General features: G+C 38.3%; 5 protein-coding genes across 5 annotated transcripts in view; 2 read left to right on the top strand and 3 right to left on the bottom strand.

The window, feature by feature from the left end:
- Window positions 1-728, bottom strand: part of LOC104240955 (bZIP transcription factor TGA10) — a 7,086-nt gene extending 6,358 nt beyond the window's left edge. Inside the window, exon 1 of the mRNA XM_009795862.2 lies at window positions 95-728. Coding sequence (XP_009794164.1) covers window positions 95-363 — 269 coding nt within the window. The 5' untranslated portion in view covers window positions 364-728. The remainder of the gene's footprint in view (window positions 1-94) is intronic.
- A 12,436-nt stretch (window positions 729-13,164) lies between these two features.
- Window positions 13,165-15,833, top strand: LOC138887152 (uncharacterized). Its single transcript, XM_070168868.1, has 3 exons — window positions 13,165-13,794; window positions 14,815-15,051; window positions 15,624-15,833. The coding sequence occupies exons 1-3, from the start codon at window positions 13,165-13,167 to the stop codon at window positions 15,831-15,833; spliced, it is 1,077 nt and encodes a 358-aa protein (XP_070024969.1).
- A 16,692-nt stretch (window positions 15,834-32,525) lies between these two features.
- On the bottom strand, window positions 32,526-33,221 carry LOC138887151 (uncharacterized). The gene has a single exon (XM_070168867.1). It carries the CDS (start codon window positions 33,219-33,221, stop codon window positions 32,526-32,528), a length of 696 nt encoding a protein of 231 aa, XP_070024968.1.
- A 254-nt stretch (window positions 33,222-33,475) lies between these two features.
- LOC138887150 (uncharacterized) lies at window positions 33,476-34,213 on the bottom strand. Its single transcript, XM_070168866.1, has one exon. It carries the CDS (start codon window positions 34,211-34,213, stop codon window positions 33,476-33,478), a length of 738 nt encoding a protein of 245 aa, XP_070024967.1.
- A 20,740-nt stretch (window positions 34,214-54,953) lies between these two features.
- On the top strand, window positions 54,954-58,460 carry LOC138887149 (uncharacterized). Its single transcript, XM_070168865.1, has 3 exons — window positions 54,954-55,296; window positions 55,399-55,638; window positions 58,366-58,460. Exons 1-3 carry the CDS (start codon window positions 54,954-54,956, stop codon window positions 58,458-58,460), a joined length of 678 nt encoding a protein of 225 aa, XP_070024966.1.
- Window positions 58,461-72,089: the final 13,629 nt, after the last annotated feature.

Below are 72,089 nucleotides of genomic sequence, written 5' to 3'. Positions count from 1 at the left end.
AAAGTCAATAAAAAAATGATAACATGGGGTTTAATTTTATAAGTTATATATCTCTAAATTTGATATGTCAAGCAAGGAAAATGAATTTAATTACATGAGACTTCCAGGAATAGCAGAAGATGAAGAAGATGACTGTTGCATCATCCCAAAAGATATCTGATTATTATTTTGCAGCTGCTGTTGTTGATGATGATTATAAAAAAACTGTTGTTGATGATGTTGATGCTGACCTCCAAAAGAAATCTGATTATTACTTTCTAACGGGTCGTGGTTTTTGTTAGAAGAATCCATATAAGAAACACCAACAAAAAGCTTATTTTCTTGCTCAGGTGAACTCTCAACAAAAGCTCTCTCAAATCCCATTTCTCAAATTTATAAAACAGAAGATGATAACTATTCTTTTATTATTTGCTTGTACTACATAGCTACTTATAGAGTTGTTCCAGATCACCATAATCAGATAAAACCAAAGAGAGGAAAGGATAGTCCAGTCGGTGGTGTTATTTAAGAAAAAGGCTAAGGTTTTTGATGAGAAGTTAAGAAAATGAAGAATTGAATGCTAAAGAAGCAAAAGACAAAAGCTAGAGAGAAAGAAAGAAAGAAGAAGAAGACGAGGATGATAAAGCGGATAATATTCACAGAGAGTTTCAACACTTTCTTTTTCTAAAACGGTTCCACTCGGCGAAATCACTGAAGACTATGAGGAAAATAAGAAAGAATAATAAGAATAATAATAATACTACTAGCTATCTGAGTCTTTGGCTTTTGGTTTGTATAGAAACCGCTTTTGAGCTTCCTTGTCCGACCATCTATCTCAGTCTTTAGCTTTGTGTAATGACTATTATACCCTTGATACTTCGTGTTTATTTCCATTGACATTTCCATGGAAAATTTTATTTTGTGTCTAGCGGACTTAGGTATAAACTTAAGGGGTCACATGACCCCGTAAACTTCGGCAGAGATCTTGTATATGTATATATGTATACCTTGAAAATGGTTAATAAAATCCCTTGGCATCCTGAACACTAAAAGTCTTTAGGGGATGCTGGTTGAGCAGAATATCGGTACTTCCGCCGCGTTAAAATCCTGGGTCCGCCTCTGCATACAATTGACACTAGTTGTATGAGACAACTTTTTGTCTCACAGTTTTGTGGACCCAAAAGTGTAAGATTGGGATCCACAAATTTGTGAGATAAAAATGAGTCTCATACAACTAGTGTCACTTGTATGAGACACAAAATAAAACTTCTCCATTTTCATGCAGCTTATTTGAACTAACACGTACAAATGTTGAATTGAGGAGGAGAATACGGATTTAATTTATATACATTAATGCTGCACTAATTAACTTTATATTAGTTGCGTAATTCTATCAGTTCTCGCGAGTTCTTGGCCTGCCTTACTTTTTAGCATAGTTAGTTCCACTTATTTTTTCAGTTAATTATAATTATTTTTAGGTAATTTAGGTAATAGTATAAAAACTCTTTTGCACTAATAGGGAATAAAAGCTAAATTCAGAAAATATTGACCATCAAGACTTAGAATCCACTCAATTGATAAGAGTCTCTCACTCAATAAGCGAGTTTAATTCTATTGTCAATGAAATAATAAATTTGGAGAAAGGTAGAAAGGGGGTAAAAAAGGAGTTCAATATATTTAGTACACTTTGCCTGCAACTTATATTGGATTAATACAACTCGTGGGAGTTCATTGATCATAAGTCAATTGTTTGAAAAAGAAAATTGTTGCGGATGATGAGTACCTAGAGTACCTTGTACGATTAGTCACAACATTCTTTGACAAAAAACTTAAGGAATAAGGTTTCTTTGAAAGGATAATTCCAGCTAATGCAAATATTACTCTCAGAAAATATGTGTTTCACCCAAATTCAACCTCAAATCATCAATTTTCACTCTAAAAAATCATAGTAAAAAATCTCCAAATTTCACATAATTCAGGTGCAATAATCCATGGGTAATTAATATCTAACACCAGATTCAAATAAAGCTTACTTACTCCCTCAATTGTAGTGAATCCTCTCCAAAAATTACCTCTAGCCGAGTTCAACAACTCCAAATAATGAGAAATAACTAAAATCCTTAGAATTATAAAGTCTACCCAGCCATTTCACAACTGCGGGCCAAAATGTCACACTTACAGCGCCGCTTCTGCGGTCCCTTCCTCGCATCTGCGAGGTCCACTAAATGCAAAAAATATGAAGTGGATACGTTTGATTTTAGTTCGAGTTACGTTTATGGAGAAAAGTGAGTTGTAGGTATTTGCAATTTTATGTCCTTTTAACTTCTAATTTTGAGGCTATTTTCAAGTACGCGGATTGGCACAAAATTGAAAATCTTCAAGAGAGAACTATGGATAGACAACGCTAACTGATTGGAAACCATATATTTAAATTCCTTTTCCTTACGTTTAAAAAGAAAAAACCGCGATACTGTTGTGAAATACTCCAACTGTTTTCACACATCTCACTTGTCCGTCTTCTGAGGGTAAAAATGTGAGCCTGATTAAGGACCAACAAGCTACCCCAAACAGCATCAGGGTTGGGATAGAGCAATATTGTCTGAGCAATGATCATTGCGTAAGAATATTAAGACAATATAACCCAAGATCAAACATGAAATTAGGACACAATATAACTTAAATTAGCAAGAATGCACGCATACATTGTGAGAGACTGTGAAGGAGTGTGACAGCTGGACAAGTTAGTGGGGGCAGTCAGCCAGCTGTCACCAGTTAGTTAGAGTAGTTAAAGTAGTTAGCACTAGTTAATTGGGGGATTAAGTTAGTGGGCGATTGTGTATGTATATTTATGTGATGTATATCAGATTTTACATATGCTTTTCAATATACTAGAAGCTTCTTCACTCATTATTCTCTCTGATATCCATCCTCTCTTCTGTATCTCGATTTATTCATTGGAGCCTCCATTAATGGAGAATGAGTTGTGACTGAGATCAGCTCTGCTCATATGGTATCAGAGCAATCGATACTGGTTGCTTCTTAGCTGAACAATTATGTGTTTATGTGGTACAAATTCTCGCTCAAAGTCCAGTGATGTGGTACAATTCTGATGCGCCGAGCTCAGTTTTGATTCCAATTCGACTCACCGGGTCTGAAAACTATGGATTATGGCGTAGGACGATGCGAATTGCTCTTCAAGCTAAGCGAAAGCTAGGTTTTGTAACATGTACATGTAAGAAGGAGACCATTAAGAAGGAATTACATGAGGAGTGAGAGACGTGCAATCCAATTGTGCTCTCATGGATCATGAAAACTGTATTAACAAACCTAGTTAGTGAAATAGCTTATGCATAAGATGTGCACCTAGTTTGGGAAGACTTGAAGGAGAGATTTGATTAGGTGAATCGAGTTCGAATTTTTCAAGTACATAGAGAAATTGCAACAATTTCGCAGGGAACTGACTCCGTTGACTCCTATTTCACGAGACTTGAGGAAATGTGGTCGGAGTATGATGCCTTAGTTCCCACACCAGGTTGTGATTATGCTAAATCAAAGGACTACATTGAGCACCTTCATCGTCAAAGGCTGCTTCAGTTTCTCAGTGGTCTGAATGAGACCTATGACCAAGCAAGGAGGCAGATTTTGATGAAAACTTTGAACAAACCTTGAACCAAGCTTATGCATTAATAATTGAGGATGAACACCAAAGATCAAATCCGTATCTAGTCGTGGGAGTCAGAAGAGATCCTATTGCTATGTAGGTTGGACGAGGACAAGGTTACAAAGGAAAAAAGCCATTCATGAAATGTGACTACTGTAAGATGACTGGTCATTTGAAAGAAAATTGCTACAAGTTGATAGGGTATCCTACAGATTTCAATGCTAAGAGGAATGGTGTGGCCAATTATGCAACTGACAATGCTGAGCATGAGGAACATGCACATATAGCTGGTGGTAAAGCACACAATGATGGTCCTGCAGGAGGACACTTCTTTACTGAGAATCAATACAAACAAATTCTGGATATGCTGAATAAAGATACCACGGTTCCACAAGTCAAGATGGCAGGTATTGTTACTACACTAATGACTGATAATCCTTGTAAAGAATAGATAGTTGATTCTGGTGCGACTCATCACACAGCTGCTTCCCTAGATATATTGCATTCTAAGATTGACAGATGAAAAACATAGATTCCTTATATCTTAAAGATCTAGATGAAAATAAAGAATGTCCTGTGTGTCCATTAGCTAAGCAGAGCAGAGTAGTTTTTCCTAGAAGTGTTACAAGAAGGAGTGATCATTTACAACTTTTACACATGGATATTTGGGGACCATACAAGTTTCCCACACATGATAGAAAACATTACTTTCTAGCAGTTGTGGATGATTTTTCCAGGTACACTTGGTTACATTTGTTACAGTTGAAAAGTGATGTAATAGTTGTGTTGCAAAAGTTCTTCTCTATGCTAAGAATGCAATTTGATGTAGCTGTTAAGATTGTTAGAACTGATAATCGAAGAGAGTTCTTTAGCAAACAATGCATTGATTTGTTTGATCATTATGGCATTGTACATCAAAGTAGATGTGCATACATTCCCCAATAAAATGAGGTAGTTAAAAGAAAATATAGACATATACTATATATAGTAAGGGCCCTAAAATTCCAGGCAAATATGCCAACTAAATACTGGAGAAAATGTGTTATTACTGCTGTTTACATCATAAATAGACTGCCTTCTATCATTTTTCAAGGCAGATCAACATATGAACTTCTACATCTTCAGAAGCCTTCTCTTGAACACTTAAGAGTCTTTGGCTACCTATGCTATGTTACATGACAACAAGTTCTCAGTAAGAGCCTAACCTTCTGTGCACCTGGGGTATTTAGATACACAAAAGGACTACAAGATCTTAAACCTTGCAACTAATCATTTTTTTTTGTATGCAGGGATGCTGTTTTCAAAGAGCATATGTTCCCATTTGCTGAGTCTTCCTCAGTGCATCTTGTTAATGTTCCTGCTAGGGGTAGTGTACCATTTGAATCATGAACCATTACAGGGACCTGTTGCAGATCATACAATCGAACCATTACAGACACCAATGGTAGATCATGCATATGAATCATTGCAGACACCAATGGCAGATCAAGCACCTGAATTTGAAGTGGATACAACTACTGCAATCCATGAAGATGATGAGGCTGATGCAGTTTGTGAAGATGGCAACATTGTTGATGCTGTAGTATCTGAAGAAGCATCTGAACCTCAACAAGATACACATGATGAACATGCAGAAAATGGTACACCTGGATGTGTTCCCTTAGGAATCAGAAGTCAAGAACCAAAAAGATCTAGCAGAAGTACCAAAGAACCCATATGGCTACAAGATTATGTTACCAAGAAAAAGGCACATAATGTGACTTTATATCCTATTTCAGACTATCTGTGTTATGATCAACTTTCACAGGCATGCAAAAGCTTTGCAGAAAGGTTTCAGCACTCACAGAACCACATAGCTTTACAGAAACATCAAGAGACAAGAGATGGATTGAGGCAATGAAGCAAGAAATCAAGGCATTGGAGGACAACAGAACCTGGGAGATAGTAGACTTTCCCAAAGTAAAAAACACAATTGGGTCAAAATAGGTGTATAAAATCAAATACAAAGCTAATGGAGATATGAAAAGGTTCAAGGCCCGGCTAGTAGCAAAAGGATACAGCCAAAAGGAGGGGTTAGACTACTATGAGACCTTCTCAGCAATTGCCAAAATGGTAACTGTAAGGTCAATTATTGCAGTAGCAGCATCAAAAGGGTAGAATATATATCAAATGGATCTGTATAATGCATTTTTACAGGGAGACTTATATGAAGAAGTATATATGGAGATGCCTCAAGGTTTTATAAGACAAGGGGAGACCAAAGTATGCAAGCTAGTGAAGTTATTATATGGACTAAAGCAAGCTTCAACACAGTGGAACATCAAACTTACAGAGGCACTCCTTGAGGCAGGATATAAACAAAGTCTATATGACTATTCACTTTTTACCAAAAGGAAAGGAGCAGATTTTGTGGTTGTTCTTATGTATATGGATGATTTGCTCATCACAGGAAATAATGAGCAGTTCATCCAGGAAACTAAATATGTTCTAAATCACAAGTTTAAAGTGAAAGATCTGGGGGAATTGAAGTCATAAGATTCAACAAAGGGATCTTGTTAAACCAATGGAAATATACCCTGCAACTGATTTCTGATCTGGGGTTAGGAGCTACTAAACCTGTGGCCACTCCAATAGATATGAATCAAAAATTCACTTCAGTAGAGTTTGATGAACATGTTATCTGGAGATGAGCAGATGATGGATGTTACAAGCTATCAAAGGTTGATTGGAGATTAATATATCTGACAATCACAAGACTAGATATAGTGTTTACTGTCCAAACACTTGGTCAGTTTATGCTGTCAGCCAAGCAGTCTCACTGGAAAGCATCATTAAGAGTTGTGAAATATATCAAACTAAGTCCAGGAATGGGCATTTTACTAAGAAGCAAAGGTGGAAACAATTTAACTTGTTTCTGTGATGCAGACTGAGTTACATGTCCTAATACCAGAAGGTCAGTAACTGATTTCTTTGTGAAGTATGGGGATTCATTGGTGTCATGGAAATCTAAGAAGTAGTAGACAATGTCTAGAAGCTCAGCAGAGGCAGAATATAGAAGCCTTGCAACAGCTACTGCAGAGATAGTATTGCTACTTGGGTTGTTTGCAAAACTTGGCATTTCAGTTGAACAATCTGAGAGTGTATTTTGTGATAGTAAAGCAGCTCTATAGATTGCAGCCAATTCTATATTTCACGAAAGGACTAAGCATATAGAGATTGATTGTTATTTTATAAGAAACAAAATCAAAGATGGCAAGATTAAGACATATCATATGGGGACAAAGGAGTAGTAGGCAAATCTATTGACCAAAGGACTTGGGAGAATACATCATGAGTATTTGTAGAGCAAGCTTGGAGTGCTTAACATTCTACACCCTCCAGCTTGAGGGGGAGTGTGAGAGACTGTGAAGGAGTGTGACAGCTGGACAAGTTAGTGGGGCAGTCAGCCAGCTGTCACCAGTTAGTTAGAGTAGTTAAAGTAGTTAGCACTAGTTAATTGGGGGATTAAGTTAGTAGGCAATTGTGTATGTATATATATGTGATGTATATCAGATTTTATGTTTGCTATTCAATATACTAGAACCTTCTTCGTTCATTGTTCTCTCTGATATCCATCCTCTCTTCTGTAGCTCGACTCATTCATTGGAGCCTCCATTAATGGAGGATGAGCTGTGACTGAGACCAGCTCTACTCACACACATGTCGTGGAAAGTTCAGCAAGGTCTGATTAGAAGTTTGAACTATATCGAGGATTGATAAAAGACTAAATCTTTCTCTCTATTAACCTTCGTCTAATATGGTGGCATCAATAGGACAACTAGCACACACAACAGATATTATGAAATAATTCTGATTGTGCATTTATATAAGGACTAAAGAGGGGACTTAGCTGCAATTAATAAGATCTTGATGAGTCTTCCCATTACGGGCCTCGTTGGGTTGCTTACACCCACCGCCACACTATAGACCCACCAACCTTAAAAAGTGCACGGTTCAATAATTAAATGTCACACTAATAATTAGGCTCACATATTTGGATTATCGTCAAACTCGAACTTTTAAATATAAATAAAATATTTAATAATATAAGTCTATTTTTCTTACATTCTCCTACTTGGATATATTAGCAAAACAATTGTTTTAAAATGAAACAAAAAAAATTAAAGAAAAAATATTTTTTTTAAAAAAAGAGTTTTTTTTCTTTTTCGATGTTACAAAAAAATAATGTTTGTGGCCACATTTTCAAAAACAAGTCCATAAAAGAATTTAACTATGCCAACTCAATCTTGAAAACCAGACTATGACGAACTATTATTATTATTATTATTATTATTAGTATTATTATTATAATTATTATAATTATTGTTATTATTATTGTTATTATTATTATTATAATTATTATTATTGTTATTATTATTATTGTTATTGTTGTTGTAGTTATTATTATTATTGTTATTGTTGTTGTTATTATTATTGCTATTGTTATTGTTGTTGTTGTTATTGTTATTGTTGTTATTGTTAGTGTTATTGTTATTGTTCTTGTTGTTATTGTTATTGTTATTATTGTTATTGTTATTGTTATTGTTATTATTATTATTATCATCATCATTATCATCATCATCATCATCATCATCATCATCATTATTGTTACTATTATTATTGTTGTTGTTGTTGTTGTTGTTGTTGTTATTATTATTATTATTATTATTATTATTATTATTATTATTATTATTATTATTATTATTATTATTATTATTATTATTATTATTATTATTATTATTATGGGGTACGAGATCACTTCCGAATGAGGTGTAGGAAATAGATTACAAGAACTTTAGCCCTGGCTAGCTACTAACATCTAGGTAAACCTTAAACCATGGTGCTCCTCACAACCCTTCAATGGTCACTTTGCCTAAACGGGTCCAACTGAGCACCACCGGTTAGGTTGGCCTAACTAAGGTTTACTGTCGAAATTGGTAACCACCTGGTCTATACAGTTCTTAACCCATAACCTCATCGGGGTGATACAGTAAACTCCTAGCGATAAAAACATGCTTAGTAAAAACCCTCGAATACTAAGTTTAACACTTACCTGTTTAGCATCATTTAGGCTAACAGTATTGCAAATATAGAAGGAGGAGGGAGTAGAATAGTACCAGAGACCGCCTGTTTTGTGGCCAAGTGACCTTTTTGATTTTTATTTCCAAACTCAAAATATTACAAAGTTTTATAGGAGTAGAGAGAAAATCTAGAGAGAAGTCAGAGCGTTGGCTAATGCCTGCCTCTCCAAAGGAAATGAAGATCCTTATATAATGGATCTCTATCAAAAACAAACAAAACTAAAACAGTAAATTGACCGACAAAATAATTACAATGATGGCCGAGAAGATAAAAAGAAAATTCTATATCTGAGGTGTAAAACCTTCACATCTTTTAGATGGTATAAAGGTGTTTTCTTATCCAGAGTGATTGAATTACCAGAAAGTAATAGTACTCATTGGAAGTCTAAATTCATAGATGGATTCCCTCCCTTATTTGCTGAAAGGATTCGAAAGGTCCTTAGAGGCACATGGATGAGTAACAATTATGATACTTACTCATATGGTAAACTCTTTAGTGTATGCACTCAGGAATGTTTAGCTCTGTGTAATGAGATTAAGCTAAACCAGTAAATTAAAAAACATCGTCTCACCGAGAGACAACAATTAGGCGAATTCTGTGAACAATTCGCCATTGACATACCTTCTAATAGGAAGAAATCGCATAAGAAAAAGGATTTCAAGAGGAAAAAGGATTCGCCTGAAAAACGTTTGAAACGTTATGAACGAACCCAGAAAACAAAGGCTTTTCATAAAGCCAAAAAGGGTTATATCAAATCAAAGAACCCTCAGGCCTGTTATAAATGTGGAAGAGTAGGCCATTATGCAAAGGATTGCAAGATTAAGGACAAATTCAAAGAGCTTGATTTAGACGATCATATCAAAGATTCTTTATATAAGATTCTCTCAAATTCCTCTCCAGATATAACTGACACTGGTGGAGGTGATTCATCAACAAGTGAAGACTTACGAGCCCTTCAGGAAGAGAATTATATTTCATCTTCTGAAGATGAGCAAGAGTTTTGTGATAAGGGACAATGCTCAAATTATTGTTGTAATACTGACGATGATCTTTTTAATATTTACTCCTAATTTTCAGACTTAAAGATAAATGTCTTAACCAATATAGCATGATAGAGCTACTAAGGGTTATTAAGGACCCTGAATTAAGGTCCTAAATTATTGATAAACTTCCTATGAACTCAGAAGTAGGAACAGAGGTGGAAGAAATTCCATCTCAAAAAGGACCTTACACCATGTCTGAAATCAGAAAGATGATAAAAAATAAGTCACAGCCTGGAAGGATAGCTACTGTCCAAGATTTAAGTAATCTCGGAATTAAAGGCTTCAAATGTAGCCTTAGATGAAAAAATTTTAAAATTAGAAAATTCTGATAAAAACCTCAGTATCAAGATTATTGAGACAAATACTGTCACAAGTTCTTCAAAAGAAGATACTGCTAATACTTTACTAGCAGCCATGGATTTTTCTAAAGATGAATTTTTGCAGAAAATTCAATATTTTACCACTCAAAAGTTTTTAATAAAAATAACTCTTTCGATCGATTACAATTTCAAAAAAGTGTTTGTTGCTTTATTTGATAGTGGAGCAGATTTGAGTTGTGTAAAAGAAGGGGTAATACCCTCCAGATATTTTCATAAAACTACTCACCGTTTAAAGAATGCTAGTGGTGGTCCAATGAGTATTTCATATAAATTACCTAAAGACTATATTTGCCAACAAAATATTTGTATACCAGAAAATTTTGTTTTGGTAAAAGATATTGAGCGTGATGTAATACTAGGTTCCCATTTTTCCACAAATTGATGCCTTTTTCACATTGGGATATAAAAAGTTTTACTGGTATGTATAATGGTAGTAAAATTACTTTTGAGTTTATAACTCAACCAACCCAAAGATTTCTAAATGAAATTATTTCTGATAAAATTTCTTCAAAAGTCAATTAAATTGAATTTTTGAAAAATGAGATTTGTTCCATTACTATTGAACAGGATTTAAAAAATCCTAAATTGGTAGAAAAAATTAATTTTCTTAAAAACCACTTTTCTGCTTCTATCTGTGGTGACAATCCAAATCAATTTTGGAGTAGGAAAAAGCATATCATAAGTCTTCCTTATGAAGAAGACTTTTCTTAGGATAATTGATAATACGCTAAATTGTTTAATATAGCCTATGTTTTAGCTTAACTTAAGGATGGTTTACTATTGTAAATGTTCAAATAATGCAAAAATTGGCTCTGATCATGACTTTAATGTCTCACAGGAGTTCAATAAACAAATGAGGATTTATGATGGTAATCAAGTGAAAGATGGAGTCAAATGACGAAAAGTTGAGCAGCGACATCTTAACAAGAGAAAAACCCCACTAGCGCGGGTCATGCGCTGGTCATGCGCTCCCGCGCTAGTCCAGTCCGGGAAATCAATTATTTGAGGGGCAAAATGGGAAATCTGAGAGGATCCACTCAACTTATATAAAGTAAAGCTCCATTATTGAGAGAAGAGATCAGATTTGGAGGGAGAAAAAGCCATAGAAGAAGGAGAAGCTTCATCTTGGAGCTAAAAAAGGAGAAGAAGAACAACATTTTGGAGCAAGGATTCAAAGAGTTCTTCTAAACTTTCTTCTATTTGTTTGTTAATATTATGTTTAAAACTTTTATTGTTGATTTTTGTATGATTATGGGTAGCTAAAAACTCTAATATTCTTGGGTCATGGATGTTAGACAATTATGTTATTTGAAGCTTAGATTGAAGATATTGAATTTATTGTTATGGGTTGTTTATTTGATTCTGCTTCTAATTATTTTACTGCGTAGCTAACAGTGAAATATTATTTACGAATCTTGAATTAAACTTGAAAAAGGAAATTCTTGGTTGCATATAGAATCAAATAGAACAAGTTTTGAATCTCGGGCATCGGGTGAAGAATTCGCAATTAAGATAGACATATACTTAATTGCCTTGTTTGGTTGAAAAATAGGAGTTGTAAATGCATTCTTGCTAATATTAATACCATAGACATATAGGTATTAGTTTAACTTGAATAGATGCATAAGAACTCGAAAGATTCTTATGAATATTATTAACCCTATAATCAATAACCCGGATAATTCAATACATCCATTTTAAGCTAAACAAGTAGCATAATTTCTAGCAAGTCCATGACTCGGGAATATATGTATCCAAATTTTTATAAACATATTGTGAAATTAGTGTAGTAATTTTGTGTTGAATTATTGTGCAATTATTAGGTAAGTTGTAAATTGGTTCTTTAAATATTTTGTAATAATATAGCATAAATTGGTAATTGTTTGAGTCTATATCAGTCGATAAGTTGATCACAATTCCTCGTGGGAACGATACTTTACTTACTACTATATTACTTGTCGATCGCGTACACTTGCGTGAGTGTTTTGGTGGCAGCAAGTTTTTGGCGCCGTTGCCGGGGAATTGAAATTAGCTACTTGACTGTTTTAAGATTTTATTAGCTGTTAATAAAAACCTAAATTTTCCATCTACTTTGTTAGTGTTGCGCAGACTCTTCCCTTGAATGCGGAGGAGTAGAAGCACAAACAACCTCTTCCCTTTTGATCCTGAATTTGAACAAACAATTCATAGAACAAGGAAGGAGTGGGAAGCTAGAAACAGAACAGAAAGAGAGTTGGACATTCAAGTTCAACCACAGCCAACAGTGATGGCAGGTAATCAAGAATGTGCGGTGATAGAAGCAGCAAGGCCAAACCTTGCTAATATGACTCAGGCCATTGTGAAGCCTGAAATCACCGGTCACTTTGAGCTTAAACAGTACATGGTGCAGCTGATACAATCCACTGGGCAATACGTTGGTCTATCTCATGAAGACCCACAAAGGCACATTCAAATTTTTATGGAAATAACGGATACTTACAATTATCCAAATGTTTCCAAGGATTATGTCAGGCTAACCTTATTTCCCTTTTCATTATTGGGGGATGCTAGAGAATGATTGCAAAAAGAGCCAGCTAATTCAATCCACAATTGGGATGATTTAGCAAAGAAATTCCTAATCAAGTTTTTCCCCACCAAAAAGACAAAGTTTTTGCGGAGTCAGATTCTTGGGTTTCAACAACGGGATGGTGAAACTCTTCGCCAAGCTTGGGAAAGATACAAGAAACTACTTCGGGATTGTCCTCATCATTGTCAAACTGATGAAGTATTGGGCCATAATTTTGTTGATGGATTAGACGAAACTTCCAAAATGAATCTTGATTCAGCTTGTGGAGGTAGTTGCATGGTAAAACCATACAGTGAAATACAACTTCTGCTGAATAACTTTACTGCTAATGATCATAATTGGCAAGGTGAAGGAGAACCAAGGAGATCAATGAAATAGAAAGCAGGGTTACTTGAACTGGATGACATTTCCACCATGAGAGCAGATTTAGCAAAATTGGCAAATCAAATGACCAGAATGACAATGGGACCATTACAACCAATGCAGCAGGTTCAACAAATGTCGATTTGTTGTGAAATGTGTGGCGATAATCACACAAGTGACATGTGCCCAACGAATCCTGAATCTATTTATTATGTGGGGCAACAAAGCAGAGGGCCGATGAACCAACATGCACAATATGGGAACACTTACAATGCAAATTGGAGGAATCATCCTAATTTCTCTTGGGGTGAAAATCAATCAAATCAGAATCAATATAGACCCCAAGGAAATTTTAATCAACCACAAAGGCCACCTCAGCAGGTAGAAGAAAATACAAATGATTTGTTGAAGAAATTGTTGCAAGACAACCAACAACTCAGAACTGATTTTAGAAATCTTGAAAGACAATTGGGACAGCTAGCCGCAAATCAAAATACTAGGCCTGCAGGTGCTCTTCCAAGTGATACAGAGAAAAATCCGCAAGTTAGTGCAATTACACTTAGAACTGGAAGGGAATTAGACGAAGTTCCAAAGAAGAGAAAAGACAAGCCTGTACCTGAGGATGAATTGATTCCTAAAGCAACACAGGAAGTAAGGAAAGATGATACAATTTCAGCACCTGTGAATGTTCCAAGTCCACCACCACCTTTTCCACAAATATTGCAGAAAAAGAATGACGATCGCATGTTCAACAAATTTCTCTCTATGTTGAGTCAGATTCAATTGAATATTCCATTGGTAGATGCGATTCGTGATATTCCAAAATATGCCAAATACATAAAAGACATTGTGGCTAACAAGAGGAGACTGACTGAATTTGAAACAGTTGCACTTACTGAAGAGTGCACTTCAAGGGTCCAAAATAAGCTTCCTCAAAAGCTTAAGGACCCTGGCAGCTTTACTATCCCTGTGAGAATAGGCAATGTTGATGTAGGCCATGCACTTTGTGATTTGGGAGCAAGCATAAATTTGATGCCATTGTCTTTGTACAAACAATTGGGTTTGGGGGCTCCAAAACCCACCACTGTGATGTTGCAACTAGCAGACAGGTCCATAGCTTACCCGAAAGGGGTGATAGAAGATGTGCTACTGAAAATTGGGAAATTTATTTTCCCGGCTGATTTCATTATCTTGGATTTTCAGGCCGATGAAAAAGTTCCTATTATATTGGGAAGACCTCTCTTGGCTACAGGTGATGCTATAATTAAAGTAAGAGAAGGAAAAATGATCATGAGAGTTGACAACGAGGAAGCTGTTTTTAATGTATATAAAGCAATTCAACTTCCTCGGCAGTATGAAGAATTGTCTATGATATCTGTCATGGAGATTGATGAACAACTTATTACCTCAAGTGTATATTTGCAGGATTCTTTAGAAAAAGCAATTGTGTTGTTTGAAAGTTTGGAGATTAATGATGAGGTTGAGGAGATGAAACATACTTTGAATGCAACATGTGAATATATAAAAGGTTTTAATCCCTTTGAACCTTTGAACATGCCAGATGGTCCTCCTCTGAAGCCCTCAGTTGAAGAAGCTCCCAAATTGGAATTAAAGCCTTTACCTTCTCACCTTCATTATGCTTATTTGGGTAGTTCTGAAATGTTACATGTTATTATTTCTGCTGACTTCTCTGAATTGCAGAAGGAGAAATTGTTAAGAGTACTACATGAGCATAAAAGAGCAATTGGGTGGACAATGTCTGACATAAGAGGTATTAGTCCAGCTTTTTGCATGCATAAAATTCTCATGGAGGGAGGGAACAAGCCAAGCATAGAACAACAACGCCGCCTAAATTCGAACATGAAAGAGGCGGTAAGAAAAGAAGTGATTAAATGGCTTGATGCATGTATTGTATTTCCAATATCTGATAGCAAATGGGTAAGTCCAGTCCAATGTGTTCTAAAGAAAGGAGGAATGACCGTAGTGACAAACGAAAATAATGATTTGATTCCCATTAGAACTGTTACTGGGTGGAGGATTTGCATAGATTATAGAAAATTGAATAATGCCACCCGAAAAGACCATTTCCCCTTCCCTTTATTGACCAAATGCTTGATAGATTAGCCGAGCAGGAATACTACTGTTTTTTGGATGGCTACTCGGGATATAATCAAATTGTTATAGCCCAAGAAGACCAAGAAAAGACCTCATTTACATGTCCGTATGGGACATATGCATTTAAAAGAATGTCATTTGGTCTTTGCAATGCACCTGCGACTTTTCAAAGGTGTATGATGGATATTTTCACTGATATGGTTGAAAGATTTGTGGAAGTATTTATGGATGATTTTTCTTTATTTGGATGTTCTTTTGATGAATGTTTAATGAATCTTGATAAGGTCCTTGCTAGGTGTGAATAAACAAATTTGGTACTAAATTGGGAAAAATACCATTTCATGGTACGAGAAGGCATAGTCCTAGGGCATAAAGTGTCCAAGAATGGATTGCAGGTGGATAAAGCAAAGGTGGAAGCAATCAAAAAATTACCTCCCCCGACATCAGTTAGAGGCATTCGCAGTTTCTTAGGCCATGCGGGTTTTCACCGTCGTTTCATCAAGGATTTTTCAAAAATCTCATCTCCTTTGTGCACGCTTCTTGAGAAAGATACATCTTTCAAATTTGATGATGCTTGTCTGAAAACATTTGATGAGCTGAAATGAAGATTAGTTACTGTACCGATTATCATTTTTCCAAATTGGAAACTTCCATTTGAATTGATGTGTGATGCAAGTGATATAGCCATTGGAGCTGTTTTGGGGCAGCGGAAAGAAAAAATATTTTGTTCCATTCACTATGCGAGTAGAACTCTTAATCCATCTCAAATGAATTACACTGTTACTGAAAAAGAGTTGCTCGCAGTAGTATGGGCATTTGATAAGTTTAGATCCTATCTAGTGGGGACAAAAGTCATAGTTTACACAGATCACTCAGCTATAAGGTATTTATTTGCAAAGAAAGATGCCAATCCAAGGTTAATTCGATGGGTTCTTCTTTTGCAGGAATTTGATTTGGAGATTCGAGATCGAAAGGGAACAGAGAATCAAGTTGCAGATCATTTATCCAGGCTGGAAAATAGAGGCCATGTCACTGAAGGAGAATCAATCAAAGAAACATTCCCTGACGAACATTTGCTAGCCATCACTTCGGATGAAACCCCGTGGTATGCTGATTATGTGAATTTCATTGCAAGTGGGGTGACTCCACCAGAATTCACAGCTGACCATAGAAGAAGGTTCTTACATGATGTGAGATTCTACATGTGGGACGAGCCTTTTCTATACAAGCAATGCGCAGATCAATTGGTAAGAAGGTGTGTCCCTGAGGAGGAGATGAATGCAATATTGCATGACTGTCATTCTTCTCTTTATGGAGGTCATCATGGTGGAGACAGAACTGCACAAAAGATTTTGCAGTCAGGTTTTTACTGGCCAAAATTATTTAAAGATGCACATGCTTTTGTTAAAAATTGTGACAGGTGCCAAAGAACCAGAACGATCACGAAGAAGCACGAGATGCCTTTACAAAATATTTTGGCAGTAGAACTCTTTGATGTCTGGGGAATAGATTTCATGGGACCATTTTCGTATTCTAATGGGCACAGATATATTTTGGTTGCAGTGGATTATGTGTCTAAGTGGGTTGAGGCCATTGCTCTTCCTTCTAATGATGCGAAGGTAGTGGTAAGTTTTGTGAAGAAGCACATTTTCACACGCTATGGAACTCCAAGGGTGTTGATAAGTGATGGAGGAACACACTTTTGCAACAAATTGTTGAAAAATGTTCTAGCAAAATATGGTGTAAGACACAAGGTTGCTACTACATATCACCTTCAAACGAGTGGTCAAGTTGAAGTGTCAAACAGGGAGGTAAAACAGATTTTGGAGAAAACTGTGAGCGCAAATAGGAAAGATTGGTCTGGTAAGTTAGAAGATGCATTGTGGGCTTACCGAACTGCATACAAGACTCCAATAGGTACTTCTCCATACAGGTTGGTTTATGGAAAAGCATGTCATTTGCCTGTTGAGATAGAACATAAAGTTTATTGGGCTATCAAAAAGCTAAATATGAATATGGACTTATCTGGAGAAAAAAGAATGCTACAACTCAATGAACTTGATGAGTTTCGGTTGCATGCTTATGAAAATGCCAAGTTATATAAAGAAAAGACCAAGAAGTGGCACGACAAACACATCCAACATCGTGAATTTGAGCCGGGTCAAGAAGTTCTCTTGTTCAACTCAAGGCTAAAGCTTTTTCCTGGAAAGCTTAAGTCCTGTTGGGTAGACCCTTTTGTTGTAGTAAGTGTAACTCCTCATTGAACAGTTGAATTGCGAAACATTAATTCAACAGGCACGTTCTTAGTAAATGGGCAATGAATTAAACACTATTGGGGTGGTGACATTCAACGTCACAAAACCTCAGTAGATTTAATTGATGTATAATGCAATATGGCATCGTGCCGCGACATTAAATCAAGCGCTGTGTGGGAGGCAACCCACAAATGTATTGTAAATATAGTTTGTAAATGAGAATTTATAACTTGGCCTTCTTGAGAGGCTATATGTTAAAAAAAAAACCAAGAGAAACGTTCAGTGATTAGCGCGGGAGCGCAGGACTAGCGCATAGCCCGCGCTAATCGGGTTTCCGTCTGCCCTGACCTTCAGTGATTAGCGCGGGAGAGCATGACTAGCGCATAGCCCGCGCTAATCGGGTTTTAGTCTGCCTCGGGCAAAAATGACTAGCGCGGGAGCGCATAACCAGCGCACGACCCGCGCTAGTCACAAGTAACTTCGTTTTAATTTTTTATTTACTTCTTTAACTTAATAATAACCCCCCCCCCCACAACCTAAAAACCCTAATCTTCTTCTTCTTCTTCTTATTCATCAACACCCCACCTCTTCTTCATCATCAAATCTCCCCACCTCTTCATTCACCCCATACCCCATCTCCTCTAAGGTATGTCTTCTTCATCTTCTTCTTATTAGTTAATTTTTTTATTTCAGATTAATTTCGTTTTTATGGTGAACATAGTTTTAATTTTCTATTTTTTTTGTTCGATTTTCAATTTCTTTGCATATATTTAGTATAATGTCTTCATTGTTTTCCTTGTTTAGTTTTATTATGTAACATAATTATGTGGTTGTCAAGATTGTAAATTTTTAGGATAGTTTCTTAATTTGTTTCTTATTTAACATTAGAATGTAGCATTTATAGAAGATTTAAACATATGTTTGATATTTGGTTGGGTTGAGGAAGTGAAAAATTAGGAGTATGGTGGTGTAAAGTAGTAATTGGGTTGGTTGATGGTGAATACATTGTGACATAGGGTTGGAAAAATCTTGAAACTCAACATGCTCACAACGTGTTTGAAAAAATGCCTCTTTGGAGGAAGTGATGTGACCAACTATGTGGTGAAGTCTAAGTAGCCCGGTTTGGTCACCCAGGTGAATAGGGCTAACACTAAACTACTTGCAGGTACCATGGCCCCTCGTAAATGCCCAGCTACAGCAAATGTTGGTGGACGGCCCAGAAAATCAGTTGATACTAGGCCATTCAACTGTCAAAAGTTTGTGTCAGCCAAGGCACAGGACAGATTTAACAAAAAGGAGGAGAAAACAATAGTGCCTGAACAAGCAATGGATGCAAATGCTTTGGCTATTAATTGTCCCAACATAGCAAACGAGTTGAGGAGGCGTGGGCTTGACATATTCTTCGAGGAGCCAATCGTGGCAAATGTAATGCTAGTGAGGGAATATTATGCCAACCTTCCAGAACATGATAACTACAATGTTACAATCCGAAAGCGACAAGTCAATGTATCTATAGAAATAATTCGGGATGTGTACAGGCTACCCCCAGTGGAGGAAGATTACATGGATATGTTCCAGGCATATAACAGCAAGCTAATACCATGGTCCACGTTCACCGACATAATTTGTCGCCCGGATGCAGATATCTAATGGTATAAATATGGGAACAAGTTCCACGCTAATGTCCTAAAGTTAGAGACCAAATGTTGGTTGTACTTCATCAACAGCCGTCTCTTGCCTTCCAAGAATTTGTCTGAAGTAAACATCCCTCGAGCTTGCTTAATATGGTGTTTCATGAATAGGGCATGGTTTGATGTGCCATTGTTGATACATAAAGAAATGTTCCAGAGGGTTAGAATTCAACGCTACGGGTTGTATTACCCATCTCTTGTCACCCTACTGTGCCTTCGAGCCAATGTACCAAACAATCTTGCTACAGATGGATGACTAGCTAAAGTCAATTCTTTTACGGCTAAAATGGTCACCACAGGTAAGGAAGTTGTACATCCAGCTGAATTGGTTGCTCCTGATTCTGATGACAGTAACGATGAGGAAGGAGAGGACAAACAAGAAGGAGCTGACGATGTGGAGATGGGAGAAGATGCACCACCTATACAACCACAAGCTTTTGATGCAGCAGGACCGTCTAGGGCTAGTCGGGGACAAAGGATATACCGCATAGAGCAGGAAATCACTGAAATTAAAACATCAGTGACAGTTCTGGGGAGATGTGTTGATGAAATGCAAGATCAGCAGAAGAAAACGGAAAGCCGGCTCTTGGGTTGGCTTCGTGCAATTGGTCGGGCATGCAATGTGGATACCGGTTCTGTCTCCGACCAGGAGTGACTCCTCAGGGAAGTATCTTTGCTTTGTTTATAATGAAAGACATGGGGACATGTCTCGCTTTAAGTGTGGGGTGGAGGATTCCCTTAAACATATGTTTAAACATATCCCCATGACGGATTTTTTTAGATAGGAGTTCTTGAGGGACTGAGCTTATAGCAAACAACAAAAAGTTTTTTGTTTTTATTTTTTATTTTTAGGTAGTATAACAAATCCCCCTTGGTTTTTCTTTAAGCCACGGTTCTTTTTCAAGGGTTTATTTTGAACCGGGCATATGTAGTTTTTAATTTCTGTTTTCATTTTTTTGATTTGTATATTAAATAAAAGGATGCAAGCTATAGAAAAGAACTCATAGCGTTGACACACCTGAACACATTAGACCCTAGAGTGTAACACGCTTAGTCTTAATTGTTGAATCTCACTGAAAGTGCCTTAATTTGTATGTTTGTATTGAATTGAATGCTCGTAATGGAGTGTCTTGATGAGCTGATCTGGAATGAGTCATATGCCATGTGTGGTGAGTATTTGTGTAGTCCATGTGTTGTACTTGTGTCTAGAACTTGCTCGGTATGTGAGTTGAAGCGAAATTTGAGGTGATGCTCGGTTTGAAAAATGATGTTAGGCTTTCTTTGACCTTTTTGAGCTTAATTGCTTATTAAAAATAAAATTTGTCCCTAGTTAACCCTTTTGAGCCTTCAGACTTTTTGTTTGGCACCCGCATTACAAGCCTATACCCTTTTGTTCTTAATTGACATTGTTTTGATCATTTTACCTCTTAAAGCACTTTAATTGTGAGAATAGCGCTAAAAGAAGTAAGAAGGAAATAAGTGTGGGGTGACCTTTGAGTGGAACCAATAAAAGGATGAAAGGGACACTTATGTTGTAAACGAATACACCACTAGCAGAAATTGAAAAAAAGAAGAAGAGATAATTATATTGTGTTTTGCTCTAGCTAGTGGGAATGAATTAATAGAGTGCTTAAAGAAGAAGTACGTATTTGTGGGATGATATTGTGTATAAATGAGAAGTGGGTTGAAGAATTTATGCTGAAAATTGCTCGTGTGATGTGTTAAAGTGTTTAGGGGTTGAGTCACTATTCCTAAATACATCCTACCCGTCCCTTAGCCTACATTACAACCATGAAAAAGTCCTAATTGATTTTGGATTGAGCTAGTCTACATTAGTAGAGATTTACATTAAGGGAAAGCTTAAGGTACCAATTACATGCATGTGACCTCTTTTGTGAGAGTGAATGATTTCCTTGATATATGTGAATATATGAATTGAATGTGGTGGATTGAACTCAGTTTTTGTTGATGTAATTGTGAGGGCATATGAAGCGTGACGGAGAAGCAAGTCTTGATTTCTGCGTAGAGTACTTTGAGGAAGTGTAAATATTGCATGACACTTGAGAGTTGACTTTGAGGCTAGGATTGTTCACTGCTAGGCGTAATATATGTACAATGTTCTAGGTGTAATGCGTGAGGGGAAATGGTTGAGTGAAGAATTCTCTAAAAAGAATATAGTGGATTGCTCGAGGACTAGCAATAAGCTAAGTGTGGGGTGTTGATAATAGGCTAAATTGTTTAATATAGCCTATGTTTTAGCTCAACTTAAGGATGGTTTACTATTGTAAATGTTCAAATAATGCAAAAATTGGCTCTAATCATGACTTTAATGTCTCACAGGAGTTCAATAAACAAATGAGGATTTATGATGGTAATCAAGTGAAAAATGGAGTCAAATGACGAAAAGTTGAGCAACAACATCTTAACAAGAGAAAAATCCCACTAGCGCGGGTCATGCACTCGTCATGCGCTCCTGCGCTAGTCTAATCCGGGAAATCAATTATTTGGAGGCAAAATGGAAAATCTGAGAGGATCCACTCAACTTACATAAAGTAAAGCTCCATTATTGAGAGAAGAGATCAGATTTGGAGGGATAAAAAGCCATAGAAGAAGGAGGAGCTTCATCTTGGAGCTAAAAAAGGAGAAGAAGAACAACATTTTGGAGCAAGGATTCAAAGAGTTCTTCTAAACTTTCTTCTATTTGTTTGTTAATATTATGTTTAAAACTTTTATTATTGATTTTTGTATGATTATGAGTAGCTAAAAACTCTAGTATTCTTGGGTCATGGATGTTAGATAATTATGTTATTTGAAGCTTAGATTGAAGATATTGAATTTATTGCTATGGGTTGTTTATTTGATTCTGCTTCTAATTATTTTACTGCATACCTAACAGTGAAATATTATTTACGAATCTTGAATTAAACTTGAAAAAGGAAATTCTTGGTTGTATATAGAATCAAATAGAACAAGTTTTGAATCTCGGGCATCGGGTGAAGAATTCGCAATTAAGATAGACATATACTTAATTGCCTTGTTTGGTTGAAAAATAGGAGTTGTAAATGCATTCTTGCTAATATTAATACAATAGACATATAGGTATTAGTTTAACTTGAATAGATGCATAAGAACTCGAAAGATTCTTATAAATATTATTAACCCTATAATCAATAACCCGGATAATTCAATAAATCCATTTTAAGCTAAAAAAGTAGCATAATTTCTAGCAAGTCCATGACCCGGGAATATATTTATCCAAATTATTATAAACATATTGTGAAATTGGTGTAGTAATTTTGTGTTGAATTATTGTGCAATTATTAAGTAAGTTGTAAATTGGTTCTTTAAATATTTTGTAATAATATAGCATAAATTGATAATTGTTTGAGTCTACATCAGTTGATAAGTTGATCACAATTCCTCGTGAGAACGATACTTTACTTACTACTATATTACTTGTCGATCGCGTACACTTGCGTGAGTGTTTTGGTCGCAACAATAATATCCCAACCAAGGCTCGGCCTTGTCAGATGAACTCCGATTATTTGGAGTTATACAAAAAGGAAATTGATTCCTTATAGTAGAAGGGTTTGATTAGACCCACAAAGTCCAAATGGTCTTGTACTTCTTTTTATGTTAATAAGCATGCTGAACAGGAACGAGGAGTTCCTAGATTAGTTATTAACTACAAACCCCTTAATAAGGTTTTAAAGTGGGTTAGATATCCTATTCGTAACAAAAAGGATTTGTTAGATAGATTGCATGATGCCATTATATTCTCAAAATTTGATTTAAAATCAGGTTATTGGCAAATTCAGATATCTGAATCGGATATGTATAAAAAGGCTTTTAATGTTCCAATGGGTCAATATGAATGAAATGTTATTCCCTTTGGTTTGAAAAATGCGTCTTCCGAATTTCAAAAAATTATGAATGACATCTTCCTTCCTTATACAGATTTCATAATTGCTTATATTGATAATATCTTGGTATTTTCAAAAAATATTGAATCTTATATTAAACATCTTGATTTGTTTAGAAAAAATATTATCCGAAATGATTTAGTTATATCTAAACTAAAAATGATGATTTTTCAAAACAATGTCAGATTTATCGGTCATAATATCGAAAAGGGTAGAATTATTCCCATTAATAGAAGTATTGAATTTGCTTCTAAATTTTCCGATGTTATTACTGATAAGACCCAGCTTCAACGGTTTCTAGGAAGCTTGAATTATATTTCTCATTTTATAAAGGATCTTGCTAATGATACTACTCTTCTTTATGATAGATTGAAGAAGAACCCAAAGGCTTGGACTGACAGTCATACTGAATCAGTCAAGAGAATAAAGCAGAAAGTTAATAACCTTCCTTGTTTGACTCTCGCTAATCCCACTTGGGCAAAGGTTGTGGAAACTGATGGCTCTGATGTTGGTTATGGTGGGATATTGAAACAATGTTCTCCATTAGATAAACTAGAATATCTTTTTCAATTTTCTTTTGGAAAATGGAATGAATCCCAGAAAAATTATGCGACTGTAGCTAAAGAAATTCTTGCTATTGTTAAATGTGTTATGAAATTCCAAACTGATTTATACAATCAGAAATTTTTTATTAAAACTGACTGTCATGTTGCAAAGTTTATCTTTAATAAAGATTTTAAACATGATGTTTCCAAACAAATGTTTGCAAGGTGGTAAGCTTTATTAGCCCCTTTTGATTTCGAAATAATATACAAAAAAGGTCTGATAATACCCTTCCTGATATTCTCACTAGAGAATATTTGAACTAATAGTTATTTCTTTGGCTTTACAGATTATGAGGCCTACATACAGACCTCCTCGGGGTCGAGGAAGAGGAAGGGCATCTACCGATGGTAGAGGGAATAATATTCTCGCCCAAATTGAAAATCAAAGGCTAATAGCCACTAATATAGCAGGAGGTAATACCGATCACCCTTTATACAAGGAATTCATGGATTTTATACAATCCAGGAAAGATGAAGGAACATCATCTAATGTGCCAACCTACTCCTCAGTCATATCAGAAGATAGCAATGAAAATCTTGAGGTTTATAACCAAAAGGACACAAAAGAGTTAATAATTCTTTTGGAACAATCCGACCTTACATGGAAGGATTATCCTTGGCAATTAATGTCCAGGTATTTTGATACAGTGACATACGCTACACCTGTTTATAAATATAGGATGCATTAGGAGATTATACTCTCGACAACAGGATCTGCTGTAATTCAGCACTTTTATCCTGCGAATACTAGAAAAACTTATAGTTTTTCAAAGATTATTATTAAGAAGGTAATACCTTCAGATGAATGGGGTATCAGTACCCTCAAGGATCGAGAATACACTTATCCTGACCAAAACGTATCAGTCAAATTTAATTATTGGGATTATGTAGAAAAATTTAATAAAACTTTTCTTTATGAGAATCCTAATAGGAAGCATTCTTGGTTCAAGCTCTGTTCTAATATGAATGGACAATGGATACCTAATTGGTTTTTCAAATGGTGGAAATTATACGGTCCGTCATTAGAAATACTTCCTCCCTTATTTAAGAGTTTATGGTTAGACATATCTCCCAAAATTATTTCTCTGCAAAAAGATAATATCTTTTACGATGGTATTGCTGCCATGTACTTTTTCATAGAATTCTCTATCCCTTGTATAATGAAATGGGATATGCAAATTGGTTATACCAGCGAAGGAATTCCTTGCCTTCACAGAATTTTTTATAATAAATTCTGGAGTAAATTACTCCAATCAAATCAGCAAGGGAAATTGTTCGGTGAAGATTTAATCCAACAAATTCAGGCTAAATTAGAAGCCTATGTTCAACAAGGAAGAACAAAAGTTGCAGGGGATAAATTAAATCCCTTTGAAATGGTTACTAGATGACTTCAAATGAAGAAAGAGGTAGTTTCAAAAAGAGAAATTCTTGCATCATATTTTGAAGAAATCAAGAAAGATTTAGCAACGAATTTTGGAACACAAATCAACGACGATATATCGATGACCTCTATCGGTGATACTTCAGCTAAAGAAGGTTGTGCAGCAGAAGAATCTCAAAGCAGTCCAAACACAGAAATTAACATTGATGAAATTGAAGATTTCCTTGCAAAGCTGAAGGAGACTGTAGAAGAATCTTCTGCGAAAAAAGACGACAAAGGAAAAACAAGGTATGAAGGCCCCATAACATAAATTATTGGGGTAATAAAGACAACTTTACTAAAGTAACGGGCCCCTCCATTATTGAAGAGAATCTAGTTTTATAAAGTAGTTTGTCCAGTTATATTTATATAGAATTTTTTTTCATCTTGTCGGCCATCATTGTAATTATTTTGTCGGCCAATTTACTGTTTTAGTTTTGTTTGTTTTTGATAGAGATCCATTATATAAGGATCTTCATTTCCTTTGGAGAAGCTGACATTAGCCAACGCTGTGACTTCTCTCTAGATTCTCTCTCTACTCCTGTAAAAACTTTGTAATATTTTGAATTTGAAATAAAAATCAAAAAGGTCATTTGGCCACAAAACAGACGGTCTCTGGTTCTATTCTACTCCCTCCTCCTTCTATATTTGCAATACTGTTAGCCTAAATGATAGGCTAAACAGGTAAGTGTTAAACTTAGTATTCGAGGGTTTTTACTAAGCATGTTTTTATAGCTAGGAGTTTACTGTGTCATTCCGATGAGGTTATATAGACCAGGCGGTTACCAATTTCGACAGTAAACCTTAGCTAGGCCAACCTAACCGGTGGTGCTCAGTTGGACCAGTTTAGGCAAAGTGACCGTTGAAGGGTTGTGAGGACCACCGTGGTTTAAGATTTACATGGAGGTTAGTAGCTAGCCAGGGCTGAAGTTCTTGTATTCTATTTCTCGAACCTGATTCGGAAGCGATCCCGTAACCCCTATTATTATTATTATTATTATTATTATTATTATTATTATTATTATTATTATTATTATTATTATTATTATTATTATTTTACCTAAAGGTTAGTAGCTAGCCAGGATTGAAGTTCTTGTAATCTATTTCCCGAACCTCATTTGGAAGCGATCCCGTAACCCCTATTATTATTATTATTATTATTATTATTATTATTATTATTATTATTATTATTATTATTATTATTATTATTATTATATAGTTTTTCATAATCGCAATATCCTCAATTAAGTCCAAAAAGATGGTCTAGTACTGTAGTAAGAAATAGTGCCACATGTGATATATATATACTTAGTAAAATTATGTATTCATGCACTATTACTTTATCGGCCCTCAATATATCATAAAGACATATAACAGATGCACCTCTTGGGCGAACCAGTTTTTGCCTCAAAATTACGTATTATCGAATTGCATCATATACAAAAAATAGATGCCCTTTTGGATAAACCAATTTTTATCTCAAGATACAGTATTATCGAAAATGCATCCTCTCTATATATAGAGCAATTAAAGTTACATATAATTGTATGTCTGAAAAATTCATCGGTGAACCTCATTTCACCTCAAGATACTATGATGTGACTAATAAATATTATGAATAGAAATAATGATCATCATAAATATAAAATATAAGAATAAATACACATTTTATTCATAAAATATATATTCACAGCCACAAAATATTAAGAACTCCCACTAAATAAAAGAATTAAAAGACTTCCCGACATATATAACGTGACATTTAAAATTAATGGATCTAAGACCTTTAGTTTGTGGATCAACTAGCATTTACTCTGTAGGAATACTTTGAACAATAATCTTTCCTTGCAATGCCAACTCTCCTAACTGTTAAACACTTGATTTGTATGTGTTTTGTTCCACTATACAACTTATTATTCTTAGAAAAGAATACGGGTGGACTATTATCATAATAGATTACAATGGATCTATGAATTGACTTAACAACTTTGAGTTCTATAATAAAATTCTGGAGCCAAACAGTTTGAGTGGATACACTATAACAAGCCACGAACTCAGTATACATTATTGTGATGACCCAAAAGGTCATCTTCTGTTTTAGAACTCGAATCCGTGTTCGGAGACCTTAAAAACCTCATTCTATCCCTCCTCGATTTGCGTGCGCAGTCCGAGCGCGATTCCGGAAAGCCTTTATGTGGAAATTTGAGAATATAATAATTTTGCCTTTAAAAGTTGATTTTTGTTGACTTCGATCAACATTTTAAGTAAACGGACCCGGACCCGTATCTTGACGGTCCTGGAGGTTCCGTAGTAAAGTATAGAACCTGGGCATATTCTTGGAATCGAATTCTGAAGTTCCAAGCTGGAGAAATAAATTTTTAATAAAAAATTGTTAAACTGAAATTGCAAAGGTTTTGAGAAACTAAATAATGTGTGATCTCGTTGGTATCGGGCTAGTATTTTATTTTCGGAGCTCGATACAGGTTTAATATGATATTTAAGTCATGTCCGTAAAATTTGGTGAAAACGGAGTTTAATTGACGTGATTCGGACCTTTGATTGAAAAAAAATAAAAGTTTTGAAACTATCTTGAAAATTTAATGCAATTTGGTGCTAAATTCATAGTTCTAGGTGTTATTTTGGCAATTTGATCGCATAAGCAAGTTTGTATGATATTTTAAGACTTGTGTGCATGTTTAGTTGGGAGCCCCGAGGGCTCGGGTGAGTTTTGAATACGCTACGGAGTGATTTTGGAACTTATAAAAATTTGCAGGTGTAACTAGTGTCTGTAGCAGACCTCTGATTTTGCAATTGCGTGATAAGGCTTCGCAATGCGAACCAAGCAGGCATAGCAATTGCGAGAAATTTATCGCAATTGCGAAGAAAGTTTGGGCTAGCAGAGTTTGCAAATGCGAACAAATCTTTGCAATTTCGAATGAGGTCTGGGGAAGGGCATCTTCTATTGCATCAACGGTGGAAATGGTTTCGCAAATACGAACATTTACTCGCATTTGCGAGGGATACAGAGATCGTAAATGCGATACTTTCCTCGCAATTGCGATGGCAACAAGACTGTGAAGGGCTTCACATTTGCGATAGCTTCTTCGCATTTGCGAGCTTCGCAATAGCGAAGCTTAGGTTGCAATTGCGATATCTGCAGCTGAGTAAAAGGGTCTTAGACGGGATTTTTCATTCGTTCTGCCATTTTTCAAAACCTAAACTTCAAGAGGCGATTTTCCAAAGGCTTGTTCTTCCCCAAATCATAGGTAAATGATTTTTAACTCATTTCTTTCAATCTTTTACTTCTTTTCACAAGATTTCATCCTAGAATCTAGGGTGTTTGATGGTGGAATTGAGTGTTTTTGGGTAGAACTTAGGGATTTTGAAATTTGGTGATTAGACCTCAAATTGAGGTCGAATTCCAAAACTAATTGTATATCCGGGCTCGGGGGTGAATGGGTAAGGTTTTTGTCCGAATTTCGAGTTTTGACCAAGCGGGCCCGGGGTCAGTTTTTGATTTTTTGAGAAAAATGTTAGGGAATCTATAATTATGCATTGGAATTGATTTATTTAGCGTTAATTCATGTTATTAAGTTTATTATGACTAGATATGAGTGGATTGGAGGTGGAATCGAGAGGTAAAGCGGTAATTGAGCTATGAATTGCCCGTTGGCTTGAGGTAAGTGTTTGGTCTAACTTTGACTTGAGGGATTAGAGATTCCCGACTTAATTGCTATGTGAAATTTCATGTGTGTGGCGTATATGTATGGTGACGAGTACCTATGCACCGCCAAATTATCTGTTTAGCCTGTTTCCTTCCCCGTTCTTAATATATTGTTTTTCTGTCTTAACTGTTACGTGCTTATTGATGTTTCCATGTCTAATTGCTTATTAAATGTTGTTTTCTCTATTGAAGGTATCAATTGTTCCTTAGTATCATTACACTACATTGTTGGTTTAAGTTGGTTTTATTAGTGCTTCATGGTACACTTTGGTTGGTCTCGTAGTGTAGTATTTAACTGATGAAGTTTCATAATGGTATAGATTTCCCGTTGTGTTGGTTTGAGATATAAATGTTGTGGAGGGTTTTGATCTAACTTGTGAAATACTTGTTCTTATTTTGTGATTGGTACTGATATGGTGGGATCGGGTTGCACGCCGCAACAAGAGGATTAAGGATGAAATGTGATTGTCCGGTGGGATCGGGTTGCGCGCCGCAACAAGGTGTAATAAGGGTGGACAGATGGGATCTGGTTGCGCGTCACAAAAGAAGGAATAAGGGTGATATTTATTGAGGAGTAATAAAGGTGGACTGGTGGGATCGGGTTGCACGTCGCAACAAGGAGTAATAAGGGTGAACGTTCATATTTTCACTTCTTATATGGTGGGATCGGAATGCGTGCCGCATCATTTTATTGTTTATGTATTCTCCCTCTGCTGTGATTTTATTCTGTGGTATTGTAATTCTCTTAAGAACTGGTTATAGTTGAGTACTGGCAAAATATCTGGGTTCCGTATTTACATGATGCAAGTTACTCTTTTACTTCGTTCTGCACTTCCTTTTTTTGGTCGAAAGAAAAAACTTTATTTCAACCTTTTTGTCAATTTACATCATCTGTTCTTGTGGACTATAGAACAGATCTCATAAGTACAACCAAATAAAAACAATTATACAACTAGTATTATTTAGCAAAATCCTAACACTATATAGACTCTTTCTGTCATATGTGTCATGGATTACATATAGGATAACTATTGAACGACTGCAGAATAGGTAAGTATTGGGGTTTCTTCTGTCCAGCAACATGCACTTGAAGAGCAATTTCCTTTGCTCTGTCTTTGGCCTCTCTGCTCTGCTGTTGAAATCTTCTTTCATTTCGCTCCATCCAAATGTTGTAAACTACTGTTACAAATACCACTCCTAGCAGTGCCTTTCTTGGATTCCTGTTATTTACATTAGCAATTAGCCATTGCACTTTTGTTTCCCAGTTACCAGTTGTCCTTTGATATTCTAGCCATCTTAATATTCCTTTCCATAGACACTGTGAGTATGAACATTCGAAGTACAAGTGGTCATGTGTCTCTTATATATCTCTTCCAAACAATGTACTGACTAATCTACTTGAACTCCCCATTTGGTTAATCTGTCAACTGTAGCCAGTCTTCTATGCATTGCCATCCATAAAATGTACTTCTGTTTTGGTAGCATTCCAGTTACCATAACTAGTGTTTTCCATTGGACTTTGGGATACTGTGGAGTAGTATGAAGGTAAGCCTTCCTAATACTGAACTTCCCATTCTTAGTGCAGGTTTGAATTTTTGTAATATCATTTGCCCACCACTCGCTTGCTACAAACAGCTTCCTTACTAGCCAACTAGCTTGCTTAGGGGTCTCCATAGTAGCAATGTCTTTCTTCTTTATGTAGTGGCAGTGAATCCACTTGATCCATAGCTTGTCTTTCTTAGACATTATAGCCCAAAGAAGCTTAATCAAGGCAGCTTTATTCCATCTCTCATAATTGACCATGTTCAAACCTCCAACAGTTTTTGGTTTACATAAAGTCTCCCATGCTATAGGAGCCCTATGAGTAGTATCATGACTACCAGTCCACAGGTAATTCCTGCATATACCATTTACCAGTTTAATAACCTTTTTTGGAATAAGAAATACTTGAGCCCAGTAAGTCTGCATTTCAAACAATACACTCTTGATGAGTTATAATCTTCTAGCATAGGATACAAACTTGGATGTACAGCTTCTAATTCTGTCCACTATCCTCTCCACTAATGGCATACATTGTGATATAGTAATTTTTCTTGTGGACAAAGGTACTCCCAAATATTTGAATGGAAAGCTGCCTTCTGCTAGGTGGAGAGTTTCCAGCATTTTTTCTTTGAATTCCCTGGGAATACCTGCTATGCACAATGAGCTTTTCTCCAAGTTTGCTTGAAGGCCTGAGACCTTTGAGAATTGATCAAACACCCCATCAGCATCTTCATTGAGACCTCATCAACTCTGCAACACATCAAGAGATCATCGGCAAAACAGATGTGTAGTACTTGCAATCTGGTGAATTTGGGGTGGAAGTTAAAATCTGGATTCTTAGTCAATGTCTTCAATGATCTGTTTAGATACTCCATGGCTAATACAAATAAGTAGGGGGACATTGGGTCCCCCTGCCTTAACCCTTTCTTTGCTTGAAACTTGTTGGTCAATCCTCCATTCAATAGCAGAGAGTAGCTTACTATAGAAATACACTCCATAATTAATGCTACCAGTTTGTATGGCACCCCAAATTCAAGCAGTACTGCTTTCAAAAAACTCCATTCAACTGAATCATAAACTTTCCTGATATCTACTTTGATCATGCATCTAGGAGACACTGTCTTTTGAGTATACCCTTTAATTAGTTCATGAGCCATAATAACATTATCAAGAATCTTCCTCCCTTCTATAAAAGCAGATTGTGAAGGTCCAACCAGAAAATCCACAACTAATTTAAGTCTATTTGTCAGAATCTTAGCAATAATCTTGTACACTATTGAGCATCAAGCAATAAGCCTAAATTCTTTTACATAACTGGGGTTCTTCACTTTTGGAATCAGTGTATGCAATTTATTTCTTTCAGTAATCTACCATTTGAAAGAATTTTTACACTGCCTCTGTAATTTCCTTTCCAATAATTGACCAAAATTCTCTAAAAAGTTTTGCAGGGTATCCATCTATGCCTGGTGCCTTGTCATTAGGTAAATTCTTTATTATCTGACAGATCTCCTCTTTTGTTACAGGTAGTAACAGTTGCTGTTGCTGGTCCACTGTTAAACAAGGACCATCTCTTGCTATATTGATATCAATCCCTGGTAATTGTTATACTACTGTTCCTAATAGTTGCTGAAAGTATTATGTGAATTCTTGTTGAATCTGCTTTGGATCAATGATCTTCAGCTGATTTTCATTGTAGATACAACTCACCTTATTTCTTGCTTGTCTGGCCCTCATGTATGCATGAAAATATTTGGTATTGCAGTCTCCCAATTGGATCCACGTTGCTCTTGATTTCTGCCTCATTATTTGTTCTTGAATTGTTTCCCATTTTTCAATACTTTCTAGGGACTTCCTTTTTTCTTCAATCAACACTTTGTTGAAATAATCTTCATTCAGCTTTCCTTGGATCACTTTCAATTCTTTCCTCATTTGCTTTAGCTTATGAACAACTGATGAGTGCTCCTTTTGTATATCTCTAGTTTCTTGTTCAAGCTGCTTCAGTTTACTCCAAATAGAATACATAGTGAATCCTTTAATATTTTGTCTCCAAATTCTCTGGACTGCTTCTTTTTACTCCCTTTGGTTCATCACTGTTGTTAATAACCTGTATGGCTTTCTCACTTTAACCTTTATTACCTTAGTGTCTAGCATTATAGGAGTGATCCGAACAACTAGGTAACATGTATACTGCCTCAATCCAAGTGTAAGAGTTAAACCACTCAGCATTGCCAAAAGCCCAATCTATATGGCTATAAACTCTGACCTTTGCATCCCTTTTGTTACTCCATGAAAATCTGCTTCCTCTTTTGGCGATTTGTCCCACTCCAATATCATCAATGCAGTCCTGAAAATCAGCCATTTCTGCTTGATGAACTGGCAGCCCATTTATCCTGTCATCCACACTTAAGACACTATTGAAATCTCCTATTATAAGCCAAGGTCCACTAAGTTGTATATTCCTCAAGCTCCTCCATAGTGATACTCTGTGTTGTATGGTGTGCAGGCCATATACAAATGTTATGTAGCTAGTAAATGTTGAGTTTTTGTCCTCCACCTGACAGTGAATCAATTGGTCTGTGCTTTCCAGAATTGCAATATGAACATTTGTTTCTTTCCACATTATCCATATCCTTCCATTAGGTGCATAGGCATAGTTGTCTTCTACTTTCCAATCTCCACCCATTTTCTTGTGAACATCCTTTGATTTTTGTTGTTTCACTCTAGTTTCTAAGCAAGCAATCATATCTACTTTATTTATCTGCAAGAATTTCTCTAATTCTCGCTGTTTATAGGACTTGTTCAGTCCTCTTATGTTCCAAGACACAATGATCATGGGGGATTATGATTACTGGAGGTGCATCCTTGGATCATTTAGCCTGATCCATTGCTGGATAATTGCTTATGTTGATTCATATCTGATGGCCTTTCCAGTATGGTCAGTACAACAAATACATTCCTTTTAGCTAATTCGTCATAATTGACCTCTCTATACTTTGCTTTGTTAATTGATCCTTGTACAATCACTGCTTGTTTCCCTCTATTATTCACTTGTACCTCCATGTTAGGATGATCTATTGGCTCATCTTGTTACTGAATGGTTGTAATCTCTTTAGCTACAACTTTTGGTTTCCATTCCATAGTGGTTTTCTTCTTTCTTCTCCTTATTTGTTTCCTTGGTCCCTTAGTTTGCTGCACATCTTTTTGACATTCACTAGTATTATGCCCAAATTTGTTATATTCTAGACCAAATTTCGGTTTCCATTCAAATTCCACACTGTGCATCCAAATTCTTCCATCTAGTATCTCAATATAGATCTCATCGGGCAATGGTTGAGTTATGTCCATTTCCACAAGGATTCGAGCATAAGAAATCCTTTCACATCCAGCAGTTAGTCTATCAGTGCATATAGGTTTTCCTAGTAGGCTAGCTATCCTACCTAGGTTTTCCTCAGCCCAACACTGAATTGGCAATCCATGTAAATTGACCCATATTGGAACAATTCTCATTGATTCATTATGTATTTGGAAGTTTGGATCCCAATCCTTCAATATCATATGTTTGCTATTGAACATGTAAGGACCATTTTGCATTATTAGGTTTTTGTCCTCAATAGATTCAAATTTAAAGATGAAATATCCGTCAGCATGTAGCAACACTGCTGGAGTTGTAACAGTATTCCAAACACCATAGATGAACTTAAGCATCTCCTTAAATGACGGATTGCCGCCCAGGACATAACCAATCAATGTTGTTCTCCACTTCTGGGCCTGCAATTCTACCTCCTTTGGATTTAATTTGGGAATTTTCACCCCATCTTTCACCATCGGAGGATAGAACTTGAGTTGCATGCCCTGAGTTTGCACTCTGTTACTGTCACACCTCCTTTTTCCTACCCCGGAAGGGTGTAAGAGAGTTTTTTCCAACTTAAAGTGACAATCGAAATGAGATTTATTTGTTTAAAGATTCAGAGTCACCACTTAGGATAATTTAGGGTGTCCCAAGTCACCGGTTCAAATCCCAAATCGTGGAAAGATTAACTCCGTTTTACAGTCCGCGAACACAGAAATCCGGGTAAGGAATTCTGTTAACCCGGGAGAAGGTGTTAGGCATTCCCGAGTTTCGTGGTTCTAGCATGGTCTCTTAACTATTATAATTGGCCTATTTACTGATTTTAACGCGTGTTTTAGTCTATAGTTCAATTTTAACTTATTAACCGCTTTTATTCATTTTAGGAAGATTGCAACGTTATTAAAACACGTCTTGAACCACGTCACATAAATGCACCCGCGATCTTCGACATATTTTATCTAACATTGTTGAGATTTGGATTTGGGTCACATAAATGCGCACCCGAGTTTAGGAAGGTAAATTATTAAAATAACGTGCCTAAAGCAACTACGCATTTTAACTTTGCGAGGGCCATAGGAAATTCAACTAAATGGCACACCTCGATTCCTAAGGATCAACATGAATTAAATGAGGGCCATGCATTTTAAGATTTTGTGTGGCATGACACACCTCGAGGGCCATGAATTATGCATTTGGCTAATATGGCACACCTCAACTAATTGATTATACTCATTAGGAAGATGCAAAGTTCTAGCTTAATCCAGTTATGAAATTAATCAAATCTTGACATTTAATCCAAAACCTAGTCATAATCATATGGCGAGGCAGTTGAAAAATTGATTACCCAAATTGTAAATAAGTTACGCAACAGCTAAACGGGATGCACAAATAGTGCACAGTACTGGGCTTGAAAGCAAGCCCGTTTCTCAAACGAGGGTCTATCACATGCCAATGCGAAGGGAAGTTTGTCCCTTTGGGCCTGACATCAAGCCCCGAACATGACGAGCCATACAAAAGAATTTAATTTTTGATTCTACTAATTAACCAGCGGACACCAATTTAAATAGATAACCTGTACGCAAATGTGACATTGAGGTTGAAACGACATTGACGTAACAAAAGACTCCATACAAGACTTGTTTAAATTACTTACATGTATGACATTGAAACTGAAATGAGAAATTAATTTAACAGAGGCCTCCTATTTGAGATCAAAAGACTCAAACATTAAACTGATTTAACAGAAAGCCAACACCTCTATTATTTATGATTCCCTTATTATACCAACTTCCACATGGATTCAGTATTATTTCACCAAAACCTTGGCTCATTTGAAGAAACAACTAACTGGTAAATGCAATGAACAAATCAACACATGAATTCAGAATCCTTTGCCAATAGTGCCAAAACTTCAATGCAAGCAGATTATTGAGAGAATACTTGACTAGAGTAACCCCTAGTATGCTCAACACCAACTAAGCCCAACTAATATTCTCAAGGAAATCTACATGACATATGTAACTACAGATCAAAGTTCTTATTCATCCATCAGAACTTTTACAACTAAAGCACCTAATTAATCCTCGTAAGAGCAGAATTTCAAACCATCTAATACCAGCACCATAATTATAGTTTCTGTCCAGATTTACCAACTAAACTTAAATAAAATCATACTAAATACATGAACATATCCAAAGAAGCTAATAACACAAAACTACAACATGAATTATCATTCATTAGACATCAAAGTCTTGAATTGCATATCAATTATAAAGGCTTGTCTTGTTGCACTTCACATGTTAAAGAGATCCATGGAATACCTGGTGAAATTAAAGCAAAGGACAGTGAGAAAATCAGCAGCAGAAGAGGATGAGATTCAACAAATCAACAACAACAGTTTCAGCTTGATCAAACCATTTTGATCCTAGAAAGAGTCAATATTATTTCAATATTTTAAGAAACCCAAAGAAAACAAACACAACTTCAATGAAACAGTGTTGATGGTGCCTTTTTTGTATTTTTCTCCTAATTTTTCAGACCTTTTTAGTGTTTTGTAGTCTTTCTTAGCTGTTTTTGATTTCTTCCAAATCTAATCCCCTATTTTATCTGACTTGAATGCCAAGAAATGATGCCTTTATAGGCAAGATGTTAGGGCAGCAGAAATAAACCATATTTTTCACTTAAAACCTTCAGATATTTTCATTCTAGCTTAGACACCCCTGATGTAAATTCCAGAAATTTAAAATAGTCCCAAACCTCTTTCCTGGAAGCTTCCTATTCAGTTACTACAGATTCCGTCACCTAGATTTCCTAATTTGACCCTTGAAACTCTGTTAATTACCCTTAGAAAATTTATGGGTCAATTCGACCCAAAGACTCAAACTAGCCTGATTCTAACAAGACCTGGGCTAATACCTTTTCTTTGGGCCCAAGTCTAAATCAGAAATTCAGAAGAAACGAGAAGGCAGAAAAAGGGGCAATTCGGATTTCAATCAAACCTCATGAACCAAATGCTCTCAAACGGCCCAAAACTAAAGAGAACAATCAAACAAATTAACCTAACGAATTCAAACAAAACTGAAGAAGCTAATAACTAACATTAATTCTAACTTAAAAGAAACATATACAAAGATAAATTTTGAGAACACAGAAGAAAAAGAAGGATAATAGAAGAAAATAAGAAACACGAAAAGAGAAAATACTAGGAAATACCTATCAGGCTAGGCAGAAATGAGTCTCGAACTAATCTTCAAAGAAACTTTAATTCTTTTGCCGAGATAGACCTTAATCGTGCGTTCTCGACTGAAAACACACGACTAAAGTCGATTCCAACCTCAAATCTTTTTAAAAACCTTGCCAATTTGATTTTTGGGATTTTAAGGTTCAAGCTTTGATCTAATATTCGACGCGTTCTATGAGGATTCGAGGGAAAAGAAGTGAAGATTTGGAATGAGGAGATGAAGGGGAGTTTGGGGTGTTGATTTTGTGAGTATTGGGGTGGTTTATGGTGTCGCCGCCACTGGAGATGAAGGTGAGTATCTAAGGGCGGTGGTTTCTCTAGGGTTCAAGGTTAGAGACGAAGGGGAGGGGGAGGGTCTGGTGGGGTGGGCTATTTCGGACAGTTAAATAGAGACAAGATGGTCAGTTCTAGACTGTCAGATTAAACGAAATCAACGGTCGGATCCTACCTGCATAGAACGACGTCATTTGGGTCTGGGGAATCTGGACCGGGTATGTGATGGACTTGGGCTGGGTCTGGAACGTGTTTGGGGAAGAATTATTTGGGCTGGTACGTGATGGACTTGGGCTAAATGCAAAAAATGAGTTACCTTTTTGTGATTTTTCTTTTTTTTGTAACACAATTAAATTACTAATTAATTTAAAAAAAATGCAGAACTAAATCCTAAATGCAAATGCAATGTATTTTTTTGTATTTTCATGAATTAGATAAAATAAACATGCACATACAAATGCAAACAATTAACAAAAATGCTACAAAAATCCACAAAATTGCAAACAACGGAAAATATTATTTTGTTTTGAATTTGTGGGAGTAATTCATATAGGGCAAAAATTTCGTGCTCACAGCTGCCCCTCTTTGCTCGGAAACACGAAGAGTTTTCGTGCACAGATAAAGTGAGCGGATACGAGCGATTTTTGCTCGTTTGAATACTTCGTGGGAAGCATTTTTGAAAGATTTGACCTCACCCTTCTTCCGAGGTTACCTACATATCCTTGGCTATAAAGGAATCAGGTCAGTGTAGTTCGGAAAGTTTTGGTAGCTGGGACTACTATGAAGCTGTGATTTCACTATTGCTGTTGCTAATTCTTACTGAACCCCTTATTACACCATGCCAAAATAAAAGAAGCTAGACTAAACTATGATCTATGCATTACAACAATCCTATCTATGTTCTCAAACTTGATCTTGTAATTTCTGTTGCCTTGTTGACTTGTATTTTCTAGATGAAGTCCCTTTTGTTGCCGACTTGAATTGTGATCTGAGATACTTTCCCCTTTTTTAGGTGGATGCCTGATTGAAAAACTTGAACTGTATTCCCGTGCTCTCCAGGTGGGCGCCTGATTGCTGAACTTGAACTGTATTCCCGTGCTCTCCAGGTGGGCGCCTGATTATTTAACTTGAACTATATTCCTGTGCTCTCTAGGTGGGTGCCTGATTTCTAAACTTGAATTGTATTCCTGTGCTCTCCAGGTGGGTGCCTGATTTCTGAACTTGAACTGTATTCCCGTGCTCTCCTGGTGGATGCCTGATTTCTGAACTTGAACTATATTCCTGTGCTCTCTAGGTGGGTGCCTGATTGCTGAACTTGAACTGTATTCCCGTGCTCTCTAGGTGGGCGCCTGACTGCCAAAATTTGAACTGTATTCCCGTGCTCTCCAGGTGGGCGTCTCATTGCCAAAACTTGAACTGTATTCCCGTGCTCTCCAGGTGGGCGCCTCATCGCCAAAACATTGAACTATATTCTCGCGCTCTCCAGGTGGGTGCCTGATTGCTGAACTTGAACTGTATTCCCATGCTCTCAAGGTGGGCGCCTGATTGCCAAAACATTGAACTATATTCCCATGCTCTCCAGGTGGGCGCCTAATTACTGAACTTGAACTGTATTCCCGTGCTCTTCAGGTGGGCGCCTGATTGCTGAACTTGAACTGCATTCCCGTGCTCTCCAGGTGGGCGCCTGATTTCAATAAAACTAGACAAAACAAATAAAATCTTCTACCCCATTTTGGTAGGTGGGCACATCTGTGAGTGTTAAACTGAATCATGTTACCAAATATTACTAAGAATTTGAAAGCTAGATCCCATTATCTAGGAGGGTCCTAACAACTCCTAGTTAAATGATAGTTTTAAAAGCTGAATTATGTTTTCTAAAGGTATGACTTTCGCTAAATCTCGTTATCCAAGAAGGTCTTAAAACTACATCCCATTATCCAGGAAGGTACTGAAAATCAAAATCAAGTCTTATCTTAAGAGTGACAATTTTTAAGGCTGAATTATGCTTCCCTACAATAGAACTTACGCTAAATCTTGTTATCTAATGGAAATATTAAAGCTAGGTCCCATTATTTAGGAGGGTTCTGAAAACTCCTATTTGAATCTTATCTAAAGAATACAAACTTTGAAGCCAACTTATATTCCTTTGGGTACATTTATGCTAGATTTTGCTACTCATGGTTATTTTGAATTTAAATTAGGTCCCATTTTCCTGGAGGGTCCTGAGAATTTATGGTCAAACCTGTCTGGTGCTTGCCTTTCTTACGGAGGGTTTCTCCGAAACCAACAAAATTTTCTGCCCCTGTTTCAATCAAACAAAAATCTTGTTAGTTTAAAAATATGATGGTTGGCTTGTGTCCTTGACTTTGAGGGCAATTGCTCCTTCACTTCCCATGATAACTTTGATTTCTACTCGAAGACCTTGCTTGTTTATTGACTAACCACTTTCTTTGTCAATCTTATCACACAAAATACCTTTGATCCGTTCACCTAACACCCTCCATCTGTTGCATTGTTCATGAATTGATATATACCAAACCTTTGTATTTCACATGGATCCCAAAGCATGTTGATTGTGACCAACTCAGTGCGCTTGTTGTTCTTTCTTGACTTATGACACTTTGATGTGCTAGCCAGATCCCGTTTTGTGCAATTGGGAAGCTGGTGGCAAATTTTGAAGTCATTTCTCACTTGTTCTGACCAAACAGACTCAAGAAAAGGAAATAAACAAGACAAAAGGGACAGAGTAAAGGACAATGGAAAGATATGATTCCTAACAAGAAAACTACAAAATAGAAGCCTATCAGATATGGATACCAACTCTAATAACCATGACATGAACCTATGGATATTCTGTTAAGCAAGTCTGATGTTCAACTCCTGTTATACCCCCAAATTATGAAACTGGCTTCAATGCTCCGATTATCCAATCTGATTCACAATCCCTATTCGACTTGTAGTGACCGAAGTGTTTTCACCGTCAAGTCTCTCTCGTTTTGTTCTTTCTCTCAACTCACCGTCGCCTTATTGTGCCTGTGAAGGTTTTCACCAATAAGGCTCTCATTTTTTATTTCTCTCAACTTTCATCGCCTTACGGTACCCGTGAGGGTTTTCACTAATAAGACTCTCTCATTTTCATTATTTTTCCTGCTTGGACTGGAGTGTTTCCCCTGATATGAATCACCTCTACTTGCTCGACTTGGCATCTCTTGAAGACTGATCAGAAGATCTTTCTTTGGACCGTAACATGGGCTTTTGGACAGGGTCAGAAAGAAAGGGTATCAAAAGGCTCAAAACAATTCAGATGGGTTCAAAATTACAACTTTCGGAATCAGATTTCTTACAACAACCATAACTTCTGTCCCAGTTCCTTTGCTTGGGCACTTTTGAATTTTTATTTTGATGGGATCGAACCGTGAGGCTACCTACGTATCCTTAAAAGGAATCAGGTTGAACGTAGTTCATGTCATAGAAATTACTTTGTTATTGTGATCTTTCTTACTTTTTCTTCCACTTTTTCTTCTTTTCTTTTCTTTCTTCCTTTTCTCTTTTTGTTGTTTTGTTGTTGTTTTTTTCTTTTTCTTTTCTTCTCTTTTTCTTCATTTTGTTTCTTCTTCTTTTTTCTTCTATTCTTTTTCTTTTCTCTTTTTCCTTTACTTATCTTTCACGCTTGCGCTTCTGACTTGCTACTGATTCCAAAAAAGGGATGTGAAAGGAAATAAATAAGGCTCAAAAGGGGTAATAAAGGATAAAGAGTTTGGACAGCAGAAAGAAATGCCTTCATCATTCCAATCTTCAAAATGTGCCAAGTATAGAAAAACACAACTTAACCAAAGAACTCATACATAATATCTTTTTACTACATCAGAATTGATAGCCATTTCTACACACTTGCCTTCTATATCTGTTAAATACAAAGCACTATTGGACAACACTCTCGTTACAATGAACGGACCCTGCCAATTTGGGGCGAACTTGCCTTTTGCTTCAGCCTAATGTGGACGGATACATTTCAATAGTACTTCTTTATGTTCTATCTGCCCCAGTTTCACACAATTCAGGCTTTGTGATCTCAAAATTCCTTCACTTATTTCCTCAAATGTCCATATCATCTCCCAAATTGCTTCACGATTAAACTAACTTTTTAAAACCAGGCTGAGAGTTATGCGTGCATGTCATGTCACTAGATTCAATAGGGAAAGGACTATAAAAAGAAAATAGAACCAAACAAAAATGACTAGAAATAATAGAAAACAAAAAATTGCATTAGACAAATGGTAAAAGGGTTTGAACAACAAAACAAGCAAACTAAACTAGGGTTACAACCCTGGAACAAATCTAGACAACACTAAACGGGCTACTGTAACTAAACGAACTAGGTAAAATAAAAGGATAGAAGGGTTTGAGTCACAAGACAATATCCAGATTACAACCCAGAAAATAACCCGGACAACAGAAATGACAACAAAATAAACCGCCAAGACTCCACCCCAGCTAGCCAAAAGAGGAGCGTCTTTCTAATTACCAAGCTCTGCATCGTAGCCACTGAGTTCAACATCAACATTGCTAGAACATTCACAAGTCTTCCTCTCATTGTCTTTAGCAAATTGCTTTTGGGTCCCTTTGGCCGGCTCGTTCTTATGATCAACTTTCGGAACCAAGAGTGATAGTACTAAAAGCTTTGTGGCAACTGGCCCTATGAGGATCTCAGAATAGTTCTCATATTCCTTTTCCACATGAATCATGTCCTCCATATGCGTCTCAAGCAATGGACTTTGGATGGTATCTGCTGCATTTGGATTTTGCGCGGTAATGGCACATGCGTCAATAAGCTTCTAGACTGCTCCTTTCAGATGCCAACACTTTTCTACGTCATGCCCCGGAGCATCTTAGCAATATGCGCACCTTTGAGAAAAATCAAACTTCTTTGGAAGAGGGTTTGGCCTTTTTATCTGAATCAGCTTCAATATGTCCAATTGCCTCAACCTTTGGAACAGATTGGCATACGATTCTCCAATAGGGGTGAAAGTATTTTCTTTTTTTAGTAGTCTTTTCATTTTATATTCTCGCCTCGGTTGGAACCTTTTGTGGGAAGGTGGATGATATCCGTGAGGGGGCGAGTGAAACATTTGTGGCAGTAGTGCGGGCCATCATAGGCCTCATGGATGTGGAGCATATGGTGGTGCATTATGGATGGGGTATCAGGGAAGTGATGTACGATTTTGGGGGTTCTGTGGAGAGAAGTAGCAGTGGGGAGGATTACAAGGATATCTACGGGGTCGACATTGAGGCTGAAAGCGTTTAGCAAGAACGACCACTGGACCATATCGTCGGCGGGGCTCAACAACATCTTTTCTGTCAGTGGGAGGACTATCCCGAGCAACTTGTTCATTCCATCTGAGCCAAAAATCCCTAAAACTTTCCTTGGGGTTCTTTTCCATTTGAGATAGGGAGGAGCGGTCTGAGACAATGTCTATATTATACTGAAAGCGTCGCACAAAATCTTGAGCCACGTCGCCCAATGTATGCCACTTACTGACATCTTGACGATTATGCCATTCCAAAGCTGCCCCAGTCAAGCTCTCACTGAAATACGCCATCAACAAATCATCTTTCTTGCCAACCTCTCATTTCACTGCAATAATCCCTCAAATGGGCTACCGGATCTCCACATCCATCGTACAAATTAAACTTTAGCACTTTAAACCCAGCGGGCAGGCGAATATCAGGGAACATACACAACTCTTTGTAAGACATGCTAACCTAGTCTCCCATCCCTTGCAGGTTCTTTAAGGACCGTTCTATGCTTTTCAGCTTCCTGGATATCTCGTCTTGCCCTTATTTTCCCATGACCTTTTCATGTTCAACATGAAGCTCATCCCGAGGGCGCTTCTTGTATGAGTCAGGAACTTTGTGGGCAACCTCTGCGGGGTGGTATTAGGCATCATGAGCTTTGAGTGGATATTCATTGGTGGGAATAGTGGATATGACATAAGGGCAATTTTGGGGAGAGGTAATTGGAGTATGAGTGATAGAGCTACTAGGACGGTTGGGAAAGCTGTGATAAACGGGTGGATCTGTAGAGTATGGAGGATCTTCCGGCACTATGACTGAAGTTTAGGTAAAGGCAGCATCTAAGAGGCTAGGTGGAGGCGGGGGTGGTGCCTTCCCGGTCATCCAGGTCTGATACATGTCCATCATGTGTTGTCTTAACATCATTACCTCATCAGCCAAACTAGTGTTCTGTTCAACCAACTGCTTTCGGGTGCCGGTATCAACCAACCCAATTTTGTTGTTGTCCACCATTGCCTTTTAACCTTATGTTGTCGAGAGGAGTTACTACTTTGAGAACCACAAACCAACCACCTTTCTACTATGTATATATCAAAGGAACAAAACGGGGTCATCCCGTTAGTGTTAGGGCATTTAACATATAGACAACCGCACATTGGGGATGCAATGCACCTAAGCAGTTAACCATTTCTATTATGCATTTGATCAGTTGCTTGCGTCATCCCTCTTTCCCTAATTTCCATTTGCAACTTCTTCCTCTCTCTCTCTCTTTTATTTTTCACTCATGCCTTTCTTTGCTTGATTTCTCGTTGCTTTTTATTCTCTTATTTCTCTCTCTTGCTTTTCCATTGTTTCCTTCCCATAGTTTCTTGCTTTCTCTCTCTTTTTCTTTTCTTTTCTCTCTTGTTTTTCCCTTTTTTTCTTTTTCTTTTCTCTTTTTTTTCTCTTTCTTTTCCTCCCTTTTCCTTTTTCTTTTCTTTTTTTTGCTTACGGTCAGATCCTATGGAGATTGCCTACGTATCATGACCCCGCATGAATCAGACCAAGCATAGTTTTGGGGGATAAATGTAAAAATAAAGTATTTTGGGATTTTCAAATTTTCATAAAAAGGAAATGCTTTGATTACAACGACTCAAAAACTAACAGACTCAAAAAGACACTAACAGACTTTTATGAAAAGATAAAAATACAAACTCAAAAACAAACTAACAGACTCCAACAGAAAGATGAAAATACAGACTCGAAAATCACGAATACATCAACGCCTCAACTGCTCCTGGGGCCCATGGGACATCATTCGGTCTCGCCACGGGCCTACGCGCTAAATCCCTTTAGAGGTGGTAGAGATATTCCAGTATCTGGCGGACAAAGGTCATCATGGTGGTAAAGAACATGGATCTAGTCATATCATCACAACTACTACACTTTATCGCGATGTAGTCGGCGATCCTTCTGACTCTCTCTCTTATGACACCCTTTTATTGCAACAAACGCCCAATCTGCTGGGACCTGGCTTCCAAAGTTTGTTCGGCTACATGATTCTATTCTTGAAGTTGTTACAAATCTCTTTCTAACTGTGTCATCACTGCGTAATAGTTTTCCCCTTTCTGCCTTAATGTCTTTTGCCTGCTTGATCATTTTGTTCTCAAAGATGGTGACCCTTCTCTTCAACCCCACAACCTCATTGTCATATTTCTCTTTTAATTGTTTAACCAAGCGCTCTCGTTCCTCCACATTTTTAGCCAGCTTTGTTCGAGCCCTTGCTAATTCGCCCTCTGCCTTGTTCAAATCGAAGCCATACTCACTCACCTTTTGTCTAAGGTTATTTATAAGTTTTTCATCTTTTGCACTTCTGGCGGGGTTTTTGGCTACTATTTTCATTTCCCGAATCTGGGCTCGAAGGGCCTCATTTTCTTTGGCTAGCTTTTTCTTTTCACCCTCATCCTCTGCGGCTTGCAAACCATTCTCGAATTGAAGATCCTTGACTTGCTTATCTAGCTTGCTTATGGTAGCCCTGTACTCATTCTCCTTGGCCAACCAAGCCCACTGTTCTTGTGACGCCTCGACAAATTCCTGAAGATGGGGTCTTTTGGCCGGCCTCCCAAACTCAATTTCCCTTTTATACCAAGCAAGGTACCCAGGTGAAACTTCACTTTTAGATCGATCACGTATACAGGTATTCGCCGTCAAGTATTGACACTCGCTCCAAATTTGGCGGACTGCTGCTTCATGAAACTGACCATCAGGACCAATCTCGACTACTTGAGCACTAAGATCTTCATCTTTTGGAATTATTTAGCATCTCCCCAGATGTCTCAAAACCCGATATGGGGCATAAGGCTGGATACTCCTAAGACCCATCAAGAGGAAATAAGGCCCGGTAGCTAGCATGTATGTGATCTCATCTACAGGAAGCCATCCAAACGTCCACTCTATTTGGTTTGCAGTGATGGAACAGAGGTTTGATACCCATTTTGTGACCCCTTCTGGCAAGCTGATCCAATTAACCCTTGTATAGAATTCCTCTGTGCAGGTTTTATCTGTCGACCCATAACTCATGAATTGGGGATGATAGCATAGATGTTCAATCATCCACATCTGCAACAACAAGTTGCACCCCTCAAAAAAGTCTTCTCCGGCTTTGTAGGCGGTGAGAGCGCGAAAGATTTCAGCTACTATCATGGGTGCGAGGGTGCTTTGGACCTGAGTAAGCAAAGTGCTGACAACCCCAGATATTTGTATATCGATATTTCCATCTTTCCTAGGAAACACCAGAAGTCCCAAGAAGACCACCATAAAAGCAAAACACATGTGTTCTTCCCATTTTGAGGCGATTCCCTTTGCTACAAATTTTGTTTTCTGGATTGTTAAACACCCCTATATGACCGTATCTCTGGTATATAAACTACGGAGTGGAAAAATCGGCTGCCAATTCTGGGTTGTGGACCCCCCACTTATCTTTAAGTAATCTGGGAATCTGTGCACATTTACGACTCTTGGAGTAACCAGATACTTGTGTCTTAGAGGAACCTCGGCGTTCCCAATATATCCGGCTATTTTTTCCAAAGTTGGGGTGAGTTTAAAATCTGAGAAATGAAACATATTGTGGGCCGGGTCCCAGAATGTAACCAACGCCTTTATGATGTCCCCTCTAGGACTGATCTTCAACAACCCCGTGAGACTTCCCAAATAATGATTGACCATATCTTGCCCTGATTTACCCAGATCATCCCACCACATATTCAACTCTAAAGAGATTTTGTTTATGACTGTTATTGACAAATTTTGACTCGTGCTCATTCTGCACATTTATTAAGGTGATTAAGCAAAAAAAATCATGATTCATTTGACTCAAAAACAAAGCTGCCACTTTTTTTTTTTTTCAGATTTTCATTTCAAAAGTAAAAATCCGGCTTTGAAAATACGGCCTTTCAGCACTTCCGTGAGAATATTTTAAGGCTGTGTTTGCTAACCGGCCAAAAATTCGAAAAAGAGACCAAAGGTGGCCGTTCTTGCAAAAAACAGCCTTCCGGCGTCCTTTTAGAGACACTCGGCTAATTTTGACAAGAATGGCATCACCTTACTTATTCACCACAAAGACAATAAAAGTTTGGTTCTTTTTGGGCTAATTTTGCAAAAAGGGATGTTGGACCCGATGGGGGTTGCCTACGTATCCTACATCCGGTGAGAATTAAACTGGCGTAGTTCGGACAATTTTGACAAAACAAAAACCAACTACTTCTGTTTAAAAAACAAAAATTTTCTTCTTTTTTTTTCTTTAAAATTTCGGTAGAGTTTCAGTATATTTTAGACATCGATTTTTCAAAAACAGGCAATTATCTCTCTCAGCCCTCACATTGACTTCCCTTCTCTCAACCTTTCCCTATAAGCCGATCAACATGCAAATCTGAAGCAAATGAATGCACAAGTAGCAAGTAGGATGCATTAGGATGGTCTTTTTCATTTCGGGTACACCTGTCCTAGATAGACCCAATCCTTGTGTTGAGTCTCCAAAGTCAAATGCACATGATGCAAACAAACATTCCTACTAGGGATCCAGTATGAGGCTGAGTTATTCTAGGCTCAAAACCTGGGTATTTGTTCTAGACTTGTGTACCCGAGTGGACAGCTCGAGCCGAGGAGGGGGCTACGTACCGGGAACCAAAAGGCCATCCGGCTTAGTAACTTTTCCGAGCCTCTTTCTTATTTCAAGGTATGACACTAACAGAATAGGGAGTCACGCCAGCGTGCACATCCCCGAAGATGAGAAGAGAAGTGTTTCGTATCAGTTTATATATAGTTCATATAATATCAAAGCGGTAAAAAGTAGCACTTAGCACATTAGGCCCAAACATGTGAATAAAATCAGATAATAAATAAGCCAAATACAACAAGTATTCTAAGCTCGAATTCTGAACCCTGAACCAGAGATTCTGGGTTCTCATCCCCAGCAGAGTCGCCAGAGATGTCACACCTCCTTTTTCCAACCCGGAAGGGTGTAAGGAAGTTTTTTCCAACTTAAATTGACAATCGAAACATGATTTATTTCTTTAAAGATTCAGAGTCGCCACTTGGGATAATTTAGGGTGTCACATGTCACCGTTTCAAATCTTGAATCGAGGAAAGATTGACTCTGTTTTACAGTCCGCGAACACAGAAATCCGGGTAAGGAATTCTGTTAACCCGGGAGAGGGTGTTAGGCATTCTCGAGTTCAGTGGTTCTAGCACGGTCGCTTAACTGTTATAATTGGCCTATTTACTGAAACACATGTTTTAGCCTATAGTTCAATTTTAACTTTTTAACCGCTTTTATTCATTTTTAGGAAGATTGCAACGTTATTAAAACACGTCTTGAACCACGTCACATAAATGCACCCGCGGTCCTCGACATATTTTATCTAACATTATTGAGATTTGGATTTGGGTCACATAAATGCGCACCCGAGCTTAGGAAGGTAAATTATTAAAATAACGTGACTAAAGCAACTGTGCATTTTAACTTTGCGAGGTCCATGGGAAATTCAACTAAATGGCACACCTTGATTCCTAGGGATCAACATGAATTAAATGAGGGCCATGCATTTTAAGATTTTGTTTGGCACGCCACACCTCGATTCCGATTTTAAAGGAAGTTCAACACCAAACTTGCGAGGGCCATAAACTATGCATTTGGGTAATATGGCACACCTCAACTAATTGTTTATACCCATTAGGAAGATGCAAAGTTCTAGCTTAATCCAGTTATGAAATTAATCAAATCTTGACATTTAATCCAAAACCTAGTCATAATCATATGGCAAGGAAGTTGAAAAATTGATTACCCAAATTGTAAATAAGTTACGCAACAGCTAAACGGGATGCACAAATAGTGCACAGTACTGGGCTTGAAAACAAGCTTGTTTCTCAAACTAGGGTCAATCACACGCCAATGAGAAGGGAAGTTTCTCCCTTTGGGCCTGACATCGAGCCTCGAACATGACGAGCCATACAGAAGCACTTAATTTCTAATTCTACTAATTAACCAGCGGACACCAATTTAAATAGATAACCTGTACGCAAATATGACATTGAGGCTGAAACGACATTGACGTAACAAAAGACTCCATACAAGACTTGTTTAAATTACTTACATGTATGACATTGAAACTGAAATGAGAAATTAATTTAACAGAGGCCTCCTATTTGAGATCAAAAGACTCGAACATTAAACTGATTTAACAGAAAGCCAACACCTCTATTACTCATGATTCCCCTATTATACCAACTTCCACATGAATTCAGTGTTATTTCACTAAAACCTTGGCTCATTTTAAGAAACAACTAACTAGTAAATGCAATGAACAAATCAACACATGAATTCATAATCCTTTACCAACAGTGCCAAAACTTCAATGCAAGCAGATTATTGAGAGAATACTTGACTGGAATAAGGTGACTCAAACCCCTATCATGCTCAACACTAACTAAGCCCAGATAATATTCTCAAGGAAATCTACATGACATATGTAACTACAGATCAAAGTTCTTATTCATCCATCAGAACTTTTACAACTAAAGCACCTAATTAATCCTCATAAGAGCAGAATTTCAAACCATCTAACACCAGCACCATAATTATAGTTTCTGTCCAGATTTACCAACTAAACTCAAACAAAATCATACTATATATATGAACATATCCAAAAAAGCTAATAACACAAAACTACAACATGAATTATCATTCATTAGACATAAAAGTCTTGAATTGCATATCAATTACAAAGGCTTCTCTTGTTACACTTCACATGTTAAAGAGATTCATGGAATACCTAGTGAAATTAAAGCAAAGGACAGTGAGAAAATTAGCAACAGAAGAGGATGAGATTCAGCAAATCAACAAAAATAGTTTCAGCTTGATCAAACCATTTTGATCCCAGAAAGAGTCAAGATTACTTCAATCTTTTAAGAAACCCAAAGAAAACTAACACAACTTCAATGAAACAGTGTTGGTGGTGCCTTTTTGTATTGTTTCCTAATTTTTCAGACCTTTTTAGTGTTTTATAGTCTTTCTTAGCCGTTTCTGATTTCTTCCAAATTTGATCCCCTATTTTTTTTCTGACTTGAATGCCAAGCAATGATGCCTTTATAGGCAAGATGTTAGGGCAGCAGAAATAAACCATGTTTTTCACTTAAAACCTTCAGATATTTTCATTTTAGCTTAGGCAACCCTGATGTAAATTCCAGAATTTTAGAATAGTCCCAAACCCCCTTTCTTGGAAGCTTCCTATTCAGTTACTACAGATTCCGTCACCTAGATTTCCTAATTTGACCCTTGAAACTCTGTTAATTACCCTCAGAAAATTCATGGGTCAATTCGACCCAAAGACTCAAACCAGCCTGATTCTAACAAGACCTGGGCTAATACCTTTTCTTTGTGCCCAGGTCCAAATCAAAAATTCAGAAGAAACGAGAAGGCAGAAAAAGGGGCAATTCAGATTTCAATCAAACCTCATGAACCAAATGCTCTCAAACGGCCCAAAACTAAAGAGAACAATCAAACAAACTAAACCTAACGAATTAAAACAAAACTGAAGAAGCTAATAACTAACATTAATTCTAACTTAAAAGAAACACATGCAGAGGTATATTTTGAGAACACAAAAGAAAAAGAAGGAGAATAGAAGAAATTAAGAAAAACGAAAAAGAGAAAATACTAGAAAATACCTATCAGGCCAGGCAAAAATGAGTCTCGAACTAATCTTCAAAGAAACTTTGATTTTTTTGCCGAGATAGACCTTAATCATGCGTTCTCGACTGAAAACACACGACTAAAGTCGATTCCAACCTCAAATCTTTTTAAAAACCTCGCTAATTTGATTTTTAGGATTTTAGGGTTCAAGCTTTGATCTAATATTCGATGCGTTCTGTGAGGATTCGAGGGAAAAGAAGTGAAGATTTGGAATGGGGAAATGAAGGGGAGTTTGGGGTGTTGATTTTGTGAGGATTGGGGTGGTTTATGGCGTCGCCGCCACCAGAGATGAAGGTGAGTATCCAAGGGCGGCGGTCACTTTAGGGTTCAAGGTTTGAGGTGAAGGGGAGGGGGAGGGTCTGGGGGGGGGGGTGGGCTATTTCGGACAGTTAAATAGAGACAAGATGGTCAATTCTAGACCGTCAGATTAAATAAAATCAATGGCCATTGGTTGTATGTCGCTTTTCTCCACTTCTGGCGGAGCTTGCCACTTCCTTTTTGCTTTATTATATACTGTTGTAGGTTATATTGTATATGCCCTGCCGTAGCCTTATCACTACTTCATCGAGGTTAGGCTCGACACTTACCAGTACATGGGGTCAGTTGTGCTGATACTGTACTCTACTCTTTCTAAGCAGATTTCGAAGCTGGTAGTGGCTGATCGAGAGGTCGGTTACTGATACTTCATTCAGGAGACCCAAGGTAGTCCTATAGACATCCGCAGGCCCTGGCATCCTCCTATGTTTTCCTCACTTCTATTTTATTTTCCTTCGAGACAAATGTAGTTTCTTTCAAACCCTTACTTGTAGTATTCATAGAATGTTCGTGAGTTGCGACACCAGTTTCTGGTGGTAACTATTTTGGTTTTGCTAAGAGTATAAGTATAATCAGTTAATCATGTACTTTCGCTTTTATTTTCGCTGATTTAGTTTTTGTTAAATTTTAATTATAAAAAGGTACAAGAAAAAGGTGAACAATTCTCTAATATTGGATTGCCTAGCGAGTGCGATGTTAGGCGGCATCACAATCCCGACAGTGGGAAATTCAGGTCGTGAAAAGTTGGTATTAGAGCACTAGGTTGCCTAGGTCGCAGAATTCACAAACACGCTAGGTAGAGTCTGAGGGATTGGTACAAAGACATCTATGCTTATCCCCAGAGGCTACAGAATTAGGAACAATTTCACTTCTATTCTTCTCTGTCGTGCGATTTGATCTCTCAATGCTAATTGAACTCTCTACTTTGTTCCTTCGCAAATGGCGAGAACATGTACCGCTTCATCAGCTGATCAGCAGCCTGAGCCCCCAGTGGCAGATCCTTTGAGAGGTAGAAGGTGAGACCGAGGCCGTGCTAGAGGCTGAGGCAAGGGCAGGGCTCAACCTAGAGCTCAAGCAGAAACATCAGCGGCGGAGCCTTAGGTAGAGTTTGATGATGAGGTTCCGGCCCAGACCATTCCAGCGGGGTCAGCTCAGGTTCCAAAGGGGTTCATCGCTACCCTGGTACTTCAGGATGCTTTGGTCCGTCTAGTGGGCCTTATGGAGAGTTTTACTTAAGCTAGTACATTCCCTGTAGCACCAGCCGTCTCTCGAGCTAGGGGAGGAGCACAGACTCCCGCTACTCATACTCCGGAGCAGATAGCTCCCCAATTTCAAACTCCAGTAGCTTATCCAGTTGGGGTAGTTACGCCGGGTATTGTAGCACAAACCAAAGATGGATCAACTATGTCTTCTTATGCTTTGTGGAGGTTGGATAGGTTTACCAAGCTTTTTACCACTACTTATGGCGAACATCTTTAGAGGATCCCCATGACTATCTGGACAATTGTAACGAGGTATTACGGAACATGGGGATAGTGGAGACCAATGGGGTCGACTTTGCTACCTTTCGTTTGCAGGTTCCACTAAGAAATAGTGGAGGGATTATTGTTTGGCCAGACCAGCTGGGTCGCCAGCTCTCACTTGGGACCAATTTTCTCAGCTATTCTTGGAGAAGTATCTTCCTATCACTTAGAGAGAGGACTATCGGAGGTAGTTTGAGTGCCTTCGGTAGGGTTCTATGACTATCACTTAGTATGAGACTAGATTTGTTGATTTGGCCTTTCATGCTCTTCTTATACTTCATACCGAGAGAGAAAGGGTGATGAGGTTTGTTGAGGAACTTGTTCAGCCTATTAGATTGCAGATGGTTCAAGAGACAGGGAGTGAGATTTCTTTTCAGGATGCAGCTAATGTGGCCAGACGAGTTGAGATGGTTTTAGCTTAGGGGAGTGGTTAGGGGTTTGACAAGAGGCCTCGTCACTCCGGTGGATTTAGTAGGGCCTCATCTAGAGGTCGAGGTACTTTTGGTAGAGGAAATTATCCCAGGCTGTTTCATTCAACACTTCAGACATCCCATGGAGCTTCAGGGGGTCGTGGTCCTTATGTACCTCCTTCAGGACAACCAGGTTATAGCGTACCGCCAGCTCCTATCAAAGTGCCTCCTCTTTAGAGTTATTATCGCAGTTAGTCAGACTGTCAAGGTCAGTCTCAGTTTCCTCAACCGCAGTATTCAAATGGATGTTTTGAGTGTGGTGATTATGGGCATGTTCGGAGGACCTATCCGAAATTAGTGGGTGTTTAGTCACATCAGCAGGGTTCTCATGCCATGATTCCGGAACTGCCTGTTTAGCCAGCTAGAGGTAGGGGTCAGCCCGCTAGAGGTGGAGGTCAGGCCGTTAGAGGTGGAGGCCAGACTGCTAGAGGGGGTTGCCAACCAACAGGAGGCCATCCCAGGGATATGACTCAGAGTGGTGGGACCCAACCCTGATGTTATGCTTTCCCAGCCAGGTCTGAGGTTGAGTCCTCCGATGCTGCTATCATATTTACTATTTTATTTTGCAGTAGAGATGCTTCGGTTCTATTTGATTCAAGGTCTACATACTCCTATGTGTTATATTATTAAGCTTCATATTTGGTTGTGCCTCATGATTCTTTGAGTACTCCCGTGTATGTGTCCACACTAGTAGGGGATTCTATTATTGTAGATCATGTCTATCACTCGTGTGTGGTTATCATTGAGGGTCTTGAGACCAGCGTATATCTCCTACTTCTCGATATGGTAGATTTTGATGTCATTTTGGGGATGGATTGGTTGTTACCTTATCATGCTATATTAGACTGTCACGCCAAGATCGTGACCTTAGCTTTGTCGGGGTTGCCGCGATTGGAGTGGAGAGGGACTCCTAGTAATTCTACCAGCAGGGTTATCTCTTATATGAAGGCTCTACATATGGTCGAGAAGGGGTGTTTGCCTTATTTGGCTTATGTTCGTGATTCTAGTGTCTAAGGTTCCTTCTATGGATTCTCTGCCAGTTGTTCAGGAGTTTCCAGAGGTATTTCCTGCAGACCTACTGGGGATGCCACCCGACATGGATATTGACTTTTGCCTTGATTTTCCTCCGGGCACTCAGCCCATTTCTATTCTGTCGTACTGCATAGCCCTGCCAGATTTGAAGGAGCAGTTGCAAGACCTGCTCGATAAGGGCATTATTAGACCTAGTGTCTCGCCCTAGGGTGTGCTGGTATTATTTGTAAAGAAGAAAGATGGGTCGACGAGGATATGCATAGACTATCGACAGTTGAACAAAGTCACTATCAAGAACAAGTATCAATTGCCTAGGATTGATGATTTATTTAATCAGCTTCAGGGTGCCATGGTGTTTTCAAAGATCGATTTGAGGTCTGGCACCATCAGTTGAGTATTAGGGCATCCGATGTCCCTAAGACAACTTTTCGCACTCCGTATGAGAACTATGAGTTTCTAGTGATGTCATTTGGGTTGACAAATGACCCCAAAACATTTATGGATTTGATGAACTGGGTGTTCAAGCCCTATCTGGATTCATTTGTGATAGTTTTCATTGATGATATCTTGATCTACTCCAGCAGCTGAGAGGAGCATGAACAATATCTTCAGATTATTCTTCAGACTATGAGAGACAACCAATTATATGCTAAGTTTTTGAAGTGTGAATTTTGGTTGAGTTAAGTTGCTTTCTTGGGTCATGTCATATTAGCAGAGGATATTAAGGTGGATCCTAAGAAGATTGAGGCAGTCAAGGACTGGCCTAGACCCACATCAGCTACAGAGATCTGGAGTTTCTTGGGTTTGGCGGGTTATTACCGGCGGTTGGTGGAAGGGTTTTCATCTATAGGATCCCCGATTACCAAGTTGACCCAGAAGGGTGCCCCGTTCAGATGGTCAGATGAGTGTGAGGCGAGCTTTTAGAAGCTCAAGACAACTTTGACTACGACGCCCTTGTTGGTGTTGCCTACAGGTTCAGGGCCCTATACAATGTATTGCGACGCATCTCGTATTGGACTTGGTGCAGTGTTGATGCAGAATGGCAAGGTTATTGAATATGATTCGCGGTAGTTGAAGATTTACGAGAAGAATTATCCAGTTCATGACTTGGAGCTAGTAGACATTGTTCATGCGCTGAAGATTTGGATGCACTATCTATATGGCATGTCGTGTGAGGTGTTCACAAATTACAAGATTTTGCAGTATTTGTTCAAGCAGAAGGAGCTCAATTTGAGGTAGAGAAGGTGGTTGGAGATACTGAAGGACTATGATATCACCATCTTGTATCATCTTGGGAAGGCCAATGTGGTGGCCGATGCTTTGAGTAGGAAGTCAGCTAGTATGGGTAGGCTTGTGTATATTCTAGTAGGTGAGAGACTACTTGCTTTAGATGTCCAGGCTTTGGCCAGCCAGTTCATGAGGTTGGATGTTTCAGAGCCCAGCCGTGTTCTAGCTTGTATAGTCGCTCGGTCTTTCTTGCTTGAGCGTATCAGGGAGAGGCAGTATGATTATCCTCATTTGCTTGTCCTTAGGGACAAAGTGCGGTACAGTGATGCCAAGCAGGTTATAGTTGGAGATGATGGAGTTTTGAGGATCCATGTCCGTGTTTGTGTGCCTAATTTGAATGGGCTTCGTCAGTTGATTCTAGAGGAGGGCCATAGTTCCCGGTATTCTATTCATCCGGGTACTGCTAAGATGTATCAGGACTTGCAGCAACATTATTAGTGGAAGAGGATGAAGAAGGACATTGTTGCATATGTAGCTCGGTGTTTGAATTGTCAGTAAGTAAAGTACGAGCATCAAAGACCTGGTGGTTTGCTTCAGAAAATTGAGATTCCTGAGTGGAAGTGGAAGCGTATCACTATAGATTTCGTTGTTGGATTCCCACAGACTCGAAGGAAGTTCGATGAAGTATGGGTTATTGTGGATGGGCTGACTAAGTCAGCGCATTTCATTCCTATGGTAGTTTCTTATTATTCGGAGCAGTTGGCTGAGATCTATATCCGTGAGATTGTTCATCTCCATGGTATGCCCATGTCTACCATTTTGGATCGAGGTACATTATTTACCTCACATTTCTGTAGGGTAGTACAACGTGAGTTAGGTACGCGGGTCGAGTTGAGCATAACATTTCATCCTCAGATGGATGGACAGTCCGAGCGTACTATTCAGATTTTGGAGGATATGCTCTGCGCCTGTGTTATTGACTTTCTTGGGATCAATTCTTGTCATTAGCGGAGTTTGACTACAACAAAAACTACCAGTCGAGCATCTAGATGGCTCCCTATGAGGCATTATATGGTAGACGGTGTCGATCGACAGTTGGGTGATTTGAGCCAGGGGAGGCTCGGTTATTGGGTACAAATTTAGCAAAGGATGCCTTGGATAAGGTTAATATCATTCAGGATAGGATTTGTGCAGCTCAGTCCAGGTAAAAGAGTTATGCCGACCGTAAGGTTCATGATGTGTCATTCATGGTCGGAGAGAGAGTGTTGCTTCGAGTGTCGCCCATGAAGGGCATGATGAGATTTTGGAAGAAGGGCAAGTTAAGCCCTAGGTTTATCGGGACTTTTGGGATCCTTGATCGAGTGGGAGAAGTGGATTACAGACTTGCGTTGCCGCTAGGTTTATCTGGTAGTGCATCCTGTATTTCATGTTTCCATGCTTCGGAAGTATTATAGTGATCCATCCCATGTGTTAGATTTCAACACTGTCTAGTTGGACAAGGATTTGACATTGAGGAGGAGCCGGTAGCTATTCTAGACCGGCAGGTTCGACAATTGAGATCGAAGAGTTATCCTTTGGTTCGTGTGCAGTGGAAAGGTTAGCCTATTGAGGAAGCTACCTGGGAGTCCGAGTCCAATATACAGAGCATATATCCCCATATTTTCACTGACTCAAGTACTTTTCTATATCCGTTCGAGGACGAACGGTTGTTTTAGAGGTAGAGAATGTGATGACCCAAAAGGTCATCTTCTATTTTAGAACTTGAATCCTCGTTCCAATGACTTAAAAACCTCATTTTTTCTCTTCTCAATTTGTGTGCACAGTACGAGCGCAATTCTGGAAAGCCTTTATGTGGAAAATAATAATTTTTGCCTTTAAAAGTTGATTTTAGTTGACTTCGGTCAATATTTTGAGTAAACGGATCTGGACCCGTGTCTTGACAATCCCGGATGGTCCGTAGTAAAATATGGGACCAGGCGTATGCCCAGAATTGAATTCCGAGGTCTCCAGTCCGAGAAATAAATTTTTGATAAAAAAATGTTAAACTGAAATCTCAAAGGTTTTGAGAAACTAATTAATGTGTGATCTCGTTGGTATCGGGACCGTATTTTGTTTCCAAAGCCCGGTATATGTTTAATATGATATTTAAGTCATGTCTGTGAAATTTGGTGAAAATGGAGTTTATTTGACGTGATTCGGACTTTTGGTTGAAAAAATAGAAGTTTTGGAATGATCTTGAAAGTTTCATGCAATTTGGTGCTAAAATCATAGTTCTAGGTGTTATTTTGGCAATATGATCGCATGAGCAAGTTTGTATGATGTTTTAAGACTTGTGTTCATGTTTGGTTTGGAGCCCCGAGGGCTCGGGTGAGTTTTGGATAGGCTACGGAGTGATTTTGGAACTTAGAAATTTGCTGGTGTAACTGGTGTCTGTAGCAGGACTCTGATCTTGCAATTGTGAGATGAGGCTTTGCAAATACGAACCAAGCGGGCATGGCAATTGCGAGGAATTTATCGCAATTGTGAAGAAAGCCTGGACAAGCAGAGTTCCTAAATGCGAACAAATCTTTGCAATTTCGAAGGGGGTCTAGGGATGTTCGCAAATGCGAACATTTACTCGCATTTGCGAGGGGTCAGAGATTGCAAATGTGATCTTTCCTCACAATTACGATGGCAACAGGACTGTGAAGGGCTTCGCATTTGCAATAGCTTCTTCGTATTTGCGATCTTCGCAATTGTGAAGCTCAGGTCGCAATTGCGACATCTACAGCTGAGTAAAAGGATCTTAGATGGGATTTTTCATTCATTCTCCCATTTTCAAAACCTAAAATTCAAGAGGCGATTTTTCAAAGTCTTGTTCTTCCCCAAATAATAGGTAAATGATTCTTAACTCATTTCTTTCAATCTTTTACTTATTTTCACAAGATTTTATCCTAGAATCTAGGATTTTTCGTGGTGGAATTAGGTGTTTTAGGGCAGAACTTAGGGATTTCGAAATTTGGGGAATTAGACCTCAAATTGAGGTCGGATTCCAAAACAAATTGTATATTTGGGCTAGGGGTAATGGGTAATCGGGTGTTGGTCCGAATTCGGGTTTTGACCAAGCGGGTCCGGGGTCGGTTTTTGACTTTTTGGGGAAAATGTTGGGGAATATACAATTATGCATTGGAATTGATTTCTTTAGAGTTAATTGATATTATTAAGTTAATTATGACTAGATAGGAGTGGATTGGAGGTGGAATCAAGAGGTAAAGTGGTAATTGAGCTTTGAATTGCCCGTTAACTTGAGGTAAGTGTTTGATCTAACCTTGAATTGAGGGATTAGGGATCCCCGACTTAATTGCTATGTTAAATTCCATGTTTGTGGCGTATAGGTGTGGTGACGAGTACCTATGCGCTGCCAAATTATTTGTTTAGCCTGTTCCCTTCCCCGTTCTTAATATATTGTTTTTCTGTCTTAACTGCTACATGATTATTAATGTTTCCATGTCTAATTGCTTCTTAAATGTTGTTTTCTCTATTGAAGGTATCAATTGTTCCTTAGTTTCATTATATTACATTGTTGGTTTAAGTTGGGTTATTGGTGCTTCATGGTACACTTTGGTTGGTCTCGCTGTGTAGTATTTAACTAATTATGGTAGGTTTTGAGCTAAATTATGAAATACTTGTTCTTATCTTGTGATTGGTACTAATATGGTGGGATCGGGTTGCACGCCACAACAGGAGGAAAAAGGGTGAAATGTGATTGTCCGGTGGGATCGGGTTGCACGCCGCAACAAGAAGTAATAAGGGCGGATAAGTGGGATCGGGTTGCATGCCTCAACAAGGAGTAATAAAGGTGAACGTTCATATTGTCACTTATTATATGGTGGGATCGTAATGGGCCGCATCCTTTTGTTGTTTATGTAATCTTCCTCTGCTGTGATTTTATTCTGTGGCATTGTAATTCTCTTAAGGATTGGTTATAGCTGAGTATTGGCAAAATATCTAGGTTCCGCATTTACTTGCTGCAAATTACTATTCTACTTCATTTCGCACTTTCTTTTTGCTTTATTATATACTGTTGTAGGTTATATTGTATATGCCCTGCCATAGCCTCGTCACTACTTCGTCGAGGTTAGGCTCGACACTTACCAGCACATAGGGTCGGTTGTACTGATACTGAACTCTACACTTTTTATGCATATTTTGGAGCTGGTAGTGGCAGACTGAGAGGTCGGTTGCTAATACTTCATTCAAGAGAACCAAGAAAGACCTACAGACGTCTGCATGCCCTGGCGTCCCCTCCTATGTTTTCCACACTTCTGTTTTATTTTCATCAAGATAGATGTATTTTCTTTCAAACCCTTACTTGTAGTATTCATAGAATGTTTGTGAGTTGTGACACCATTTTCTGGGTGGTAACTATTTCGATTTTGCTAATAGTATAAGGATAATCAGTTAATCATGTACTTCCGTATTTATTTCCTCTTATTTAGTTTTTGTTAAATTTTTAATTATAAAAAGGTAAAGGAAAAATGTGAACAATTCTCTTACATTGGCTTGCCTAGTGAGAGCGATGTTAGGCGCCATCACAATCTCGACGGTGAGAAATTCGGGTCGTGACAATTATTGATGACGTAACCAACATCTGATTTATGCTCTTTTAGGAATTGGCACCAACAACAAAAGTGAAAATATAATCAGATGTGGATTTATAATCATCTATACAACCGCCAAAGTCAGTGTCAGAATACTAACTACTTCAAGAGTATCAACCCTTTTGTAGATCAAAAGAAGAACATATAGGCTTGACCGCAACCTAGTGATCATGACCAGGATAAGGCAATTATCTACAAAGGATTTAAAAAACAAAAGCTATATCAAGTCTAGTGCAAATGTCACGACCCATATCCCAACTTAAGGTTGTGATGACGCCTAGCCGAACTTGCTAAGCAAGCTAAACTTGCATTCCACCTGAATGAAGTCCATTCTCTTAAATTAATATAAAGATAGCATAAATGAAGACAATAATAATCCAAAACAATAACAACAACTGATAAAGTCATAATACGACCTAAACATGACCAACATCGCATAACCCCAAAACTAGGTGGTACAAGTGCATGAACTACTACGATAAGAAAATATTGCTAAATACATAACCATCTATCTAAAATACAGATAGACAAGAATAATAATAGAATAGGGACACATAAACTGCAAAATAGATCCATGAAGTGTAGCTCACCCTGAGTCTTTGTGTGAACTCCAAACCTAGTCTGAAACACTACTAGGACCCATTTGAGTATTTACACAAAAAGATGTCCAGAAGCGTAGTATGAGTACATCACAATCAGTACCCAGCAAGTATCAAGACTAAACCCCGTGAAGTAGTGATGATGTTAAAGTCATACGATACTCACTAGGAAAATAGCCTGTTAGACAAATCAATAATTGTCAATTTAATATGAATTGGGAAAATAATATAAACAAATCATCAAATAGAAGAGACGACATATGAAATAGCATGACAAACGAAATTTCACAGTTTATGAAAATACAGCACAAAGTATCAATGAACACGAGTATAATAACATATTACTTTTGTCTCATCAAAACAATAACATAAAACATCACATAATCACAGCAAGAATAACCCCTGAAACCATCACGTGCAATAACATTACAATACCAACCTTATCTCACACATGTTCTAAAATAAAGTAAATGCCCTCCCTGTCCCATCACACGTGTATTAACAATTCATCCTACATTGTCTTGAAACATATGCAAACTCGATATAGTCCACCTTATCTCGCTACATGTATAATATCAATAATAACAATAGCACGGTAAAGACCTCATGCCAACACCCAAACAATCTGCCCAACATGTCTATATGTGCCAAAATACAACATGTCAACAATTGTCATCAAGACATAAACTCACAATCTGGCAATGCAGTGCTCAAGGACATATAAATTAAGAAATATGGATGGGTGTTCGACATATAAGCATGAATTCAGTTAATTCAATTTAGCAACAATCTCAGAAATGCCCAACTTGGCAAATTTGTGAAATAAAAACCTAAAATATGATCTCTAGCATGAAAAAGTAAACTCAAGTATTCATCTAAAGTGAATACACTTAGCATATAGGTCTCCTAATCAAAAGAAGATAATAAGTGCAACCTCAGATCAAATTCGGTCATAAACCAAACATAGAACCCGTGTACACGTTCGCCATCTTATGTACACGGTATTTTTCACATAATAACACAAATAACAATTAAGGCTAAATCCTAAGGGGTAATCTGCCACACAAGGTTAGGCAAGATACTTACGTCAAACAAGCCAAATCACTACTCTAAAAATCTCTTCCTGTGCGAATCAATCTTCGGACGGCTCGAATCTAGCCCAAATAATTTAATATTATCAATAAAAGCTACAAAAAACAACCCCAAACAATAAAGCTACGGGGCTAAGGTGAGTTTCAGATGAGCTTCAGATCACACAAAATAACATCAAAACCACGAATCGCACCATAATTCAGACTTAATGAACTAATTCAAACTTTCAAATTCCAAACTTATGTCGAACATGCCTAAACAACTCGAAATGGCCACAAATTTTACACACAAGACATAAATAATCGTATGAACCTATTACAAGGCTCAAAATCCCAAACGAACATCGATAACCATAAAGTCAATATGGGTCAAACCGGTAAATTTCTAATCCTTCAAACTTCCAACTTTCGCCTGTTAGAGCCAAATCAACCTAGGAACCTCTGAATCCAAATCCGGACATATGCCTAAGGCCAAAACACCATTCGAACCTAATAGAGCTATCAAAACTCCGATCCAAGGTCAAATACACAAAAGTCAAACTTGGTCAACACTTCCAACTTAACCTTCCAAACTAGGAACTAAGTATTTCAATTCAATCCAAAGCCTCCCCGAAATCAAACCAACCATCCCGCAAGTCATTTAACAACAAGTACACCTACAGGAAGCATCAAATAGTGGAAACGAGGCTCAAATACATAAAACCACCAGTTAGGTCATTACATTCTCTCCCTCTTAAATAAACATTCATTCTCAAATGAATTTAGAGACATATCTGAAGTGCCAAAAAAGATGAGGATATCGGCTCTTCATATCTTGATCGATCTCTCAAGTCTCCTTCTCGATTGGTTGACCTCTCTACCGGACCTTCATCCTGCAATGTTCTTCAACCTCAACTTTTGAACTTACCTGTGAAAAATGGCCACCAGCACCTCAACATAAGTCAAATCTTTGTCCAACTGGACTGAGCTGAAATCTAACATATGTGACAGATCCTTATAGTACTTCCGGAGCATGGAAAGATAAAACACTAGATTCCAATAAATTAGGTGGTAGAACAAGTTTATAGGCAATCTCACCAACTCCCTCTAGAACCTTAACAAGTATCAATATACCAAGGGCTCAACTTGCCCTTCTTCTTGAACCTTATCACAACCTTCAAGGGCAAATATCTGAGTAGAAACCTCTCAGCCACCATGAATACCATATCATGTTCCTTCATATCAGTATAACTCTTTTTCCTAGACTGCGGTACGAAGCCTCTCCTAAATTAATTTCACCCTCTCTAAAGCATCACGAACAAATCAGTGCCCAAAAACCTAGCCTCCCCAGGCTTAAACCAACCAACCAGAAAACGACATCATCTCTCATAAAAGGCCTCATACAGAGCCGTCTGGATGCTCGACTGATATTTATTGTTGTAGGCAAACTCAACTAGTAGTAGATACTAATCCCACTAAACCCAAATCAATAACACAGGCTCGCAACATGCCCTACAGTATCTGAATAGTACGCTCAGACTACCTGTCCGTCTATGGATAGTAATCAACTCAAGCTATATGCCCAACTGATGTGCCTTAGAATTTCGGCACAATTGATACCAATTACTTAGATTTTAACTCATCTTTTAATGCATTTTTAGTTAATTTTGATCAAGTTTGGTTATTTTGTAGTGCATGATCTTGAAGACCCAAAAATATGGAAAAGAAGTCAAAAGGTCGTAAAAGAATGGAATGCTGCAAGTATGAGGCTGCATAATTCACATGCGGACCGCATAATTTTGACGATGATCGCAAACAAAGATAGACTTATTGGTCAAATGAAGAATAGAATACGTGGTCCATTCTGCGGTCGCATAACACTTGTGCGAGTCACATAATGGTTGCATAATTCTAGTAGAAGAAAGTTCTCACCATGAATTGTGATGGCATATGCGGTCGCATAACACATATGTGGACCATATAATCAGTATGCGACTGAAGCAGGAACTGGGAACTTATCAAGTCTGCAATGGAATGAAGAGTATGCGGACAGCATACGTGGTCTGCGACCATTATGTAGTCGCATAAATTATCTGAAGGGGTATTTTTGTCCGATTTTGATCACGACTTTGGGTCCACTATAAAAAGAATAACTAGGGCTTTTGTGGGTAATTCAAGTCTGAAAAAGGTCCTACATAGAGAGCATTGAATACTCCATTAATTTGGAAGCTTGTGAAGAAGGAATCTTGCACTTTTGTAAGCTTTATGACTTTTTTAAATATATTATTCTTGTATTTTAGCATGAGTAGCTAGTTTTAAATACTAAGGTTGTGGACCCTAGATGGGTGTAATGTTAATGGGTATTTAACATTGAATATATATATATATATACTGATTGGTTGATATTTATTAAATTCTTGTTCTTTATTTATGGTTGGTGGTTGCAAACATTAATCTATTCCATTTTACTCTTTCTTTACTTGGAAAAGTGAGTTAGGGTTTGGTAGAATTGAATATCAAGAACTCAAGACTTTAAATCTTGTTTAATAGAATCGCTTACGAATAAGTGGGTTCTACTTGGCATAAATTGGTTGTTCTCAAATTGCAACTCTTTTATATTTGGAAAAATCATAAAGGGAAAATACTACCCAACCATTAAAAAATATTGGGTAGTCATTTAGAAATTATTTGCATATCAAAGGACCTTCCATTAGAAATATATCATATTAACACCGATAGCATTACATTCCATTGACGGGGACACAACCTTGGTTTCCTTAATCAAATCATTTACATTCTCATATCACAATCAGTTATCTCGTTAATTCACAATTATATCATTTTGTTGTTACATTAACGGAATAGAATTACGACCTAAGCCAAGTTTTACATTACTCAAGTAAACTTTTCACACCATATTCCCTGAGCGATTCGACCCAACCTTGTTGGGTTGTTATATTTGACACTGACTGCCTTATACTATTTAATTAAAGTGTAATTTGAGCGTATCACCAACTCATGCTGCACGACTCTCCAAAAATATGATGTAAACTGAGTTCCTCAATCCGAGATAATAGACACAAGCACACCATGTAGGAAAACAATCTCTCAATAAATCTGGTCAGCTGCTCTAAAGTGTAAGTAGTCATGACTGGAATAAACTATGCATACTTGGCTAATCTGTCCACAATGACCCACACAGTAAGTTGTATATGAACCCGATGCTAAAGGAAAAACCAAAACTGGAATGTTAGTCAAGACAGTCTTGAGATTCTGAAAGCTCTCCTTACACTTGTTAGACCACTTAAATGGGGCACCTTTGAGAGTCAATATGGTCAAATGAGCTGCAATAGGTGAAAAACCCTTCACAATGCGGCGATAATACCCAGCCAAACCTAGAAAACTTTGGATCTCAATAGTGGTAGAAAGTCTGGGCCAACTCTGAACATCCTCAACCTTCTTCAGATCCATCTTATTCCCCTCACTGGACACCACGTGACCCAAGAATGCCACCAAGTTTAGCAAAAACTCATACTTGGAGAATTTAGCATATAACGTTTTCTCCAAGAGTGTTGTTGATTCTCCTCCCGACGGTGAGAATACAGAAATATATCATCAATAAACACAAGATGAAAGAATCAAGATAAGGCTGAAATACGTTGTTCATCAAGTGCATAAACATTGCTAGGGCATTGGTTAGCACAAAGGACATCACCAAGAATTTATAATGGCCATAACCAATCTTGAAAGTTGTCTTAGGAATATACGAAGCCCTGATCTTCTACTGATGGTATCTCGATCTCAAGTCAATCTTTGAGAATAACCTAGTACCCTGAAGCTGGTCAAATAAATTAACAATACGCAGTATGATACTTGTTCTTGATAGTAACCTTGTTCAACTGCCTCTAGTTAATGCACATCCTCATAGAACCATATTTCTTCTTCACAAATGGTACCTGTGCACCCCAAGGCGACACACTAGGCCAGATGAAACCCTAAGCAAGCAATTCCAGAAGTTGTTCTTTCAATTCCATCAATTTATTTGTAGCCATGTGGTATGGTGGGATAGATATAGGCTGAATGCCCAACACCAAGTCAATACCAAAATAATATCCCTATTGGGTGGCATGCCCGGTAAGTCTGTAGGAAACATATTTGAAAACTCTCTCACTACCAGAACTGACCCAATGGTAGGAGTATCAACACTAACATACCTCACAATGGCTATGTATGCCAAGCACCCCTTCTCAACCACCCATTGAATCTTTAAATAAGACACTACCCTACTAGGAATGTTTACCTCGAAAAATGCGGGTAACAATTAAGTGTAATCTGTGGTTTTAAAGATATGTGATATATTCTAATACTAGTGGATATACAAGTAATATTAAGTTTAAATAAGAAGAATTGATGAACCAAACCAATGTTGCTATAACAATGAGGACCTCAAGCTTGACTTTTTTTTTGGGGGGAGGGGGGGCTCAAAGTCAGCTAAGAGCAATGAAGTATGAATAATAAAGTAAAAGCAATAAAGTTAAAGAACACTTGTTAGGCACGTTAAATAAGAAAAAGCAGAGTAGAATATTCTATTGCAGTAAATAATGTGAGATGATGCTTATAAAATGATTGGGGTCCCCTTTATATAGGAGGAGAAAACCCCAATATAGTACATTCCTAATTGTAGTAAAGAATTCTATTAGGACATGTGTACAATAACCTAGTACAAACCCGTACCATTTCGTACAAATCCTATCCTTTAATTTATGCCCTGACCCACGCATCGTTGCGAAATTCCCGCTCTTTTTTAAGTGCCCTCGAGATTGTACTGCCCTCGATGTAAATTGCGCCAGGTCTTCGATCTACTTCCTTGAGGTGTGTGTCCTCCAACCGGGTCTGACCTCTACCTCGAGTCGCCCGGACTCAGACTCATAGCCCAATTTAAGACCTCAAAATCAGACTTTTTGATTTTGACCGTATACAGATAGTCCCAGCGTTTCTTAGAAATAATGTGAAATGATTTGGATTCCCGAAGCCCCTTGTGATGATGTCATCCTCATGATGCCAGCGCTCGAGGTGGCTGAAACGTCCCATCGACCCACTTCCCCAAAATACTGAATGCACGCCAGCATTGGTCGGCTACTAATGCCACCGAACCGTCGCTGCCCCTCTATAAATATGTGGCATTTTCTGTAAGTAAGGAAATTTACCCTTTCTTCAATCCTTTCTCATCTTCATCTCTTTCTTCAATCACTCGCTTCCTCCGCCTCTTTAAGCACAGGAAAATACGAATCTCTTGCCGAAAACACCACATCCCAATGCACCTGCATTCTTTAGCTTACAACCATGGCCAAAACGTCCAAGACGTCCCCAAAAAGGATGAAGCATCATCTTCCTCCGCCTCCCGGCTGGCCAAATCGGTGGTGCCGCCAACACTTGAGGAAATCACCCCTGGTAATTGCATCATCAAGAAGGACTTCAGTATCGATAATCCTCCCGATGTCGAAGGCCTATGCGAGCATGTATCCTGATACATTAGCCTAATAATGGAGCAACTCAAAAATGAAGTAAAGAAGGATTGTCGGTGGGGAGACGAGGTCGAGGTTCAAATCCTGAGGCCAGATGAAAGCATAACTACCCACAAGGAGGGATTTTTGACTGTTTACACTTAACACTTCACACTGGGTCCCCTCGATCTGTTGGTGATCGACTTCTGCAAGATGTACGAAGTCACCCTCGGTCAAATCCACCATTCCTTTTGGCGTATCGTGATCATGTTGTGGTACTTTTCTGAAAAGGCCTAGGTTTGGAATTCACCCTTAGCCACCTAGTTTGGTTCTATTGGCCCTAGTTATTTCGAGGGCTCATCAAGATGCAACGCCGAACTATGAAGTCCTTCTTCACCAGCATCGACGAACCCAAAGACCGGGGTTGGATAAGCGGGTTCATTAGAGTAAGAACTCCGGACATCATCCCCAAGGAAAAAATGTCATTCCTGGAGAAGTGGAACTTTAATTGTAAGTGTAGTTCGTATTTCTTGTATACATTCATATTCTTTCATGTTCCATAACACCCTTATCTTTCTTTGGCAACCAAAGCTTGGGCACCCCTAGCGTCAGAAAGTTAGCTGCAACTTCTTCCTATGACAAACGTAAGTGGCACGAATTAGAAAAGGGCCAGTGGAAGGCCAAGAACCATGGTAAGCGCCTTTCTATAATTTCAACACCTTCCATATATTTGGCGGTATTCTTACTTACTCACGCTTGCCTAAGAAGGCCTTGGAGCTGCATCTAAAATGAAACCATCCCCGCCAGGGGAAATGACCAAGTCTTCAAATTCAAAGCCCTAGAGGGACAATAAAACAAAAAGGGTCTTGAAACCCGAAGACCCCCAAGACAAGAAAACCCATACTCGAGGGCTGCGGAAAAGGTTTTCTCAAATGGTAACAGACTCGGCCCAAGACTCTCTGGATGGTGTGAAAAATGATGACGAAGAATCAGTGCTGGTGACTCGGAGTAGGAAACCAATCTAGGCTGTCGAGCCTTCCGAACTAGAAAACTCATCCCGTGGCGGGATGCCCAGAGGGAAGAAAAGGGCAAGGCCCCTATGCCCCCGGAGGTTGAGATTGTCCCTCCATCTTCAGCAACTATACTAGAGGGGGTAAAAGGTGAGTCTCCTAATGCTAATAAGAATGCCCTGACTGAAGAGCTCGAGGCCACGATGACAGGTCATTCCCTTTCTTTGCCGACTTATTCCAAGGGGGCGGTTGAAGAAGCCAACACTCTGCCCAAGCTCGATGCAAGCAAAAGTCATCAAGGATGATCCTTTCTAGGGTTGCTACGCTAGGATTGAGGATGCCAATGACTTGAATGATGCGTCTGCTATCTTTGAAGAGGCATAACATCTCCTTTCTCGGGTAAGCACTTACCTTCAACTTTTGTAATTTTTTCGTTCTTTTCTTTCGCCTGATGTGTCTCTATTTCATCCATAGGCCATTGCAAAGTTTAGAGCTGAGCTGAGCCAATGCGAGGCCGAGCTCAAGAAGGTTTTAGGCAAAGAGAAGGCCTTGAGGCTCCTCTGTAGCCAGAAAGAAGAGGAGCTTAAGAAGTACAACCTTCTTGTCCCTGCTTCGAAGGCTAATACTTTGACACCTCAGCTGCGACAAGAGCTAGACATGATTGGGCAGCTCCGAGGTAAGGTAGATCAAGTTCGGGCTGATTATCATCAGTGAAAAAAGAACATGGATCAACTTTCTACTGATAAAGAAGTTATTGTGGCCCAACTCACCTCGGCTGAAGCTCAACTTTGAGGTGTTGAAGCAAAGGGTCTAGCTCATGCCAGGAAAATCGAGGGGTTGGAGGCCGAGCTGGCTAAAGCCGAGATGACGAAGGCTGCGGCTGATAAATCCATTGCTATATATAGGTGGGAAGCCGCGGCCGTTCAAGATGAGTTGAGGAAGGCCTCCGACCGAAGAAGATGGAGAAATGAATTGTCTAAGTGCCAAGCCCGAAGGGAGACTCTTAAAGATATTCATGCCCAAGGGTTCGACCTCACCGGGGAGATAGCCAAAGGAAAGGTGCGGGAAACTAATGCTAGGTTTCTTGTCTCCTCTGATGACAAGGATGTGGTGAGTGGCTCTGGGGATGAGGAAGGTGAAGAAGATGTTCCCGAAGGGTAAGAGGCTCCTAAAGATAAATCCACTGAAGACGAAGACGACACTCCCGGGGATGTTGCCGCGAAAATAAATTAGGTTCCTTTTTTGTGCAAGGGCCCTTTATTGTAATATGTTTTGTAAATGTCCTTAATGAATCATAAAAGTATATTTGTGGTCTTTCCTTGATTTGTGTTGACTTTTATTTTGTCCTTGTTTATGAAAGATTCCGATGATTCAAATACTAAGCTCGAGTATCGGTCTAGACTCGTAGTAAACCCTTAGGTTTTTGTTGCTTAAGATCATAACCCTTAAGATTTCAGATGATCCTCGAGTTAAGCTTAAAATTAGGTTGATGCGAGATCAGAATGATGGGGCCTTTGGGTCTGAGATAAATGAGAATAGAGTCTCGGGCTCCCATAAGCTTTTGGCCCTATATCATTTTTAGGCTGGCCCTTAGGTTCTTGTATATTGGCCCGTAGGCTCTTTTAAAATTGGTCCTAGGATCTTTAAATTGGTTCGTTTCGGCCTCTAAAATGGCTATATAACTTTTCCTCATTTTGGCTAAAAGACTTAGTGAAATTTTAGTTATGCCTTAGCATGTATTTTTGTACACGTTGGATTTTCTGAAGACTCGACGTATCAAAACCTTATTATTCATTTTGTTTCTGTAGACATAATCGAATACCTCTTAAGGTTTTTTGGAAGGATGGTATTATCAAACCCTTTGGATTATTCAAGGGCTAACTTATCGAAGCCCTTAGATTTGTTGGGGGCCGAATCTATCGAGGCCCCTTAGATTTTGCTTTTGTCGGAATAGCCTGACTTAGCCAATTTTTCAATGTTTGAAGGCCTTTAATTTTATAGCGAAAGTTGGATGTCTCTGAATCATGTTATTTTGGCCGTAGCCTTTATGTGACCGTAGTCTTTAGTATGGCCGTAGCGTTCAGGTTTGTCACTTGAACTTGTTTCCCGATAACTTTCCAAATTTGTTCGAAAAGTTAGTCCCTGAGTATATTAGCCTTGACCTTTGTTTCGAGAGGGGTGCCTCTTTGAGGTCTTATGAATACGAATTTTTAGTGACTCGGATACATTGACTGTCAGTGACAGTCCCTGAGTATTTCGAGGTACTTTGGCCCTTGAGCCGCTTCCCATAGGATTGTAAATGTAGAGCTCGTATGAGATACAAAGTGTTTTTGATATAACCAGAATGCTTCTTTAAATACTTGATACACGCGTACATGTTTTTCCGTCGGGGCTCGATTATTATATATGGAGACAGTTCATTTGACCGCTTGGCCCATTACAAAGTTCTCCTATCGAGGACCTCTTAGGCATGAAGTATCTTTCTAAAAAATATAACCTCCGAGGTTGATGCCCCCCAGTGTTCGAAGTTGATTGAGAAAACGCCTTGAATACTAGTTGAATGTTCCTTTGGTTGCATGTAGGTGTTACCTTGTTAAAAACCTTGCCGGTAAAACCCATTTGGGATAAAACCCGATCTAAGGGAAAAAATTACAACGTATGCTTTCAAACCCAAGTCTTAGAGCTGAAAGATGCCTCGATGTCTCCTATCGAACATCTGCAAGGAGTTAGTTTTAAATACAAGTGGAAGAGGGGAGAAGGTCATACCTCAGAGTATCGCCTGAGCATCGATACATTCCAATTATTTGGTAGTTGCTCGCCTTCCATTGTGCTAAGTTTTTAAAATCCTTTCCCTACAACTCCAAGGACATGGTATGGTCCTTCCTAATTGGGACCTAGCTTCCCTTCGTTTGGGTCTTGAGTGTTGAGAGTGACTTTCTTTAGGACTAATTACCCGAATCTAAAAGGCCTAAGGTTCGTCCTTCTGTTGTAATACCTTTCGATCCTTTGTTTTTGTGCGTCCATTCGAATCTATGTGGCTTCACATTTTTCATCAAGTAGTTCGAAACAAGTATTTATAGCTTCGTGATTTGAGTCCTCGGTGGCATGCTAAAACCTCACGCTAGGTTCCCTGACTTCGACTAGGATCAATGCTTTGGATCTGTATACTAAAGAAAATGGGGTTCCCCCCATGCTCGACTTAGAAGTTGTTCGATATACCCATAGTACCTCGGGCAGAATTTCTCTTCATTTCCCCTTAGCATCATATAACCTTTTCTTTGAGTTTCGAATGATGGTTTTATTTGTGGACTCAGCCTGACCATTTTCACTCGGGTGGTAAGGTTCTAATAGAATCCTTTTGATTTTATGGTCCTCGAGGAATTTTGTTACCTTGCTGCCGATGAACTGCTTTCTATTGTCACATGCTATTTCAGCGGGTATCCCGAACCGACATATGATGTGGTCCCATATGAAGTCGATGACTTCTTTTTCTTTTATTTTCTCGAAGGCCTGTGCTTCCACCCATTTTGAGAAGTAGTTAGTCATAAACAAAATAAATCTAGCTTTACCTAGCGCCGTGGGTAGGGGGCCGACGATGTCCATCCCCCATTTCATGAATGGCCACGGGGATAGGACCGAATGAAGTTGTTCACTGGGTTGATGGATCATCGGGTGCAAATTTTTGGCATTTGTCACACTTTCGAACGAACTCCTTAGTGTCCTTTTCCATGGTATCCCAATAGTACCCCGCTCTGATCACCTTGTGAATTAGAGAGTCTGCACCAGAATGGTCCCCACAAGTACCGTCATGGATTTCTCGTAGTACGTAATCGGTATCCCTGGGTCCCAAGCACACTGCCAGTGGTCTATCGAAGGTTCTTTTGTACGACATTCCATTTTCATTGAGTGAAAATCGAGCTGCTTTGGTTCGAAGTGTTCTCGACTCTTTTGGGTCTGCGGGGAGCTTTCCATGCTTCAGGTAGTCGATGTACTTATTCCTCGAATACCACATTAAACTTGTTGAATTAATGTCTGGATGGTCTTTTTCGACCACCGACTTTGATAGTTGAATGACAGTCCCATAGAAGATACCATCTTCCTCAACCGATTACCCCAAGTTTGCAAGTTGATCGGCCTTATTATTATACTCTTGAGGTACATGATCTAGCATTCACTCCTTGAAGCGGTGCAATGGCACTTGAATCTTGTCCAAGTACCTCTGCATTCGGTCTTCTCGAACCTCGAAGCTCCCGTTTACTTGATTTACTACCAAAAAAGAGTCACATTTTGCCTTGATAACCCCTGCCCTATGCCCTTGGATAGTTAGAGACCTATAATTATGGCCTCATACTCAGCCTCATTGTTAGCCAACTTAGAAGTTTTGATAGATTGCCTAATGACATTAATTTTTGTCGGTTTTAAAATGA

Source organism: Nicotiana sylvestris, chromosome 3 (genome assembly GCF_000393655.2).
Source record: "Nicotiana sylvestris chromosome 3, ASM39365v2, whole genome shotgun sequence".
Taxonomy (NCBI): Eukaryota; Viridiplantae; Streptophyta; class Magnoliopsida; order Solanales; family Solanaceae; genus Nicotiana; species Nicotiana sylvestris.
This window is presented reverse-complemented; position numbering and strand designations above follow the sequence as displayed.

What these genes read in the sequence shown, in the direction of transcription:
- LOC138887152 (XM_070168868.1), top strand. Translation starts at nt 13,165, where the DNA reads ATGAGAGCAGATTTAGCAAAATTGGCAAATCAAATGACCAGAATGACA. An exon ending in ATGATACAATTTCAGCACCT is followed by an intron (nt 13,795 to 14,814) that starts GTGAATGTTCCA and finishes TCTGAATTGCAG; the next exon opens with AAGGAGAAATTGTTAAGAGT. An exon ending in CAATATCTGATAGCAAATGG is followed by an intron (nt 15,052 to 15,623) that starts GTAAGTCCAGTC and finishes AATGGATTGCAG; the next exon opens with GTGGATAAAGCAAAGGTGGA.
- LOC138887151 (XM_070168867.1), bottom strand. Translation starts at nt 33,221, where the DNA reads ATGATCATTGTGTCTTGGAACATAAGAGGACTGAACAAGTCCTATAAA.
- LOC138887150 (XM_070168866.1), bottom strand. Translation starts at nt 34,213, where the DNA reads ATGGTGAAAGATGGGGTGAAAATTCCCAAATTAAATCCAAAGGAGGTA.
- LOC138887149 (XM_070168865.1), top strand. Translation starts at nt 54,954, where the DNA reads ATGGGTAGGCTTGTGTATATTCTAGTAGGTGAGAGACTACTTGCTTTA. An exon ending in CCGGTATTCTATTCATCCGG is followed by an intron (nt 55,297 to 55,398) that starts GTACTGCTAAGA and finishes ATTGTCAGTAAG; the next exon opens with TAAAGTACGAGCATCAAAGA. An exon ending in TGAGATTGTTCATCTCCATG is followed by an intron (nt 55,639 to 58,365) that starts GTATGCCCATGT and finishes TCTCTATTGAAG; the next exon opens with GTATCAATTGTTCCTTAGTT.